General features: G+C 46.7%; 1 protein-coding gene, 1 long non-coding RNA gene and 1 pseudogene across 2 annotated transcripts in view; 1 reads left to right on the top strand and 2 right to left on the bottom strand.

Moving 5' to 3' along the window:
* The first annotated feature begins 615 nt into the window (after window positions 1-615).
* LOC100349033 (small ribosomal subunit protein uS2-like) lies at window positions 616-1447 on the top strand (annotated as a pseudogene).
* A 39967-nt stretch (window positions 1448-41414) lies between these two features.
* On the bottom strand, window positions 41415-57441 carry LOC100349285 (ferritin, mitochondrial-like). Its single transcript, XM_051823019.2, has 3 exons — window positions 57372-57441; window positions 56981-57305; window positions 41415-42313 (listed from the first exon to the last, which is right to left on the bottom strand). The coding sequence occupies exons 1-3, from the start codon at window positions 57439-57441 to the stop codon at window positions 41566-41568; spliced, it is 1143 nt and encodes a 380-aa protein (XP_051678979.2). The 3' UTR covers window positions 41415-41565.
* Window positions 57442-69284: 11843 nt separating this feature from the next.
* Window positions 69285-72089, bottom strand: part of LOC127483739 (uncharacterized) — a 4611-nt gene continuing 1806 nt past the window's right edge. Inside the window, exon 2 of the long non-coding RNA XR_007910370.2 lies at window positions 69285-71255. This is a non-coding gene — a long non-coding RNA (uncharacterized lncRNA). The remainder of the gene's footprint in view (window positions 71256-72089) is intronic.

Below are 72089 nucleotides of genomic sequence, written 5' to 3'. Positions count from 1 at the left end.
AGGATCTGATGGTGCATAGTGGGTTACTGTTTATTTCTTTGGCATCACGTTCTTTCTAAAGGGGAATGTGTTGGAAGATTAAGTATAAACAGTTTACTGCTTGATCTGCCATACTTCATCACACTGCTAATTAGCACAAAAACCCACTCCAAGAGGTGAGATCATTACTTTCAGTAATAACTGAGAGGTTCTTTGTAGCCAAGGAGAAGCCCAGGTGTTTGACTACAAACAGGAGTCACCACCCAGGTGTTTACCCGAATGCCAACAAAACACTTCAGCCAGAAATGCAAGAAGAAGGGACCTTCAGCCCTGCTACTTTGAATGCTTAAAATGTTCAAAAAATTAATTAGTAAATACATTAGTTATCTCATGTAAAAATACTTCAAAATCCAACCACTTAAAACAATATACATTTAGTTATCTCCCATGACTTCTCCGGGTCAGGGATCTGGGAACAGCTTAGCCTTCCTGTGAGGTTTCTTGCAAACTGTCACCCGACTGCTTGTCTGGGGCTGGGGTCTGGTTGGAAAGTCCCTCACTTTCCATGCTGCCCGGCGAGGGGTCCATACGGCAGGGTTCCTGACTCCTCGTGTAACTTAAGGGGAAGCTGTGGCAATGTCCAGAGCCTTTGATGTCCTGTAAATGAAGGAGGAGGACGTCCTCAAGTTCCTGGCAGCAGGAACCCACCTAGATGGCGCCAACCTTGACTTCCAGATGGGACAGGACATCTACAAAAGGAAGAGTGATGGCGTCTCATCATCAGTCTGAAGCTGCTGTTGGCGCTCGTGCCCCGGTGGACATGAAAACCCTGCTGACGTCGGTGTGCTGTCCTCCAGGAACACGGGCCAGAGGGCTGTGCTGAAGTTTGCTGCTGCCACTGGAGCTACTCCCATTGCTGCCGCTTCTCACCTGGAACCCTCGCGAACCAGATCCAGGCAGCCTTCCGGGAACTGCGGCTTCTGGTGGTTCCTGATCCCAGGGCCGACCCCCAGCCTCTCACAGAGGCATCTTCCGTGAACCTGCCCGCCATTGCTCTGTGAAACACAGACTCTCCTCTGTGCTGTGTGGACATTGCCATCCCATGCAACAGCCAGGGGGCCCACTCAGTGGGTCTGCTGAGGACGCTGGCCCGGGAGGTCCTGCGCGTGTGTGGTTCCATCTCTCATGAACACCCCTGGAGGTCGTCCCCGATCTCTACTTCTACAGAGATCCTGCGGGATTGAAAAAGAAGAGCAGGCCGCCGCTGAGAAACTGTGACCGAGGAGGAGTGTCAGGGTGAACGCACGGCCCCAGCGCCCGAGTTCACTGCTGCTCAGCCTGAGGCTGCAGAGTGGTCGGAAGGCGTGCAGGTGCCCCTGTGCCCATGCACCAGTTCCCCACTGAAGACTGGTCTGTAGTGCCCACTGCCCAGGCCACCGAGTGGTCTCTGAAGCAAACAAGGACCTGAAGTTGATGGAAAATAAACTCCAAGTTTCTACAAAAATAAATAAATAAATAAAAATTCTCACGTGGCCATTGGCAGGGAACCCTTGTACCTCAGCTTGTGGGCCTCTCCGTAGTGCTGTTCCCAACACAGCAGCTGAAGCATGGGGCACAGAACAGAAACTGCACGTTTTGCATGGTTGATACCAGAAGTGTGATACCATCGCTACGGCCGTATCCTACACGTCACAGAGACCGACTCTGGTGCAGTGTGGTAAGGGACAACCCAACAGTACGAATACCAGGAGAGAAATGACTTGGAATCATCCTCTGTTAACCACGGGTGCTACACTTGTTTCAGGTGTAGGTAACATGTATCTGAACAGAACCACATCCAGCCCTTCGGTTACTCTCACTATCAATGGACAGGTACTCAACACAGCTACATACCAGGCTCTGTTAGACACGAGGGGTTCTAAAATAAGCAGGCCATGGCCTCTTTTCATTCCTGAAGGAGAGATACATTTGTCAGTAAATAGACAACGGCGCTCCTCTCTGAGATAAAATACTTGAACCAGGTTCTATAAAGGTATTGTGTGAGAGAACACTTTTGCTTAGAGAATGCCAACTTGAGCAATTGCTCCTAAACTGGCCATCTTAACAGCCCAGTGAGAGTTGTTTAGAATAGAAAGAAGGGCTGACTTTCAGGAGGAAGGAACCCTGTGAGCACAGAAAGCTCGATTTTCCAAATATGGGTGTTAATCATCAGCATCCCCCATCCCATGTGCTCTTCTTCAGTGCGACTTTGGCATTTCCCAGTGAAGAGGCGATGTCTGTTTCCCCAGCTCTCTGGGGCCGTTTCACTAATGAACTGCAGAAGTGATGCCGTGCCTTCTTCTGCCATATCCCTTAACTAACTGCTGCCTACCTCTCAGAAGCCAGCCCCCATGCAGCTAAGTCAAGTGGAGACACCCCTGGAGTAGGGTGAGCCATGATGCGAGAGAGAGAGAAACTCCAAGGCATCAGGTGTGTGAATGAAGGAGTCACTTGATAAATGTTCTGGGCATCACTGTAGCATAGCAGGCTACGCCACCACCTGTGGTGCTGGCATTCTTTATGGGCGCCGGTTCATGTCCCAGCAGCTCCTCTTCCAATCCAGCTCCCTGCTAACGCACCTGGGAAAGCAGCAGAAGATGGTCCAAGTATTTGGGCCCCTGCAGTCACATGGGAGATCTGGAAGAATCTCCTAGTTCCTGACTTTGGAATAGCCCAGCTCCAACCGTTGTGGCCATTTGGGGAATGAAACAGTGGATGGAAGATTCTCTCTCTCTCTCTCTCTCTCTCTCTCTCCATAACTCTTCCTCTCAAATAAAAAAAATGAAATCATTAAAAAAAAGGTTCTTCTACCTCACTTGACACATGTTGAGCTCAGTCCAGCCATTCCTGCTCTCCTGACCCACCAAATCATGAACAAAACAAAAGCAGTTGCTGGGTTGGTTGTGCTGTAACAGATACTGACATAATGAGAACATTGATTACATACTCAGCCGCCTAATGAACTAAAGACTCCTCTGCAGAAAAGGGCAAGAAAGCGAAGCCCGGAATTAACACAGAGTCCACAGCGTAATGGACCTGCTGCGTCTGCTAACTGCTGTTGAGGAAGAGGTGGGCGTCTTCCATTCTCTAAATGGCGGAGAGACACGGACATATTTGTGGTAGAAGAGGATGTCCTGGGAGAGAGGCAGAGGAGGAACGACGGGGGCGAGAGGCGGGAAGAAGGCAGGACTGCTGTATCCTCTCTTGAAACTGACCACACAGTCACGGTGGGGGCAGAACAAGAGAACTGCCACAGCATGCAGTGAGCTACAGGCGTGGAAGCTCCCAGTGCGTCAGAGGAGTGGAGAGGAATAGCAGTGGTTACAGGTGACTCTAGGACAATTGCCGTTACGTATGACAGCAAACACAAGAGGAGAATCGGGTACAGCAGCACAGGGAATAATAGTTAATGAGTTTAATTTCAGATGTGCTGGATTTGAGATGCCTATGGGATTTTTAATGATTGCAGTCAAGTCCTGGAGAAGCAATTGTGGTGTGTTTTATCATAATCACTGTACCATAATTTTCACCTTTCTTTCACACTGTCTAATTACTTTTAATAGAGGGCAGCAATCCCAGGGATAGTGGTTGCCGCTGAGTTCCTGCTAACAGCACCATACATATTCTCACCCTCTCATGGCCCTAATGTCCCATCAACTCACTTTCCTATTCGGTGGTTTTTTCTAATTTCTAATTACAGGCATGAGATCAGGTAATGATGGGGTTACAATGTCTGCTAGACAAATTAGGTGCATAATTACAGGCACATGCTCAGTGCGATACTGAAGCATCTGACGCGTCTATGGAGCAGAGGATTGTCCACTTTGCACTGTAATTATGGCTAAATGGGAATCCTCATCATTTTCCCAATGAGCAAACAGTAAGCCACCCTGGATTGGCTGTTTCATGGCAGCAGTTGAAACAGATTTGCTGTGCAGGTTAATTAGTCGTATACAAATGTCACAACCCTCAGAAAGTCCCATGTGAGAGCTGAGTATTGGAGCTAATTAGCAGTGCATTGTTGAAATGCTCTGTGACTTCTACCTGGCTTGTCTCTGGGCTTCTAGCTTCTCCCAGCTCTTTTGTTCCCCCGAATCTTTCTTCACCGAGTGATTCATAGCAAATCATCTGAGTTTTCTACCCACTAACTCCAGTACGTGCCCAAGACAGTAGAGGAACGAGGAATTAGGGTGAGACAGACCCAGGTTCCAATTCTACCTGATTGCATTCTTACAGTGAAAATTCAGACTATTTATGTTCACTTTTCTCAGTTTCAGTAGTTTATCTACAAACTTCATGGGAGTTCTCTTATTTTGGATGTATTTTCATACAGATTTAGACATTAATAATTATTCTTAAGTTTTTAGCATATATTTGAATAACTACTGCCCATACCTATTTATAATTTTTTTTCATTGTGAAGTTTGTGTGGAAGGACTTGTGCGAATCTCAGCCTTGTGTTTTTTTACTTTCGCCAGCGCATACACAGGTGGAACCCAAAGCCCCAGCAAGGTCCGGAGCATGACCTCCCTCTGGAAAGCTTCCCTGGGCTTGTCTCAGCCAAGCCCCACTGCACCCTCCTGAGGCAACACGCTTTCTGACGTTGTTCCCTTAGTTTCCCTCCCCTGGGACTTCATGTGCATATAGGAATGTGTGCTATATGGCATGGAAGGCTCCTTTTCACAAAGCATCAAGCTCTGGGGTCCACCAACGTGGCCCTGTCCTTTCTTCAACAAGAACTAATGCAGGGCCTTCAACAAGTTCACAGAAAATACATTTTATGAAAAAAAGTCTGCATAGATTCCAGAAATTTTGCATCAAGATAACTCATCTTTTATCAAGGTACCCTCACATATCTCCAAATTCCTGTCACTTAATAGAACAGAAATGAATTTCTCATCCGTGTCAGGGCACAGAATGGGTGCTTCTGCTCCAGGACAGCTTTCCTGGACAGGGGAGCCGGCGTCCTGTCGTCTGGGATTTCCCCTTTTCCTAAGGCCTCAACACATCTGTGTTCAACAGAGGAGAGAAGGAAGGCAGAGTAGCCTCACGGCTCCCACCCAGCCCAGAGGTACCACAAATGTGTACGTTGACTTCGGTGAGGCCTGGTCACAGAGCCACCCATGAATACAGAGGACGGAAGGCTGGGTAGCCTTGGCTCTGCACCCACTCCACATTGGGAAGGAGGGTGTATGTTTGGTGGGGAACTGGTTATTTCTGTCCCAGAGTCTGACTTTAGTCCTGTGATCTTCCCCTCCCACGATGCTCTATAAGGACGAAGGGACACAACCCACAGACCGATGACAGGATGCCCGTGGACACTGCACCTCTTTGTTCTTGAGGTCAATTGCTGTCTAGCTCAGAGTTTCCCTCCTGCTGTGTCTGACCTATGACCATTCCACTGCTCTTGAGAGTGAGTGGGTGTCCTCAAAGGCTGTTTATAATTTTTATTTTATTTTAGTTGAGGGGAAGAAACAGAGATGCAGTGAGAGACAGAGACAGAGAAAGACATCCCATCTGCTGGTTCACTTCCCAGTGCCTGCAACAGCCAGAACTCAGTGGAGTGCAGAACTCAAGGCAGGTTTTCTACGTGGGTGGCAGGGACCCCAGTACTTGAGCCATCACCTGCTGCCTCCCAGGATGGGCAGTCACAGGAAGCTGGAGCCAGAGACAAGACCAGGGGCTGGTGCTGTGGTGCAGCGGGTTAATGCCCTGGCTTGAAGCACTGGCATCCCACATGGGTGCCAGTTCTAGTCCCAGCTGCTCCATTTCCGATCCAGCTCTCTGCTGTGGCCTGAGATGGCAGTAGAGGATGGCCCAAGTCCTCAGGCCCCTGCACCCATGTGGGAGACCCGGAGGAGGCTCCTGGCTCCCGGCTTTGGATCAGTGCAGTTCCGGCCATTGCTGCCAACTGGGGAGTGAACCAATGGATGGAGGACCTCTCTCTCTCTCTCTCTCTCTCTCTCTCTCTCTCTACCTCTACTCTATCTGTGTAACTCTATCAAATAAAAAATAAATAATTCTTTAAAAATTCAAACCAAAGCTCTCTGATATGGGACATGGGCATCTCAACCAGTATCCTAACCACTCAGCAAACACCTGCGCCCTGGAAGGCAGTTCTGTATTTTGCCCCCACTTTTTTATCCAGGGCTTCCTCTCTGTCCTCTGCTAATATGTTCACATGTCAGCTGTGAGGAGTCATCTTTGGGTAATGGTCTTCAAGGGACCCAGAAGCCATCGCCAGGCACAGTAACTGCAAATACGGGAAGCTGTGACTGGAAAGTCCTCTATCACTTTCCCTTTTGTAAAGCCATCTCAGCAAGGTTCTTGCACATGTCTTGAGAGATTTATGACCTGTCTGGCCCTTGCTAGGGGTTGTCATATGTGTTATCTTCATCTTTCAACACCATGGGAAGATGTGCTGTTGCTGTTCCACAAAGGCGTAGTGGGTGGAGGTCTGGTGTGGACTCACTGCTTGGGGATTACGGGAAGTTTTTCTTACTCACTTTGTTGTTATTGCCTTGGTAAAAGTCACTGGGCCCAGCACTGGAAACTGTCGCATCTGACTGCTGTCAGTGTGTTTTCTCCATTACTGTGTAGCCCTTTGTTTATTATAACCAAGGCGGTAAGCAAGGATTCACCTGTGCACTAAAAATGAAATGCAAATACATTAATGCTGAGAAAATAAACTACACATTAAAGGTGGCATGTGAAGTTACTTCCCCGCATCCCTAGTTGGGGACCTAGTCACACACAGCTAGAGCCCCCAGGGGTGCACAGGTGGGATAACAGGTGTCGAAGTGGGTGGGTATAAAAGAAGAAGAGAAATATATTCGTCCACTGAAGAACTGTGAAGTGCAATCCCCGACTCAGTCAACAAAGCACTTTAGGTCCTCTCGCTTGTCAGAGTGATTGTGCAATTTGTGGGAAGCCACAAACTGCGACTTCTATAACCCGGTTTTAAATCTCTCCAGAGAACCACCCTGCTTTTTCCAAATGAGGCATTAAGAAGCTGCTTGCAAGGCTGCCCAAAACTCTTGCTGGGGGAGACCGACACTCTCTTGTCCTTCCGGTCTACCTGCTTGTGATGCAGTGGGACTTAAGGGGCCCAGTGGCTAGTGAGGATGTTGACCAATAATGAAATATAAAACACTGAGATAGGAAAGCTGCACTTTGCCCAGGGACCCTTGGATGTCAGGCCAGAAATCTACCTTTATGGGATGCATCCACAGGGGGAAGGATCTGCTACCTGTGTTGCCGAAATGAAGTCTAGACTACTGATTAACCAGAGCACTGCCTACTAGAAGTTAGATTATATCTGGCTTTTGAATGATCTAGTTATGATTGCTAGATAGCATACCATGCACCTGACACTCAAAAGGTACTGCTCATTCATGCCAAGGCCAACCTATGCTATTCTCTGGGCTTCTTTGAATTTTTCAGGATTTTGCTCATGCTGTGTGCTCTGCCTTCTCTGTGTCTCCCAAAAGCCTCTTGGGCTAGCCATTTACCCCTCACTGTTTCAGTGCTCACGCAACATGCCTGTTGACAGATGAAGATCTATGAATCGGGGATCGCCTACCCAGGCATCTGGACCTTCTCCTGAGTCTGTGGCAATTGAGCTCATGGTTCGTAGACTCCCTAGCTCTCAGGCTATGCATGCCCCATTTTTTCTTCCCTAACACTTAGAACAATTATGATTACTTACAGGAGCCTCTTGGTGGGGCTTTTGACACTCACGTCTAGATCTCCTTTCTTTGCTCCAAACCCTGGAGGTGTTTAAAGTATCTGGAAAGTGAATGAGCCATCAGTGAACTTTCCCACCAGTCTTTGAAGGTAGGAGTTACCCTGCTCTATTTACACACGAGGATACTGAGGGGGGTTGGAGAAGCTTTTCTGAAGATCCTGAATGCACGCGTAATACACGATAAATCTGGTTTCAAACCGGGATCTACCTTCTTCCAAAAAGAGTGCCCTTCTTTCCTAAGCTCCCTCTCTTTATGCTTTACTACATGAACACAAGATAGGAAAATGAAAACAGTACAAATGTAAATTAACCTAAGTAAATATAAATATGTCCCATGTGGTTAGTGGATAGTCACAGTTTGTGACTTGCACTTTATTTTTTTAAAGATTTATTTATTTATTTATTTATTTAAAAGTCAGAGGTACAGAGAGAGAGAGAGAGAGGGAGAGAGATCTTCCATCCACTACTTCACTCCCCCAGTGCCCAATGCCTGCAACAGCCTGGGCTGGGCCAGGCAAAAGCCAGGAGCTAGGAACTTATTCCAAGTCTCAAATATGAGTGCAGAGGACCAAGGATTGGGGTCATCTCCCACTGCTTTCCCAGGCACATTAGCAGGAAGCTGGATCAGAAGAAGAGCAGCCAGGACTTGAACCGGCACCCATATGGGATTTTGGTGCTGCAATTGGAAGTTTAACTTACTATGCCACAGTGCCAGCTCCCATCATGCATTTTCTACTGTGGTGCCTCATGGATGTTGGCTGAGGAGCCAGCAATTCCTGAAGACCCCTCTGGGTTGCTTTAAAGGAAGTTTGAGAATCAAGAATGAAGTGAGACCAAGCTGTGCCCCCTGCCCAGGCCCAGAGTTTGAAAACTTAGAGTGGTCTCAACTATCACATCAGCACTGACACAGACCCCAAGGGAGAGGGGTCTTGGACTCTGGTCAGGAGACACCATCTCCATAGCCAACCTCTATCCACCACTTCACCTTGAAGGAATAAAATCATGGTCATATGGAACCAATGCAAAAGAGAAAACCACTGAAAGACATGTGATTGATGATCTTATCAGAATACCATGTCAGTCTGATTTTAATAAATACATAGAAATCCTGAGACATGCTGAAATCCCATTGAGTATGGCAAACTGCAGACATCATGATTTTCCACACTACGGTGCTATGAGCAGAACATATTGGGGCGGGCGCTTAGATCTGCAGCAAGGGCTACATTGACCTTGTGGGAGAGAATCGATGCTCTGGGCTCCTGCGGATTCCCCCAGGAGCTGAAAGTGGCAGAAGTCATTGAAATGCTGTTGCTGGGCATTCCACCATTGTGTCAACTGCACTGAAATATTTGTTTGAAGTTCCAGGATTGACAAGTTTGCAAATGAGAAAGTGTGCATCTGCTTCATACATCCATTTCTCAGATTTGTAGGTAAGAGCTTAACTGAGAGTGAGATTCCCCATGCACTTGACACCCTGAAACGTGAACTCCAAAGCATGGTGTCTTCCCACCATGTGAAGGGTACCACTTGAGCAAGGGGAAGGACTCCAGGTAGATTTGAGGAGCTAAAGAAGAAAGGACAGAGAGCAAATGTGCAGAGCAGGGATGGGGATAAAGTTACAGGAGCAGCACCGACTTCGTCTCCAGGAACCTACCTCATTCGCTTCTTAAATAAACATACCTGGCACGTTTTTATAAGTCAGCTTTGTGAGTAGTGTTGAATCTCAGAAACATGAAACAGAATCATGCAGTCATTGATCCATCATTTTTCTCTGAGCACATCTTGTAGTTTAGTGAAAGAATTTAGCATGTGAGAAGATATTTACCTTAGTATGGAGACATTCGTGAGATGCAATGGGTGCACATAGCCAAAAGAGCTGCCAATTCACAAACTGGAGAATTTCTAAGAGAAGTAATGTGAGAAAAGTGGTCCTGGTGAATGTTAGTTATGCAATGCCTTGGAATGGCCTATGCTAAAAGGAGGACCATTTCCAGAAAGCTCTTGGAGTAATGCAGGTTACAGATCCGTAAGGTATGGAGAAATCACATTCGGTGCTGCAGACTGATTTCATGAATCTTCGAGAGGACATTTGCGTTCCCACCCATCCCCTTGCAGGGATCAATCCAGCAAATCTTGCACAATTGTCTCATAACCACAGCTCTAGCTGTAGCCTTTTTAATAAGTGCCCAGGAAGTACTGATACATGATGATGATCACAGAAAAATGTATTAATTGTGAAGGCAGTTGATGTTTAAGGCTTCCGTTCACCTCAGTACCTGAGAAGAAGGTAGAATTGCCAACAACTTGAGAATAATCACTAATGAACTACAATAGATGGTCTTCAACAGGACACTTGTTATCCAGCCTGAAGATTCATTTCATTAAGGAGACAACAAGGAGAGACTCCCTGCACTGGTTTGCACACATCTGCATATTGGGGTCAAAACTCCATATATAAACCCAACAATTGTATTAATAAATAAAGTATGTCATTCCAAAATACATTAATAAATTAATAAAATGCATTATTATTGAAAAAGTTTCTGCAGGATTATTTGGCTTAGACAAATGGCAGTTTAGGCTAATTTTAAGTATCTGTGGGTATTCTTTCTCAACACCTGGATAGATGCAGTAAACTTTACTATGCTCATACATGGAAGAAGTCAGTCACTATTTCAACATTTACCTAAGGACCACTTTGCTAAAAGCTCACAGATCCCAAGCCACTGTGGGGAACAGGCCGTGTTGCAGTTGGCCAAGCTCTAGAAAAACAGAGAAAAAGCTGAGAGAACTTTGCATAAGTAAAGTTTCCACTTCAGAAGAATGAGAATACACGTATTTCCACCTGAGTTATCCATCTCCAGCCCAGCGCTTGGCATGTGAAGAGTTGTCCATAAATACCTTTTAATAGAGAAAAAAAAGCCAAGATTTGTTGGGTTTTACTCTTGAACCTGCCGTTCATTTGGGTCTCAGCACGTTCCCCGGGGGATAAAAAGCTATAATCTTGGCCATCCACCTACATTTCTCTTAATTTTCCATGATGGGTCCTCGGCAAGTAGAGTGCTATAGAAAGGTGAACACTGCGGCATCCTGTGGAGGAAATAGCTTAAATAAGAGGTCACTTTTCAAGAGGCCTGGTGACTCGAGACAGCAGCAGTCCCACTGTAAAATCTTGCTTTTCCAGATGGTGAAGGGATGTGAAAAGTTTTACAAGCACTTCTTTTCCAAGTGTTGGAGAATTTTAATTTTTTTCTTGCTGTAAAATGTTGATGTTCCAGCCATTAAAAATAGTACAGTATGAAAACTTGCTGATTCGCTTTTTGTCAGGAGAGAGAAAACAATTTGTTTGGCACAAGTCATTGCCTTTTCTGCAATATAAGCAATAAAGGGACTAAATTCTTAGAAAAGTACCCAATCCATGTCCACCTGCATGATGTTTCCAGAAGATACTGCACACTCAGCTCAGAGCCAAGAAGCTTTTGTGATTTGCAGTTCTTAATGAACAAATAGAAAGGTTAGAATGTTAATAACTTTTACATTTCACTAGATAAAGGAATAGCCACCAGCTCGTAGCTAATTACGAACAACATTTGCAAGCATTTGGTCAAAATCCCTCCAACAATAGCGTAGGAAAACAAAACTATTTGATTCTCCTGATATTTGCTCATAATAATAGAAAAATAATGACAATATCACTATTTGAGTGTTAGTATTGTCTACATGTCAAAAATTATGCTAAAGCCTCCTTTGAACTAGCTCATTTTGTTCTTACTATAACAAAATGTGTGAAGTGGGCTCCATAGCTCAGTGGTTAGAGCACTGGTCTTGTATAACAAAAAGTAAGTTCTATGATCCCATACAGATGAAGAAAACAAGCTTTTAGAGGATAAACATCTTTGTTAAGTGAATAAAAACAGAGAACAAATCCAGGTCTATCTAACTATGAAACCAGTGTTCATAAACATTTACTAAAATCGTAAGTAGAACCTTAAATGAAAAGTCATTATTCCTTCTTTTTAAAAGACATACTATTTGGTCATATGCTTAGCAGTGAAATGAAAGAAAAGAAGTTAGGATGGAAGGAAGGGGGGGTGGGTAATGTACACACACTCTTTTGTCAATTACAACGCTCTCTCTGTTCTTGCCTTGACTGGATAACTTTCTGTTACCCTGGATAGATGACTCAGTTTCAGAACTCATGTAGGGGGGATAAAGATAAAAGTGAAATTTGTGATCACTTCTAAACATGAAATAACTTCTTTTGCAAGTGTTATGTCTAGTGAAATAACCAAAATACAAGCTTGATTCAAAGGCAGAATTTCGTTCATGCCACACCCAGGAGGCCTAAAATTTATACATATAGGAGTAGCATTATTTGCAAAAGAGTGATGCACAGTTTAAAACATCAAGGTAGATACAAACGTGAATATTTATTGTGATGTCAGAAACGTGGTAGATTAGGAATCATCAGGTCCGAGAAGGTAGTGGTGAGTACTGGAGTGTCTGAAATTGGCAGAGGAGCTGTAGACCCTTGAATGCTTAGTGGCAACAAATAATAGACAAAGGAAAGCAATAGAACTCTTAGAATCCTAAGGGAAACCTAGAGTGAAACAATGTGAATTTAAGACCCTTAAAGATGCCAGGAAACACACACACACACACACACACACACACACACGCCTAGACAGGATTTGTGAACAGAAAAGGCATTAGGAAACATCAAGATATCATTTTGTGCTAATCTCAAGGCTGATTGCATATGCTTGTTAGTTTATAATCTTGTAAGCAAGACTGCAAAAATTAGGAGATGTGATTGTTTTCCCAGGTGCCTAATTTTTTCCAAAGATCACCATGCATACAAAGAAAGAGTGTGCCAGTGCCATGGCTCACTAGGCTAATCCTCCACCTGCGGCACCAGCACACCAGGTACTAGTCCTGGTTGGGGCGCTGGTTCTGTCCCGGCTGCTCCTCTTCCAGTCCAGCTCTCTGCTGTGGCCCGGGAGGGCAGTGGAGGATGGCCCAAGTGCTTGGGCCCTGCACCCCATGGGAGACCAGGAGAAGCACCTGGCTCCTGCCATCAGATCAGCGCAGGCACCAGCCATAGCAGCCATTTGGGGGGGTGAACCAATGGAAGGAAGACCTTTCTCTCTGTCTCTCTAACTCTGCCTGTCAAAAAAAAAAAAAAAAAAAAAAAACAAACCAAAAACAACAACAACAAAAAAAAAAAAAAAACAAAGAAAATGAAACATGGCCCATGCAAAGAAGCAAGATAAATCTCCAAAAAACAGTCCCAGAAGAAATATTCACATAGGACACAATAGATAAAGAATTTAAAATGGCCGGCACTGCTGCTCACTAGGCTAATCCTCCGCCTGTGGTACCGGCACCCCAGGTTCTAGTCCTGGTCGGGGCGCCAGATTCTGTCCCGGTTGCCCCTCTCCCAGGCCAGCTCTCTGCTGTGGCCAGGGAGTGCAGTGGAGGATGGCCCAAGTGCTTGGGCCCTGCACCCCATGGGAGACCAGGATAAGCACCTGGCTCCTGCCTTCGGATCAGTGCAGTGCACCGGCCGTAGTGGCCATTTGGGGGGGTGAACCAACGGAAGGAAGACCTTTCTCTCTGTCTCTCTCTCTCACTGTCTTACTCTGCCTGTCAAAAAAAAATTTTTTAAACAAGTGGTTTAAAACAGCTCAAAGAACTAAGGGAAAACATGGGAAAGAAACTTAAAAAGAGTCATAAATCATCAAGAGAAACAAAAATACAATTTGAAAAATTCACTCAAAGTGTTCAATAACAGATTTGAATAAGTAGAATGAAAATGAATGAATTGAAAACATTTTAAATGATCAAGTCTCAGAAAAAAAAAAACAATAAAGAGGTTGAAGATAAGCTCAAATGAACCAATGTATTCATTATGGAAATTTCAGAAGAGTAAGAGAGAAAAAAAGTAGGGAGAAATTATTTCAGGACATGTTGGTTAAAAATTTCCCAATTTTTTATTTTTTAATTTTTTTATTTTTTATTTTTTTATTTTTTGACAGGCAGAGTGGACAGTGAGAGAGAGAGACAGAGAGAGAAAGGTCTTCCTTTGCCGTTGGTTCACCCTCCAATGGCCACCGCTGCAGCCGGCGCACCGTGCTGATCCGATGGCAGGAGCCAGGATCCAAGTGCTTTTCCTGGTCTCCCATGGGGTGCAGGGCCCAAGCACCTGGGCCATCCTCCACTGCACTCCCTGGCCATAGCAGAGAGCTGGCCTGGAAGAGGGGCAACTGGGACAGAATCTGGCGCCCCGACCGGGACTAGAACCCGGTGTGCCGGCGCCGCAAGGTGGAGGATTAGCCTATTGAGCCACGTTGCCGGCACAAAATTTCCCAATTTTGAGAGGATAAATAGATATACAAATGCAAGAAGCTCAATGAACTCCAAGGTGCCAACCCAAAGAGAAGCATACCAGATGCATTAAAATCAAGAAGTCAAAAGACTGAAACAAAGAATAACTCTTGAAAACAACAAGAGAAAAGCAATTCCTCCCATGAGACTTTCTCAATAATAATAGCCATGGATCTCTCAGCAGAAAAAAAAAAATAGAAAAAATATGTGGCATGCAATAGCAACCAATAGACACAGAAGTGACTACACAAAGGATACATAGAAATAAAACAACACTCTCTTAAATAACCAATGTGTCAGAAAGGAATCCACAAGGGAAATTTAAAAATACCATGGGGCAAATGAAATTCAAGAGCAATATAGCAAAACTAATGTGAGGTGGTGAAACCCATGCTAACAGGGAAATTTCTAGACATACATGTATACATTCAAAAAGGAGGTGGTGTCAAATCAGCAACTTAGTTTCACAGAATAAGGAACTAAAAGGAGAAGGAGGAGCTGGTGGAGGTAAGAAAGTCAACAAAAGCATGCAGAAGGAGAGAGATAATAAAGATTAGGGCAAACATTATGGCAATTCCTCAAAAGTAAAGAAAAAATGGTATTACCACACGATACAGCAATCCCACTTCTGTGTATGTGGGTATAACCATAAGATTTAAGAACAAGGTCTTCGGGCTGGTGTTGTGCAGTGCCAGCATCCCATATGGGTCCAAGTGCCTGGGCCCCTGCACCCATGTGGGAGCCCAGGAGGAAGCTCCTGGCTTCAGATCAGCTCAACTCCAGCCTTGCGGCCATTTGGGGAATAATCCAGCAGATGGAAGACCTTTCTCTCCTGTCTCTACCTCTCTCTGTAACTTTGTCTTTCAAATAAATAAAAATAGATCTTTGAAAACAACTAAAAGCTTTTCCTTTAAGATCGGAAATAATACATGTATATCCACTTTGCCACAAATATCTGATGAAAGTACTGGGAATCCTAGCTGGAGCAATTAGGCAAGAAAAAAGATATAAAAAACATAAAAAATGCAGAGAAAAATGTAACAGTCTCTGTTCACAGATGACATAGTCTATGTAGGAAACCCTGAAAATTTCACAAAAAAAATTAGAATTAATAAAAGAATTCCACAAAATTGCAGGTTATAAAACCAGTGCACAAAAATGATTGCATCTTTATACTCATAATGAACAATTCACAGAGGTATTAAGAACATGGATTTATAAGAATGTTAAGAATGTAAACTCCATTTACAAGAGCATCAAAGTCATGAAAAAGTTAGTAATAAATGTGCTTAGGAAGCAAAGATCTATACACTGAAATCTAGAAATCATTGCTGAAAGAAATTATGAAAGACGACAAGCAATGCAAAGCTATGCCATATCCATGAATTGGTAAACTTGATATTATGAAGATGTCAGTAATCCCCAAAGACGTCTATAGACTCAGTGCAACATGCACTGGAATCACAAGGACATTTTACAGAAACAGAAAATTTTATTAGAAAATTCACATGAAATTGCAAGAGATCCTAAGTAGTCAAAACAACCTTGGAATAGAAGAAATTTGGATACCTCACACTTTCATATTCAAAATTTGCTACAAATCTATAGTAATCAAAACAGCTTGGTACCATCACGGTGACAAGCATATCGACCCATGGAATAGAATAGGAGCCCAGATATAAAGCTATTACACATTTGTGGTGAAGGAACATTTGCCAAGGTAGTCTAGACCATTCAGTGGGAAAAGGGCAGACTTTCACCAAATGTTGGGAAAATTGGACATCCACGTGCTCAAATAGATCAAAAAGCTAAATTACAAATACTGGAGAAAACACAGGGGGGAACGGTTAATGACATTGCATTTGGCAATGATATTTTCGGCTATGTCATCAATGTACAAGAAACAAAGGAAAAATAGATGTTAGATTTCAAAATAAAAATTGTGTATGTTATCAACCAAGTGAGAAAGCTCACAAAACAAGAGGTAAGAATTGAAAATCATGGTATAACAGGAGATATATATATAGATATATAGGTATATAGATACATAGATATGAGTATATATGAGTATATATATATATACTTTTACAAATCAACAAGAACAAGTAAAAAATCAAGCAAGCCAATGGGGGAAAAATGAGCAGTTGCTTGAGTGGACACTTCTCCAAAAATATACAAATCGTTAACAAACACACACAAAGAGGTTCAACATCACTAATTATTAGGAAAATGTAAACCAACACCACAATGATACAAACAGAAAAATAACTAATCTTGGTAATGAATGTGTTAATTAATTTTATTACAGTAATTTCACAAATACACATATATCAATTCATCACATCACACACCTTGACTATATACAAATTTGATTTGTCAATTATGTTGAAAAATTAAGTCAAAGCTGAAAGAAGAAAATATGAGATACAATGTCAGCCACTTCAAACCCACTTGGGTAGCTAATATAAAACAAAACAAAACAAAAAACAGAAGATAAGAATTTTTGGTGAGGACCTGAATCTCCAAATTATGAGTGAAATAAACTTTTCCTTCCTTTATTATAAAGAGCTTGTCTCAGATAGCTCATCACATTAATGTAAAGCTGACTAATACATATAGTAAGTCACTTGTTGCAGACTGTGGACATCATACATAAAAATGGGAAGAGAAAGATGATATCCATGAAAACAATTGTTATTTTTACAACTGTTATGCACTGGGACATAAACAAGTGTTTGAAATACATAATAGTAATAAATTATTCAATCAGCACTTGTGTTGCAAACAACAGAAACCTAGCAAACACTTGGGAAATAATGTTTATAGCTTGTAGAACTGTAAGGAATTACTATGGTATGGAAGGAAGAAGGGAGGGAGAAAGGAAGAGAGGAGACAAAAATGGGTCGTGATTTTTTTTTTTTTTTTGCATGACTGTTGTCTGCACTGTACCGCAAAACTTCTAGAATTAAAGTCAATAAAGTGAATTCTCTTGTTGGTGACTTCATGGAGTGAGAAGGACAGAATCCACAGTCCAGCATGGAAATGAGATGAAGAACTGGACAGAACCCACGCCTCCAGGAAACTCTAGGAGGGAGACCACGCCCAGGAAACCCAATCCCTGGGTGTGTGATGTGTTTTCAGTCGTATTTGAGCTAGCAGACACGAGTCTCACAGAAGCAAATACCAGTCTTCCCTGGAGCAAGACATCTACGCCAAGTTATTCGTATTGCTCATACAAATCATTTTCACGTGAAATGCCTATTACAGAGTCAACAAGGAGCCAAAACCATTGAAGATAACCAGATACCAGAGGAGCCAAAAACATTATAAGCAAAAAACAACCAAAAAGAAAACCAATCCACAAAATATCTAGATTTTAAGTTACCAATCTTTAAAATCTGTAAAAAGTCTGTTTAGGGAAACAACGACCATCTTGATGCTCTCAATCAGGAATAAGAAATGACAAAGTATAATATTGCATTTAAAATAAGAATGGAATTAAATTCTAGACCTCAGGTACAATAACAAAAACTAATCACTCAAGGGCAGGTTTTACATTAGATTTAGGTACAGCCATAAGGGAGCTTATAAATTAGAGGATAAATTACAAAAATTCTTCAAATAGCATTAAAAGGACACAGAATGCAAAACATAAAATAGTAAGGATCTATAGCAGCTGTTCTGAGATCCAGTCTTGTCTTGCAAATTGAGATTCCAGAAAAAGAAGAAAGCAAAGGTGAGTCGATATTTGAGGAGATAATGGCTGAGTAGTTTTTAGTAGAACAAAGGCATCTATCTGGAGATTCAAGAGCCACCCAGATAGGGTAGCTAAAACTGAACATTCAACACGGTGCAGCAAAGTGGAATTTCCGCATACCAAGTCAGAGATACAATTTGAAAAGCAGCAGAGATAATTGCAAGACATTGCTTTTACTAAAACAACGGAATCACAGCTATTTCATGAGCAACAGGAACAGGAAGGAAACAGGAATGACGTTTTCATGGAAGCAAAAGAAAATGCTCGGTCTGTTAGAAACTACAGTCAGGGACAGACACTGAAGTTTAAATGCGTACATTCTCGACAAGCAAAAACATAGCAGTGCAGTCGTCCTTGCTATAAAAGTAAAATTATCTCCTAACATTTTATAGAAATTAATTTTGTTCAAAGAGATCATAGAAGAGATGAAGAGCAAAAGGAGATTAAAACCAGGGATAATCTAAATGCATATTGTTGAAATAAGATGATAATATGTTCAGTATATGTGATTTTATTTCACATTTCTCAAATTGCTAACAAATATTAACCATTTTCTTATTTTATCACCATTCACGATGTTCTCTTGAGAAATAGAAGCCTATTACTTTTGTCAAAATTTTGTATTTAGTTGTTAACCATTTCGTGTGTTTGCCCTTCATTTATTTCATTTAAATAATATCATTTTACATATTTTCTGCTGTTTTACTTTTTTTTTTTTTTGACAGGCAGAGTGGACAGTGAGAGAGAGAGAGAGACAGAGAGAAAGGTCTTCCCTTGCCATTGGTTCACCCTCCAATGGCCGCCACGGCTGGCGCACCGTGCTAATCCGAAGCCAGGAGCCAGGTGCTTATCCTGGTCTCCCATGGAGTGCAGGGCCCAAGCACTTGGGCCATCCTCCACTGCACTCCCTGGCCACAGCAGAGAGCTGGCCTGGGAGAGGGGCAACCGGGACAGAATCCGGCGCCCCGACTGGGACTAGAACCCGGTGTGTTGGTGCCGCAAGGCAGAGGACTAGCCTAGTGAGCCATGGCGGTGGCCGTTGCTGTTTTAACTTTAAAAGTTCTTATTTTTCATGAATTCATCCCTTTACAGTTAAAACTTTTGATTTAATGTTTAAGGTTTTTGTTTGTTTGTTTTGTTTTGTTTTGTAGCAAGACTAAAAATAAAACTTGATGTTGACTGGGTTTGCAGCATCAGAAATGAGAGCCTGAGGATGAGTTCTGTTCCCAGCTCAGCCATCTGGGTGGATGGCAATTCCATTCACTGAGAAAGAGCACACTACAAAATTAGGGAAGGAAAGGAGCATTATAAATTTAATCTTGGCTATATTCTTGTCAAAATGCCATTGAAGTTTTTTTTTTAGTTTATTTATATAAAGGAAACAAATTTAATGTACTTCCTACACAAAGTTTAAAGAGCATAGTGATATTTTCCACCCTAACCTCCCTCTCTCCCTTGCCCCCACTCTTTCTACTCCTTCCTTTCTTGTTCTTTTTTTTTAATTTTACAATAACATACTTTTACTTTATGATCACAAACTTAACTCTCCAGTAAGTAAACAATTCAACAGAGTAAGTAGAAAAAACACACTGACCCACAATAGTAGAGACAAGAACTATGGACAATAATCACATCTCAAAATGTCAATTTCACTCATACACATTACTTTTTTTGCACTTTGTATATTAGTTACCACCACAATTCAGGTAAAACATGGTATTTGTTCTTTTAGGACTGGCTTATTTCACTGAGCGTAATGGTCTCCAATTTCATGCATTTTGTTGCTAAAGACAGGATAGCATTCTTCACAGCTGAATAGGAGTCCATAGTGTATATATACCACAATTTCATTATCCACTCATCAGTTGACAGACATCAGGGTCGATTCCATGTCACAGCTATTGTGAGTTGAGCTCCTATAAATACAGGGACACAGATAACTCTCGGATGCTGATTTAATTCGCTCGGGGTAAACTCCAGGAGTGGAGTGGCTGGTCATATGCCAGATGTGTTTCCGGATTTCTGAGGAATCTCCACACTGTCTTCTGTAATTGTTGTATTAGTTAATGCTCCAACCAAAAGTGTATTAGGATACCTTTTTCTCCACATCCTCACCAGAATTTGTTATTTGTTGAATTTCGGGTGATAGCCGTTGTAACTGGGGTGAGGTGAAATCCCACTGTGGTTTTTGCTTGCCTTTCCCATGGCTGGTGATCCTGTGCATCTTTTCATGAGTCTGTCATTGTATTTCTTCCCTTGGGAAAAAAGTGCCTGTTCATAACCTTAGTTCATGCCTTAACTGGCTCGTTTGTTTTGTTGTTGTTGTTGAGTTTCCCAAGCTTCTCATACATTCTGGATATTAATCTTTTTATCAGATGTGTAGCTTGCAAATATTTTCTCCCATCTGTCAGCTGCTTCTTTTTTTTTATTTTTAAAATTTTTTTTTATTTTTATTTTTTTTTAACTTTTATTTAATGAATATAAATTTCCAAAGTACGACTTATGGATTACAATGGCTTCCCCCCCATAACGTCCTTCCCACCCACAACCCTCCCCTTTCCCATTCCCTCTCCCCTTCCATTCACATCAAGATTCATTTTCGATTATCTTAATATACAGAAGATCAGCTTAGTATACATTAAGTATGGATTTCAACAGTTTGCTCCCACACAGAAACATAAAGTGAAAAATAATAGATGATTTTTTTTAAATGATGATGAAATCAGAGCAGACCTATTGTCATGTTTAATCCCAGTGAGAGTCAAGTTGGGAATTGATAATTTCTTTTTTTTTTTTTACAGAGGATCAGTTTAGTATGCATTAAGTAAGGATTTCAACAGTTTGCACCCCCATAGAAACACAAAGTGAAATATATTGTTTGAGTACTCGTTATAGCATTAAATCTCAATGTACAGCACATTAAGGATAGAGATCCTACATGAGGAGTAAGTGCACAGTGACTCCTGTTGTTGACTTTACCAATTGACACTCCTGTCTATGGCATCAGTAATCTCCCTATGCTCCAGTCATGAGTTTCCAAGGCTATGGAAGCCCTCTGAGTTCTCTGACTCTTATCTTGTTTAGACAAGGTCATAGTCAAAGTGGAGGTTCTCTCCTCCCTTCAGAGAAAGGTACCTCCTTCTTTGATGACCTGTTCTTTCCACTGGGATCTCACTCGCAGAGATCTTTTGCCAGAGTGTCTTGGCTTTCCATGCCTGAAATACTCTCATGAGCTTTTCAGCCAGCTCCGAATGCCTTTAGGGCTGATTCTGAGGCCAGAGTGCTATTTAGGACATCTGCCATTCTATGAGTCTGCTGAGTATCTCACTTCCCATGTTGGATCACTCTCCCCTTTATTTACTCCACTGGTTAGTGTTAGCAGGTACTAGACTTGTCTATGTGCTCCCTTTGACTCCTAGTCCCTCCACCATGACCAACTGTGAACTGAAATTGATCACCTGGAACAGTGAGATGGCATTGGTACATGCCACCTCGATGGGATCATTCACAATAGCTACAAAAACAATCAAATACCTTGGAATAAACTTAACCAAAGACGTTAAAGATCTACTATGAAAATTACAAAACCTTAAAGAAAGAAATAGAAGAGGATACCAAGAAATGGAAAAATCTTCCATGCTCATGGATTGGAAGAATCAATATCATCAAAATGTCCATTCTCCCAAAAGCAATTTACAGATTCAATGCAATACCAATCAAGATACCGAAGACCTTCTTCTCAGATCTGGAAAAATTGGTGCTGAAATTTATATGGAGGCAGAAGAGACCTCGAATAGCTAAAGCAATCTTGTACAACAAAAACAAAGCCGGAGGCATCACAATACCAGATTTCAGGACATACTACAGGGCAGTTGTAATCAAAACAGCATGGTACTGGTACAGAAACAGATGGATAGACCAATGGAACAGAATTGAAACACCAGAAATCAATCCAAACATCTACAGCCAACTTATATTTGATCAAGGATCTAAAACTAATTCCTGGAGCAAGGACAGTCTATTCAATAAATGGTGCTGGGAAAACTGGATTTCCACGTGCAGAATCATGAAGCAAGACCCCTACCTTACACCTTACAGAAAAATCCACTCAACATGGATTAAAGACCTAAATCTACGACCTGACACCATCAAGTTACTAGAGAACATTGGAGAAACCCTTCAAGATATTGGCACAGGCAAAGAATTTCTGGAAAAGACCCGGGAGGCACAGGCAGTCAAAGCCAAAATCAACTATTGGGATTGCCTCAAATTGAGAAGTTTCTGTACTGCAAAAGAAACAGTCAGGAGAGTGAAGAGACAACCGACAGAATGGGAAAAAATATTTGCAAACTATGCAACAGATAAAGGGTTAATAACCAGAATCTACAAAGAGATCAAGAAACTCCACAAAAACAAAACTAACAACCCACTTAAGAGATGGGCCAAGGACCTCAATAGACATTTTTCAAAAGAGGAAATCCAAATGGCCAATAGGCACATGAAAAAATGTTCAAGGTCATTAGCAATCAGGGAAATGCAAATCAAAACCACAATGAGGTTTCACCTCACCCCTGTTAGAATGACTCACATGCAGAAATCTAACAACAACAGATGCTGGCGAGGATGTGGGGAAAAAGGGACACTAACCCACTGTTGGTGGGAATGCAAACTGGTCAAGCCACTATGGAAGTCAGTCTGGAGATTCCTCAGAATCCTGAAGATAACCCTACCATTCGACCCAGCCATCCCACTCCTTGGAATTTACCCAAAGGAATTTAAATTGGCAAACAAAAAAGAGGTCTGCACCCTAATGTTTATTGCAGCTCAATTCACAATAGCTAAGACCTGGAACCAACCTAAATGCCCATCAACGGTAGACTGGATAAAGAAATTATGGGATATGTACTCTTTAGAATACTATACCGCAGTAAGAAACAATGAAATCCAGTCATTTGCAACAAAATGTCAGCTGCTTCTTCACCTTGTTCTGTGTTTCCTTAGCTGTGCAAAAATTTCTTAGCTTGATGTAAACCCATTTGTCTATTTTGGCTTTTATTGCCTGTGTTTCTGGGGTCTTATCCAAGAAGTCCTTGCGTATGCCAATGTCTTGCAGTGTTTTTTCCTCTAGCAATGATGGTTTCAGGTCTTCAGATTAGAGCCTTGATACGTTGTAAGTTGTTTTTAGACTGAAGGTATGAGTCTTGTTTCCTACCTCTGCATGGATTTGGTATAGAAGAACATAATTCGACACAATCAAGGCGAAATGTGAAACACATCACACTGAACGGGGAAAATCCACTAAGATCTGGAATCAGACAGGGATGCCCACTGTCACCACTCCCACCCTTGCTATTCAATATAGTTCTGGAAGTTTTAGCCAGAGCCATTGGACAAGAAAAAGGAACCAAAGGATGCAGATGGGAACGCAGGATGGCACATTACCCCTGTTTGCAGATGAGAAGATCCCATATGCAGGGGAATTGAAAGATTTCACTAACATATTATTGGAGTTCATATTATATCCTGCAAAGTTGCAGGACATAAAATCAACACACAAAAGCCAACAGCATTTGTATGCATAAACAATGCCATGGCTGAGAAAGGACTTATGAGGGCGGTCTCTTTCACGATAACTATAAAAATTTTAAATTACAAAACATTAAGGAAAGAAATAGAAGAACACACACAATAAAAATGGAAACTATCCCACGTTCTTACACTGGAAGAATTAGTACCATCAAAATCTCCACACTGCTCAAAGCAATTAACAGATTCAAGACAATCCCAATCAAGACAGCAAATACATTCTTCTCAGACCTGGAGAGAAAATCCTAAAATTCATATGGAATCATAAAAGACCCCAAGAGTTGAAGCAATTCTAGACAACAAAAATAAAACTGGAAATCTGAAATACTAGATTTCAAGACATATGCAGAGCAACCTGCTATTGGCACAAGAATAGACATATGAAACAATGGAACAGATTAGAGACCCCAGAAATTTATCCATGTATCTACAAGAAACTGATCTTTGACAAACGAGCTAAAGTGACTCCCTGGAGAAAGGACAGTCTCTTCAACAACTGGTGATGAGGTTTGTATGATTGCTATATCAGGAGGGAAGATCATTACATGGATCTAGTGCCCCTAGGAAATACCAAAAACAGAGGTGTTATTTATGAATCATTTTCATGACAATGGAAAATAGAATCATGAGTGTGAACGGGCTCATCAGACAGATTAGAACAGTGAAATTTTTAAAAATTAAGTTGTTTTTTGAACGGCTGAGTTGCAAAGAGGGGGCAGACAGAGAAATCTTCCATCCACTGACTCACTCCCCAAATGGCCACAATGACCAAAACTGGGGAGCCAGCAGCCTCAACACCACTTGGGAACTTGTCAGAGTGCAATTCTAGGACCCTACCTTAAACTCTGACACAAATTCTTGAGGGGTAGGGCCAGAGCCTTAAGGTGAGTGTGATGCACGCTGAAGTTTGCGCACAGAGCTTAGGAAGTCTTCTCCAGGTGTCTCTAGCCAGCCGCTCACCTGTTTTCCAGATCACACCAGTTCTCATTCATGGAACTGTGTCTGCCAGTTAGCAAGCAGTGACATCCCTTCTTAAAGAGGATTTTGGACGTCTATGTCTCTCACCCACATCCACAATGCTACCTCCTGTCACATTTAGATTCCCCTTTGATTATGAGACCTGTGTCCTAACAACCAAGACGTTGCTGAAGGCTTGTTTGAAGGCACAGATCTGGACTACCAGTGCGGCTTTGCAAAGGTGCTGATAAAGAGAATAAATTCTTCTTGATAATACTTTCTAAAGGGCTGAAAAGGGACCTGGTTCATATAAACACTGTAGGAAAGAACAAGATCAAGAAAGTGGCCATTTGCAATTATCAGAGCCTGAGTTTTTAATGCAATCCAATCCTCTCCACAGTCTTTGGAGTAGGTATTATCATTCCACCGCAGAGCTGAAGAGGCTGAGGTCACACACAGGGTGACCTGGAAGGACCGGGATGAAGATGCAAGACCGCTCTCCATCAGTGACAAAACTTGATTTCCTGTTGCCTCAGTTAAGGTAACAAATAAGGCTTTGGAAGGAGAAGTAATTCCAGCTATGGAAACATTAACTTCAGAGCTCCAGAGCTGACCGTGTGTTCATTCTTCCGTTGCCTTTCCTTCACCGTGGTGAACTCCGCAGGGGACAAAGAGGTTTGCAGTAGTTTCCATTCGCGGGAACAGTGTGGGTTTAAAAGAAACCAGGGGACAACATAAGATCATCCAAACACGCTGGAAATGTGTGGTGCAGGTGCCGAGGAGCTCGGACGTTGGGAGAGGAGAAAGAGGTCAGCGAAGCCTAACGGCCCTGGGCTGGGATGTGTTGAGCAGGAACAAGGCAGGTTTGGGAGCTGAGTGATATTTACACAGCTGGAGGAAGGCAGGCCAGCAGCTTCGTGATACAACAGATCACGTTCAGTGTGGAGACGATGGGATTAGGCTCTGATTTCCTTCCTGCCAGAGAGGGTTTATTGAAAGATGGCCTCGTCCACGTCACTGCACAGGCCCGCTCAGACCACTGGCAACCCAGAAGCTGATAATCAGAGGAGGGAGTCACGCCAAAGCCGTCGATGCCCACTCCATGAAAGGAGTCAGAGTCTCATTCCTCTTGCTCCAGGCTTCTTAACCAGATAAAGGTAACGGTAGTTAGGCCAACACATGCCGTGGTGCAGTGTAAGACGGATTTTTTATAGCTGGGTGTGTGATTTGAGTTATTTTCTTCTGTAAACCTGTGTTACATTAAATGCAACGCGACCGAGTACGTGAGCAAGGGCTCTGAAGGCAGACAGAAGAGCACTCTTTGCTTCGAGCTTGAGCTCACAGCCTGCTGGACAGCTGTGCTGAGTGGGAGGTGAGGATCCGAATGGCTAAGTCACTTGTCCAGCATCAGGCAGGGGTAGACTTAGGACTCAAAGAGCCAGACTCCACAGCTGTTCCCTCAACAGCTACTAGCCTTCTAAGCTTGATTCCAAGCCATGCATTGGGTGAACAGAGCTGAGGAGGTCCTTGGGCTTTGTGTTGTTGTTGTTGTTGTTGTTATTGTTATTTTATTCAGCAGGATAGAGGCAGTGCAATCTCTAGGTGGGCTCTGAGGAACACAGGACCAAGGACGGCAACACCACTGTGTGGTCCAGTCCTACTCACAAATACCGACTACATGGCTCACGTGGCACAGCGGGTTAAGTCTCTGCCTCCAACACCAGCATCCCACATGAGCACTGGTTCAAGACCCAGCTGCTCCACTTCCAAACCAGCTCCCTGCTAATGCTCCTGGGAAAGCAGTGAAAGATGGCCCAGATACTCGGGCCCCTGCACACGTGTGGGAGACCCGGAAGCAGCACTGGGCTCCTGGCTTCTGCCTGGCCCAGCCCTGGCTGTTGTGATCACTTGGGGAGTGAACAAGCGGATGGAATCTCTCTCTCTTTCTCTTTCTCAACTCCTCCTCCTCCTCCTGCTCCTCCTCCTCCTCTCTCTATAGCTTTGCCTTTCAAATAAATATAAAATAAATCTAAAAAATACTGACTGGGCCAAATTTTCACTCCAGCATCCTCCTCTCATCAGCCGAGCAGACACCTGCTTGCCTGGCTGGTGCCACTGAAGAGTGGAGTCACCTCCAGATCTGAGGCTGTGAAATGGACACTCTGCTCCGATGTGTGTGGCTTTGATTCTATTCTGCTTCCGAGAGTACAAATAATAGCAGCCAAGGACAGCAACACTGTGAGCTGTTTTCGTCAGTCTCGTGTCTGCAGGATGTGAATCTGAGTGGTGAGCTGGAAGCACCATCAACCCTGCAGACCCTTCTTCATCAAGGGACTCAAGAAAATTCCACACCAGGAGTCAAGAATTTATCTCCAAACTTCATGGCTCGTTTGTCATTGTGAGATACAGAAATGAAAAAGTCTACTTTTTTTTTTTTTTCCATTTTGAAACAGCTGGGTTCCCAAACCACCAGCAGCTGCTTTACAAATTGCCCAGCCATTAAGCAATTATTTCCTCATCAAACAAGCAGCTGGGAGAGAGAGCCGCACGCCCGCCCAGCGCCACCCGTACTGCCCCTGGCCTCCCCGCCCCCCCAGCCTGCCCTGGAATGTGTCACCCTTCTAGGAGAGAAGTCTTGGTTTTCTTCCTGTAACTGAAGGTTGCAATGGAGCACTCTGATGGTGGATTATTTTTCAACAGCCCTCAGGGCAACAAAGGAATGACTTAGGGATGTGAGACGGCAGGTCTCTTAGTGACATGAAACACTAGCTAGGACGCTTGCCTTATTTTGTTGGCAAGGAGCTTAAGCACAGAAAAGTGGTTTATTCAAGTCCTTCTTAGCAAGTGGTACAGCGGAGCCTTGGATTCAGGTCTTAACCACTTCTGGCCCGGTGGAGTGTTTCAGTCCACTAAGCCCCAGAAACGGCCTTGACTGTGAACTCGTCTCGTTGTCTTAATTGATATCTATTGGCTAATGGCAGAAGAAATGGATGCACATAGATGATATTGCTTCTTTTTTATAGAAAGGACATTGAAATTTTAACACTTTACCTATACTTTCCCAAAGCTAATGGACAGTACAAAAATGCTTCATAAACCCCCTACTACTCACTCAAAAATATCAATCCATCAATCTATCTCATGGCCAGTGAAGGTTAAAGGAAGGTCACAGCTTTCAGGCAAATAGCAAACTCTAGGGAAGATTAAATCTATTTTTTAAAGACATTTATTTATTTGAAAGACAGAGTTACACAGAGAGAGAGGAGAGGCAGAGAGAGGGAGAGAGGTCTTCCATTCACTGGTTCACTCCCCAGATGGCCACAACGGCCGGAGCTGCACCAATCAGAAGCCAGGAGCCAGGAGCCTCCTCCAAGTCCCCCATGCAGGTTCAGGGGCCTTAGGTGCAGCGTCAGCTGGCATACTCCCCCCATCCTCAAACCTGGGTCTTTAAATGCAGGATGCGCCCAGTGCAGACCTGATAATGAAACTCGCTATCCCATAATGTGCAGCCTGCTGACCGTTACACCAATCGTGGGCTAAACACGGCGTTATTTCACTTAATGGCAGGCGGTTTCTCTCAGTTCTGATTGCGCTGTGAGAATACTTCTTTCTCTCTCAGTCACACACACCCAGATTACTTTGCAGGCATCAGGAAAACAAAGCAAAACTGATGATTTTTTTCTTCCACTATTCACCCAGGAATCCTGAAAGTGACATTTCTATCCTGCTCTCAGACCAGGTGTTGGCATTTCCTACTTATTTCCCAGGTTAGGATCACAAATATCACAACCTGGCACAGAGAGACAGCGTCCATGATGAGATGTGTGACCAAGGCGACCCCGCCTGCCCTCTCCATCCCCAGGGGACATTTGTGTCTGCTGATGTGTTTGATGTCTTGATGGGGAGAAGGGTAGTGGCATACAGAGAAGAGAGGCCAGAAATGCCACTAAGTGACATTCAACTCTCAACACAACTGCTCCACCAAAAAATTGAATTTTCCGCCCAAAATGTTAATATTGTCCAGGTATAGAAGCCTAGGCTTCAGGTGGTACTGAAGGCCAAGGGTCTAAGTTCAGGCACCGTGCCAGCTGGTCTGTACCCTCACGCAAGGAAGGCCAGGTCGTATATGAGAAGACCTCCGGTTTATGTGGACGAATAGACACTGTGTGCTTTTGTCTTCAGGAACCACACCTGCTTTCTACGAGTGCCCTTGCCTGTCAGCTGTCGCAAGAGAGGTCATAATTAGCCCCCACTCTTGGATGGGCCCAACTGATCCGTGCCCAGACAGGAGTCTGGAGCCCAGCGCAGAGTGAGGATAGCGTACTCCATTGCACCACCCAAGGGAAAAGCCACGGAGGTGGTGGCAGCAAAGTCCACGGAGAGCCTCCAGGAGAACAGGTTGGCAACTCACACATCAAGGAGTGGGGAAGCCCGAAGATGAGGGCGAGGCCAAGGATCCTGAGCATGATGGAGGCAATGGGACACCAGGGGAGGCTGCAGCACTAAGTCAGCCTGGGACATCCAGGCTATGCTGTATGTGTGTGTGCGCGCGCGTGCGCATTTGCAGTCAACCACAGACTGTGGCATGATGATGGTCACATGAGATGGTCACTTAGTGTCACCATAGCCATCTTTGTGTAAGTACACTCTGTTATAAATACACAACCACAGAATTCTTGCAAGTACACAGCTCTAAGTACACAACTACAGCAGGCATTCCTCAGAACACGTCCCTACAACTAAGGGTCACATGCCTGCGTAACTATGTACATATATGGAAGTATTACATGTGTGCTACTACATATATCCATTGCTCTGTGCTAATTCAAGACTGACCATTACCACACTACAGGGACTTCCAGTTATGGTGATTCCTGTATTTAACAAATGAAAACAAGCTTTTCAGGAATGCTTTTTCTCATCACCTTGTTTCAATGGACCTTGAACCTCTGTCTCAGCCAGACACGAGGAAGCGGAGAGGCGCTGGCACTGACAGCTGCATGGCCTCACTGTTCTGGGGCGGCCTGACACAGACTTCAGGACTGGCAGCAATCACCTGAGGCTGTTGTTGGACCGAAGAGGACGAGAGAGTTGGTCCTGCTGAAGTCTGTGGTTCTGCGTTTCTAGAAAGTTCTTCACACGTGTGGGGGCTGTTCTTCCAGTTTAAAATCCACGTAAAAGTCAACATTCCTATAGTTCTCTAAGTCCGTATAGGTCACATGACTTCTGATTAACATTGAACTCAGGAGGCAGAGGCCGTTTGCAAAGTCTGTGGCGGATAACGCGGGAGTCTTCCCAAAGCACACGATCTGATGACTGGGTCTCCCACAAGTAGTCCGTACAGCTGTGTGGCAGTCGTTTCTTCCCATAGTTTAGCACGTGTGCTCTTCCTCGTGCCCCCCGCTTTGGAGAGTGGAACCTCGGCCCTGTACCAGGCACCACCCTCTCCTGCTGGCCTCCTGTCCTCCACTCTCATGCCTCATCAAGGGTGCTCTGCACTTTCTCCCCCCGCCAGGGCACTTATCTACAACTGAGCCCTTCTCTGCCATCATTGGCTGTTTCCTGTGTATTAATGAGATGTATTGAATGTGTGCTATATTCACCTGTTCTCTAAGACGCTTGGAATCTACTGAACAAAAACACCTGCTCTCCTGGAGGCTGCATTTTACCAGGGAGAATGGGCCAATATGCTTGAGGATTAGCTGAACTCTTGACACATTAGAGAGTAGTAAATGCTGTTTGGGGAAAAATGAAAGGTAGCGCTGGATGAGGAGCAATGGCAGTGCTGGGGTAGGCTGTGGTTTAGATGTGGTGGTCAAGGTGACACGTGAAGGAAGACTGGATAAGGTAACAGGTTCACCGTGCAGACGGTGAAACATTCCAGGACGCCGTAACAACCAGTTCGAAGGCCGTGACAAGAACTCCCTCGCATGTCATTGGAACAGCAAGGATGTCACCATATCTAGAGCCAAGTGACCCGTGGAGAGGTTCCTGGGAGATAAAACAGGGAGGTCGGCAAAGACCACGTGGGCGTTCTGGCCATTGGATGGATTGTGCCTTTTACCGTAAGTCAAATGGGGCACTGGAACGGTCACAAGACCAGAGTCTGACTGAGATTCCAAGCCTGCAGGAGATGGAGGCTAGAACACGAGTTATGCAGCTGGCCACAAGGTTGAGATGAAAACTCAGCTCTTCAGCCCAGCATGGGCAGTCCTATGATTGTGGTCCCAGCTGCATCTCCGTGCAGGTGTGAGTGTGTGTGTGTGTGCACATGCGCACAGCTGCCCTGGTCCTCTTGGGCTCTGCTGGCTCGTTCCTAAGTAGTCAGTGCCTCGGGGTCCATGTTGCTCTTGCGGCTGTCCTTGGTGTGCTATTACACACTTCCTCCCCCTCCATCAAGGCACCCCTGCTCTCTACCATATACGACTCAAAAGGCGTCCGCTCTTATCCTGCTCATCCAAGCGCAGCAGGGACCGCCTGCCTTTGTTCACGGAGTAATCAACACAGATGTAGCAATTTCTAAATTTGTATGTATGCATCTTTATTCTATCTTAGCAATACATTTCTTATTTTCAGCCCACTGTAAATACTATTCAAATCACTAGCTTCAGTTTTTCTAGACCAAAATACTTATCGATCTGAGTCATTTCTGACCTCTGCTTTATATTAGACCCAGAGTCACTTCAGATTAGCAGTCCCTGTCTCCTTGCAGTGCGATCTCTGGGGCACGGAGCCCGGCGACAGGCAATCCTGCCGGTGACAGCTCTTGCCCTTTTACTGAAAGGTGAGCCCGGAGCTGCGGTTTGGACAGCTCACCCTGACAGCGTCAACAAGGGGATTTGGAAAGAGGCCGGAGAGAAGAGTGTGCTGGGGGACATTTTGCAATAACACAAAGATGGAGGCTTAAAGCTGATAAAATCCTGACGCTTCTCACTAACTCCGCGTCTCAGATAAGACACCTTGGCTGACTCCTGTCCTCATCTTGGAGGCCTCAGGAGCCACGTATCGGGCTTCCCGTGTGATCAGATCAGCGTGCAGCTAAATTAGAACACAAATGATAGAAGACAAGCTACTGCGAAACACGTGTCGACTCCAAGGGGTGACACACAGAGTCAGGCACCAGCTAAATTCTCATGACTCCCCAAGGCCTGAGTCGCTTTCCTCCAGAGCTTCTCAGAACCACAGACCCTCGTCCCCAGCCAGCTACTCAAACTCTCCATCTGGAGGCCTGCGTGTGGCTCTGAGTCTCCCACACTGACCTGTCCCTCTCCTGATGACTGCTGTCTCTGTGAACGCCCATTGAATCTATTCACTTCCAGAGGCCAGAACTGCAGATGTTCACTGAAGCCGCCCCCAAGCCATTGTTGGGAGACGTTTTTAGCCATTTCCCATGGCTTGGAGAACGGCCCGAAATCTGAGTGGGCCCATGTGGCCAGCACCTCGCCTGTTTCTCCCCTCTCTTGATTCATTCTCGAAGTTGCTCTCTGCCTCAGGCATCCTGGCCCTGATTCAAGGCTCAAAAGACACCATAATCCAGCCAGCCATGAGGCCTTGACATGCACTGGACCATCTGCCTGGGGTGCTGCTCTCCTGCTCACCCACCTCAGCCTGGCTGACGGGGATCCCCCGCGCGTCTCAGGTCCACCATCGCTTCCTCAGAGCCCCACGGGTTGGAGTTGTGTTCCTACGGGGCGTACTCCCCAAGGCCAGCCTTCCTTTCCCTCACGGGGTCTGGCTCAGTCAGTTAAGACCCTATTACTACGTGGTTGTCTATGTATTTTGTATATACCACCCTTCTCCAGTAGTGTATGAACTCCACGAGAGGAAGAGGCACGCTTGGGTTTCTAACAAATATAGCCCAGGCATATGCCCCAGAGTGAAGCATAAAGTGAGCTCCCAGTCGAAGACGAGACGGGCACGTGAGTGAGTGAGTGCTGGGTGCCTCCATGCCTCCATGTTTCCTTCATCCACGAAGGCACTTCAAAGCTCCATGGACGATGGAATTAAAAGATACGCTTATTTTGGTGCCAAAATGATTGAAGCCCGTGCATAGTTTTCCTAGCATGCATTTTCCATGAGCTTCTTGGACAGCCTCCGTGTGCACAGAACGATTGTGAAGGTGGAACCGGGAAGCACGTGTCAGAGCTCTTGACGACCCCATTGACCTTCAGTTGTTCCCTCTGCAGGAAGAACCCTTGCTGGAGCCCCAAGCAGACCCGGATGGTTCCCCACTGCATGCCACAGCCCCCACGGGATGGCCTCCACTGCCCTGGCTTGTGCAATGTTCACTTTTTAGGCTGAAGGGTCATGCGAGGCTGACTGTGACGCATACCTGGTGGATTTGACTGTTCCTAATTTTTTTTTCAACGCTTAGGGTACGCAGAGTTCACAAGCTTAAAATCCTCTTCAACCGAGAGTCTAGGGAATACAATCTCGTTCCAAAAGACAGTTTGTTTTAATGTCAGGGTGTGGTGCAGACACAGCTGAACACTTAAGAGCAGGGCCATGTGTGCCTGTCAGCATCCAGCACATGTGTTTCCACACTCACACCCTTCTGTGCAGCACCACAATGCGGGGAAAATGACTCTGGGTGGCCCCAGTGTCTGGGGAATTTCTGAGGGCCCAGCCCAGGACCCCCCGGGCCACCCTGCCCTTGTGAAGGTTCTGGCTCATATTTAGGGAAAGTAGTTAATATTTCATTTTTAAAATTGCTGTTTCCTTGATCGTCATCCGATCCTCGTTCTTTATCTTCGAGCCACACCCAGAACAGTTCCTGGATCTTGCAATGGTCCAGGAGGTCTCAGGACCATACGAAATACATCAGACAACTATGCAGAGGCCAAGAAAAATGAGGACAGCGGTGGGAAGGGTGGAGGGTTTTCACAAATAGCTGCGTTATGGCAGCGACGGAGGCCCCAGCCTCCCGAGGAAGGGGCTTGCACCCCACCCTTTGCGCAGGGCTGTCAGCTGACCTACTGTGGCTCGCATGGTGAGCAAGCAGTCTTCAGCCAGAGTGCGATTCTGCATCTGCAATTAATTGAAATGGTCAATTTCCCCACATCCCATCTCCACAGCAAGCACACTTAATTAGCAGGAAGGGTTATAAGGAGCCTGAGCCAGTCTCTGCTGTGTTTGGTGGTGTTTATCAGTTCCCTCCAGTCGTAAAATGATGGGATTTTGTGACTATGGAGTAGGTTTGGGAGTGTAATGAGATTCTCTTAAATTTTAAACAGCTTTTGTCACATTTTAAAAAAGCAAATACATACAAAAACAAAAACAAAATCTTGAGAAGCCAGTCATCTGGGAACCCAAATAGCACCTGCTGTTATTTTACAAGAAAAGAAACAATTGGTGTGATTATGCAACGCAGGGCAGTCACTGTCACAGTTTCTTGTGTTTCCTTTAATTAAAAACGTTACAGTAACATACGAGCCACTCTCGCCCAGTCATCCATCTGTTATACACGTTCTTCCTTCTCTATCTTCTTTCTTAGAAAAGGTGTGAGACCAGCTTTAAGAAATGTTTCAGTGTAGGAATTTTCAATCAAATGCAAATCCTGTGTACCCATCGTACAAATCATCAATGGTCAATCATTGCCGATCTGTTCCATCCATCCTGTGAACTTCCTAGGGCGTCTTTATTATCATAAGTGTTAGTTAAATGGTGCCATCTTATCTGGGGAACCATCTCGAGCCCTGGACACCGTCTTAGGCTCTGGCCCCATCATGATCTTGTACAATAAGCTTTGATCCTAAGCCCAGCCCGGCCTGCTAGATGTCAGGTGACCAAATGGCCCAACCACAAGCATCAGCTCCACCCCCACCCTAACAGGGACTCGCTGCTCCCACGTCCCTGCCTCTGCAAAGCTGCATAAGCCCTGTTCTCCCAGCGCAGGCTGCTGTTCCCTGGTACACGGGGAGGCAGCCTGTCCGGTTCCCACCACCTGACAATCAACCTTTTCCCTTACTCCAGTGTTTGGTGCGTTTTGTGGTGGCCTTCAGTAAGCACAATCATAAACAACAAAATTAGCTCCCTGATATCTAATATCTAATTCAAATCCATATTCAGATTATCCAAACTAACCTGAAACCTAATATGCCCATTTAGCTTGTTCAGATCAAGACTGGGAGGGCATTTGATTGTTCTGCATCTCTTACACAGGGGTGTCATGATTTTGGAAATTTATTATTGTAAACTCTTTTAAATTTTGTTATTTACTTATTTATCGAATGTACTTGAAAGGCAGAAGGAGAGAGAAAGAGAGAGAGAAATCTTCCATCTGCTGATCAACTACCCAAATATCCACAACACCTAAGGCTGAGCCAAAGTCAGAACCAGGAGTCAGGACCACAGTTGTCCTCATGTAGGTGGCAGGAATCCAACTGCATCAGACACCATGGCTACCTCCCACCGTCCACACCAGCAGGAAGCTGGGGACAGGAGCTAGAGGCGGCTCTTGAATATCGGATGGTTCTGAATACCGGATGCTGTTATGACTTTTGTTTCAGCCATGAAATTTGGTCTATAGAACTGCGGAGAAGAAATGACTGCCGCTTGTGTGCGTTCCTGTTCCTGCTCTTGTTCCCGCTTTCCTTTCTGGTGCTCCAAGACTCTGCCTCTGGTCATTGCCTTTCTGTTGGAAGAACTTCCACTGGCCGATCTCTGCAGGTACATTTGCTAGCAAAGATATTCTTCCAGCGTTCTTTTCTCCGAGAACGCACTCCTGCCCTCCTTCTTCCTGCAGGGTGGTTTCACTGGGTCTAAAACACCTGTGGCGGGCTCTTCTTTCTGTTCTCGGGCAACACTGTGCCCCTCCCTCCAGGCCTCCAGGACTCAGTGGAGAAATCCGGCGTCGTTTGAACTGTTTCCCTGACAGACAAGGGGCCATGTCCCCTCACTACCATCAATTTTTTCTTCTTTGTCTTCGGTTTTCAGAAGTTTGACTATGGTGTCTCTTGGTCTGGATGTCTTTTTGCTGTGTCTTGTTTGTGATTTGCTCTCCTTCTTGAATCTCCATGTGATGTCTTTTGCCAAATCCGGGAGATTTCCAGCCGCTGGTCCGCATTGCATTGTTTCAGCCCTGCCCTCTTTTCTCCCCTGTCTGGGTCTCCAATGGCACAAATGTTAGTTTGTAGGACCACAGCCCCCTGAGACTCTATTTGTGTCCACTTTTCCAGCCTATTTTCTATGTTCTTCAAATTGATTAAATACAATGAAAAATTCTCAAGATGACTGATGCCATCTACAACAACTATTGGGTTATTAGGCAAGTTTTTTAATGTATTTTTGTTTGCAATTTTCCATTTTCATATTTCTTTCTTTTATCAAAGATTTATTTATTTATTTGAAAGGTAGAGTTAAAGAGAGAGAAAGAGAAACAGAGAGAAATCTCCATCTGCTGGCTTACTCCCCAAATCACCACAATGGCCAGGCCAGTGCCAGGAACCTGGACACCATCCAGGTCTTCCATGTGGGTAGCAGAGGCCAAGGTACTAGGGCTGCTTCCCCAGCCCAAGAGCAAGGATCTGGATCAGAAGTGGAACAAGTGGGAATCGAACCCACACTGACATGTGATGCCAGTGTTGCAGGCCATGGTTTAACCCACCAACACAATGCTGGACCCTTTAATCTTTCTTTTTTTACTATATATTTTTAAATTTTATTTAAGGTAAATAAATTTCATATGTACAGATTTGGGAACATAGTGATACTTCCCGCTCTACCTTCCCTCCTGGCCATGCTCCCACTCTTCCTTTTCCTTCTTATCATATTCTTTCTCTTAATTTTTACAATGATCTACTTTCAATTTACTTTATATTCATAAAGTTAACAATAAGTAAAGAGTTCAACAAATGGTAAGAAGAAAAAAAAAACTGTTCCTCAACAATAGAGACAGGACTGTAAATGATCATTGAATGTCAAAATGTCAATTTCATTCCTATACACCCCATTTTTGGTATTCTATTAGTTACTATGGACCAGAAAAATCATATGGCATTTGTCTCTCTCGGACTGGCTTATTTCACTAGGCATAAAGGATTCCTATCCAGAATCTATAAAATGCTCAAGAAACTCAACAACAACAAAACAAGTGAGTTAAGAAATGGGTGAAAGACTTGAACAGGCATTTTTCAAAAAAGGAAATACAAATGACCAACAGACACATGAAAAAGTGCTCAGGATCACTAGCCATCGAGGAAATGCAAATCAAAACCACAATGAGGTTTCACCTCACCCCAGTTAGAATGGTTCTCCTATGGAAATCAACAAGCAATAAGTGCTGGCAAGGATGTAGGGAAAAGACAGTTGGTAGGAATGTGAACTAGTACAACTATGTAGAAGACAGTATAGAGATAGCTCAGAAAGCTGAAAATAGTTCTACCATATTCCCCGCATCCCACTACTGGGAGTTTACCCCCGTGTTTATTGCAGCTCAATTCACAACAGCTAAGATTTGGAATCAACAAGATGTCTGTCAACTAATGACTGGATAAAGAAATTATGTATATATATATATACATATACATATATGTATATATATTACTCATAAAATTATATAAAGAAATTATATATATATTACTCAGCTATAAAAAAGAATGAACTATCTTTTGCAACAAAATGGATGCAACTGTAGTCTTTCATGTAATGGCTATTTCTTTGAGGTAGATTTCTATCTTTTAGTTTGTGCCAAGATAATTTGTCATTAATTGTAAAAGCATTTTTAGCATGACTTCTCTGAATCCTTGTCAGAAGATGATTCCCACCCCTGATTTGGCTCAGTGTGGTTTCAGTTAATTAGCTTTTCCCACTCCAGTTATGATCTGACTTCCTTGCTATACTGGACAATTTTCTATTACTGAATTTTTTTTATTTTAAACTTGCACTTTTTGTTACATAAAATTCTTGGCTCCTATTAATAGAATTATGTATTGGATTCAACTTATAGTAGAACTATAATACTTGCAATATAATAATACAAATATTACAAATACTAGTAATATTTTGGAAGTTTAACAGTTATTTTCAGTTTGGTTCCTTTATAACTGTCCTGATACAGATGTGCAGGTGAAATATTGTGTTCAAAGTCACTTGCGATCAGTATTTTCTCCTCGTAGTTAGGCCATCAGTTGAAATAGGTTTTTATTATTATTGTTGTTGTTCATTTAAGCTTGCTTTCAAGTTTAGATAGTCCTTTTCTTGTCATTGACTTAAAATTTTTATATCATGTGAGATATCCAGTTACAGGCTGTATAATAAGGTGTATTATAATGACAATAGCTCCTTTCAACCCTGCCTCTTCTGCCTTGACCTCTTCTTCTGTAGTGAGGAGGCCATTTGGTTTAGGTTTAGGTTGACCTTTTAATTAATTTATTCCAACAATTGATAATTGTGTTTATAAAGATATACCTGTATTTCTTAAACAATAGTTAACGTACTTTGCTTTCATGCTGCTTTATTCCATCGTTAGTTTCATTTTATGTTGAGTTGTGGTGACTTGGAGTTCTCTTCCCATTAAAACAGGGAGATTTGATAGTATGATTATAAACTTTTTCCCTTCCCCACCACCTTGCTATTGGAGCCACAGAGTCCCAGTATTGAGAATAGTATACACACACACAAACATACACACACACAATAGTAGGTAAAACCAGACAGCATCTCTTAGTGAAAGTCCTGAGGGGCCCCACAGTAACCAAAGAGACAACACCACAGACACAAGGACTTGGAAGCCTCTGGCCTCTGTAGCCCCAGGAGTGTCAAACACAGCCCAACTCCTTGCCAAGCTGATGCAAAACCACATAGCAAATGCTACTTAGCTCAGTTTCCATTACCCGGTATATGCTGACTTTTAACAAAAGCCAGCAGGCACGCTAGAGCGTGAGCAAAACCAATCCGCCAAAGGGACAAGACGGCTGTCGGAGCCATGCTCATCATTACTCAAATACTGGCATTATCAGAAAGGGGATTTCACAAGCTGTGGTGCACATGGTTGCTAACACAAAAAGTGACAACATAAGAAATGTGTGAGCCGTGGAAGCAGAGATAGCATCTCTAAGAAAAAAATCAAAAGGAAACAGTAGAATTTTTAGATGTATAACAAAAAGGAATAATTTCTTGATAAGCTTAGCAGTAGACTGGACACAGTTGGAGAAAGACTCAGTGAGCTGCACATAATCAATAAAGGCTTCCCAAACAGATAAGCAGGGAGAAAATGAACAGTCAATAAGCAAAACATCCAAGAACTGTGGCCATAACATATGTATAACTGGGGCACCAGAGCAGAAGACACAGAATTTAGAAGGAATAGCACGTGAAGTAATAGCAGCTGAGTATTTTCCAAAACTGAAAACAAATACCAAACCACAGATGCAAGAAGCTTACGCACACTTGGGGTAAATCAGTGTTAAAAGGTGATCTTTAGGAAGAGCAAAACAAAGCCAAGCAAAACAAATCATATCATATTCAAACTGCAGAAACCACAAGACAAAGAAAATATGTTGAAAAAAGTCAGGGGGAAAAATCTTATGTGTACAGGAACAAGGACAAGAATTGCAACAGAATTTGCGCCAGAAATCACATAAACAAAAAGAAAGCAGAGGAAAAATATTGTGTAGCAAAACCTCCACCATCGTAGAATTTTAGATCAGGCAAAATTACCTCTGTGAAGTGAAAGAGAAACAAATAGTTTCTCAAGAAAACATAAACAGAGCTAATTTATTGCCAACAAACCTGAAAGTTCAAACGTTTTCTTAGAGAAACAGGAAAAAGGTATGGATAAGAAACCTGGGTCCATATAAATAAAGGAACCATTGGAAGAGGAATAAGTGCAAGCAAAATAAAATATTTTGTTTGTCTTACTCTTAATAGCCATCTTAATACCTTAATCTTGTATTGTAATAGACATAAAACATAATTCACTGCTCTAAGTAATAGTAGCTAATGTTTCTTAGTAATAGTAACATTAGCCAAACGTGTTCCACATTCTCAAAACTGTGGGTACTCTATGTCATCATTTTATTTAAACGTCCCACAAATCTATTTGGTAAAAGTCTGACTGCCAGTTTAGAAACTGGAAGATTGAAGCTGGAAGAAAGCAAGGTGCATCTCCAGCAGCCACGGGGACAGTGAGCACAGCACCAAAGCCAGCGCCGCAGGATTCTGTACCCCCAGCTGCCACCCGCCAGAATCCCGCTGATGACAATGGGACAAAGGGAAATCAGGTTATAACTCCGCCAACATTGCAGTTCTGACCACAAAGAAGTACATTCTGTTGCTTCCAGTCACTAGACATCATTTAAGGATCATTCCATGGTTTCAAAATAAAGCTTTCTGGGAACATGACCCAAAGGGATGAAAGGGAGAAAGGCACTCTTAATGATAATGTAGATGAGAAAGGGATAAGATACAAGGGGAAACCCTTCAGGGGGTCCTAGTGAGAGAGCTGACTCCCCTTAACCTCTGCCTACACATCCACAACAGTAGTGGCAGAGAGATGCCTGCAGAGCCAAGGAAAACAGCACCAGTTCCCTCCAGGGGCAGGAATGGCAAAAATGAGAGGAGGGCAGGTAGCAGAGCCCGAAATCTAAGGCAGCACCACTCCTTTGGCGCGAATAGGGCACGTTTCAGCCTGGCACTGCAAGAATGTCACCCCAGAGCTCACAGGTCCTCGATCTTTGGCTTTCAAACAGCCTCGGGCTTTGCCACGCGGGTGCTGTTAGCCCAGAGAAGGGGCCTCACTGACGTAAGGGTTTCCATCAACACTGCTCTGTCAGGGGCAGAACTCCATGCAATCACACCCTTCACTGTCTCCAGGTTTCAGGAGAAATGGCTCAGGTTAGTCATGAGGGTGAGTCAGAGCCTGGGTTAGGAGCTCAGGATTGACATAACACCCGCAGGGTGGGGATGGTGGGTCCTGCGGAACTCAATGCTGACTCAACAAATAAGTATCAACGCGTTCCTCCAAATATGTGGGCTGGAGGAGAGGGAGGAAAATTTGAATACAGCATTGATAAAATGCTTTGAAGCCTTCCTCTATTTCTACAAGAATATTTAGAAAACCAATATAAATCCAGCATAACCCCCCACAAAGCGTTTCCATGTTGCCTGCAGCTTAATTCGCAATAGCCCAGATAAAGACTCAACCACTTCCCATCGGCAGATAAATGGATAAAGAAAATGTGATATACACCTACATACACAATGGAATAGCATTCAACCATAAAAAGAATGAGATCCTATGATTTGCAGGAAACTAAAGGAACTGGACGACATTATAGAAAGTGAAATGAGTCAGACACACAAATACCAAATTTCCCCCTTATATTCAGAAGCTGAGCAAGTCAGGCTGAGTGCTGGTGTTTGGTCTAGTAGTTAAGACGCCAACTGTGATGCCTCTCTCCCATATCAAACTGACTGGATTCAATTCCAAGTTCCAGTGCTCAACTCCAGCTTTCTGTGAATGTAGACCATGAACTCCAGAAGACAATGGTCCACTTCCTAGCTACTACACTTGGTTTTTTGAAGATTCATTTATTTATTTGAAAGGCAGAGTTACAGACGAGCAAAGGCAGAGAGAGAGAGAGAGAGAGAGAGAGAGAGAGAGAGAGAGGTCTTCCATCCACTGTTCACTCCCCAGATGGCCATAATGGCCAGAGCTGTGCTATTTCGAAGCCAAGAGCCAGGAGCTTCTTCCAGGTCTCCCATGAGGGTGCCGGGCCCAAGGTCTTGGTCCATCTTGTATTGCTGTCCCAAGCCATAGCAGAGAGATGGATTGGAAGTGGAGCAGCCAGAACTTGAACATAAACCTATATGGGATGCCAGCACTGAAGGCAGCAGCATTATCTGACTTGAACATAAACCTATATGGGATGCCAGCACTGAAGGCAGCAGCATTATCTGCTATGCCACAATGCCGGCCCCTACTCCACTTCTGATGTAGCTTCCTGCTCATGTGCACCCTTTTTTTTTTGGTACCAAATTTCTTTATTTGAAGGAATGGTACAAATTAAAGTATGCAGGTGGATGTTTTGGTACAATGTCTAGAAAAGGTAAAGGCAGCCCCGACATGCAGGCACTGCCGTGGTGCACAGCCAGGAAGTGAGCCTAAGGCTTAGCTCTCGTTATCACTGTGTCCCAGGGTGTGCTTGTCAAAGAGATACTCCACCATGCCAGATTCGGGGGCTCCCATCTTGCGCAAGTTAGTTACGTGGTCACCCAGTTCTCTGATGGACTTCACCTGCTCATTCAGGTAATGCGTCTCAATGAAGTCACACAAGTGGGGGTCATTTTTGTCCGTGGCCAGTTTGTGCAGTTCCAGTAGTGACTGATTCACACTTTTTTCCAGGTGCAGTGCACACTCCATTGCATTCAGCCCACTTCCCCAGTCATCATACTCTGGTTTCTTGATGTCCTGAAAGAAGATCCGGCCCCCTCGCTGGTTCTGCAGCTTCTTCAGTTTCTCAGCGTGTTCTCTCTCCTCGTGAGACTGGTGGAGGAAGTATTTGGCAAAGTTCTTCAAAGCCACATCATCACGGTCAAAGTAGTAAGACATGGACAGGTAGACATAGGAGGCGTAGAGCTCCAGGTTGATTTGGCGGTTGATGGCGGCCTCCGAGTCCTGGTGGTAGTTCTGGCACACCTGCGAAGAAGACGCGGACGTCGTGGCGGGCGGCTGAGAGGCGGCGGCGGCGGCTGCACGGAGCTGGAGGGGCGGCGAGGGCCTGCGGGCGGTCCGAGGGCGCTGTGAGAAGCTGGCGGAGGGCTGGCTCTGAGTGGCCGGCTGGGGCGGGGGTCGAGCGCCGGGTTCCGTCCAAGCACTGTTGAAGCAGGAAACCGCGGCGACTCTCGGCGAAGAACGTCTGCATTTTTTTAATTATTATTTTATTTATTTATTTATTTATTTTTTGAGAAAGAGAGTCTGTCGTCTTGTGTGAAAGAAGCTGATTGGCCCATCTCAATCAGCCCTGGATCAGGTCCACCCTTGGTCCTGTGCACTGGAGCTGTTATGAAGGGGAGGGTCTTGTGGTGGCTTCCGGTGGTCCCTTCCTAGCATGGATCCTTTGTCATAGGAATTGGAGGCAGCAGGTGCTCAAGCACCTGGGTCTCTTCCAACCACTTGAGAGACCTGGACTGAGTTCTAGACGCCTGGCTTTTGCCTGACCCAGCCCTGGCAGTTACAGGCTTTGGTGGACGGAACCAGTGGATGGAAGATCTCACTGTCTGTCTCTCTAGTTCTCTGTCTTTAAAATAAAATGAAAATAAATACAGGACAAAGAAAGAGAAACTACACACATACACACACACACATATATATATACACATATATTTATATTTATATATGTCTTTAATCCAATTTTGATCCTTGAGGCTGGAGTATCCAGGCTGAGGGTGAGGACAAGTCCCAGGCTGGCAGAGCAAACATCCACAAAGTACTTGGTGGTGTCCGGTGAGCCCTGAACAACCCCTCCCCCATCTTTTTCAACTCTACATGACTTCCCATTAGCCATGTCTCCTTCCTGTTAGGTAACTATTCACAAGGTTTGTCATCATCATTTGAGCCCATTTGAGATGTGTTTCCCCTCACTTGCTGCCCAAAGTGCCTTCCTTGTCTGTCTGAAGATCAAAGCCCACTTGTCCTCTTCCAAGTCTGCCAGAGGTGTGGACTTCACAATCCTGTCACACTAGTACTTTTCTCTTTTGTAAAAACGTGGGTTTTGTTACCAAGTCTTGATGATTTGCCCCTTGTCGCTCCCCCTCTTCGTGGAGGAACGACACAGGACCCTGCGCTGTTCTTTCGTCTGCTCGGCCCTCCCCGGGTTTGCTGCTGGTTCTTCCTGGGTTGGCTACCGTCCCTTCCACCTCCGTGGAAGGGCGGTTCCCCCTGGCCACTTTCCCCACTTCCGCAGGGGAGCGGCACACTGCCGGCCGGCTCTCTCGGGGGCTGCACAGGTGTTCCCTCAGATGTTCCTGGTGCATGTTGTCTCTCTCCTCCTTTATAGTCCTCTTCCACCAATCCCAACTCTGCTACCCACACGCCGAGTACGCTGCTCTCCTCCAATCAGGAGCAGGTCCTACAGTTTATTGGTTGAACTGGAGGCAGCTGTGTAGAAGCTGTTTCTCCCTTCTCAGCGCCATATTGTGGGAGAGCAGATGTATAGAATAAGTCTTAATTCCAGTAACTTAGTCTAGTCCGGGTTGCTCCCCACAGATCCCCCTTTCTTTTTATTTTTTGGCGTTGATAGGCGCCTGTCTTCGGTGCCCCGCGGCACACACTCTGCTCTGCTTGCTAGAGTTGCCCACAGGTGCTTACAAGCCCTATCAATCAGGCAAACCGAATCTGGGTCCTCTCTTTGCCATGTTGTGAGGAGGTTTTTAGGCGCTGATGCGTGCCTGTGTTCGGTGCCCTGCAGCGCATGCTCTGCTCTGCTAGAACTGCCTGCAGGTGCTTACAAGCCCTACCAATCAGGCAAACCGAATCCAAGCCCTCTCATTGCCGTATTGTGGGGAGACTTATTGGTGTTGATTCGTGCCTATCTTCGGTGACCTGCGGTGCATAAGCTGCTAGCCGCCCGCAGGTGCTCACCACCTCCCTAATCAGGCAGACCGAATCCAAGCTCTCTCATTGCCATGTTGAGGGGAGGCCTTATTTTTCTCTATTTCTCTATCTTCGGGCATTCCTATCTCTCCCATTTTACTTCTATCTGCCAGCATTCCTATTTCTCTCATTTTACTTCTAAACTTCTGTTTCTCTTATCCCTGCGGCTTCCCAGCGCCCGCCCCGAGGCTGCTTCTCGGCGGCTTCCCAGCTCTGAGCCGCTTCAGCCCATGCTTCTCTCATCTGCGCGGCTTCCCGGCTTCGCGCGCGCACTCCGCGGTCTCCGCGCCCGCACCACGGCCTCGCACTAGCCCCACGTTCCCTATCTATTCACGCCCCGTGCTCTCTCTGCACGCGGCGGCTTCCACGAGTCACACAGCACAGCTCACGTTTCCGCCACCGGTATTCAGTCCAAGTTCCCCGGGCTAACCTGGCGAATTCAACCCAGCTCACGTCTGCGCCCTTCGGCTTGGCTTCCTGTCCTTTGCTCCCCGGGCTAATCTGACAGATTCCAACCTGGCAGCCCACGTCTCTGCCTCTGGTTCCAGATTTTCGCCTTTTGCTCCCCGGGCTGACTTGAAGAATCCCAAGATTGCTTACGTCTCCGCTTCAGCCTGCACTCGCGGCTTCATCCTCCCTAACATATTTTTCTCTACCCGGTATGTTTCCCTAACTTTTCTTCCAACAACAATATTCCCCTCTCATTTCTCCTGGCCTCTCCCCACAGTCCGTATCCAAGTCTTAAGTTTCTTCTAGGTTTCACATTCACTTTCAATCTCCTAGCTTCCCCGCCATAGTCCGCATCCGAGTCTATGAAAGCTTTCACTTTCGCTTTCAATCCTAACTTCTTTCCCACAGTCCGTATCTGAGTCTATGCCTAGGCTTTCAATAGCTTCTTCCGGCACCTTTTCCATCCAGCTTTTCCCTAGGCTCTTTGCTAGTCTCTCTCTCCGGTACTTTTCCCACTTCTTCCCATTTCTTCCCTCCTAAGTTTCCTATCCGAGTCACGGCACCATTATGTCGCTCCCCCTCTTCACGGAGGAACGACACTAAACCCTGCCTAGGCTTCATATCCGAGTCACGGCACCATTATGTCACTCCCCCTCTTCATGGAGGAACGACACAGGACCCTGCGCTGTTCTTTCGTCTGCTCGGCCCTCCCCGGGTTTGCTGCTGGTTCTTCCTGGGTTGGCTACCGTCCCTTCCACCTCCGTGGAAGGGTGGTTCCCCCTGGCCACTTTCCCCACTTCCGCAGGGGAGCGGCACACTGCCGGCCGGCTCTCTCGGGGGCTGCACAGGTGTTCCCTCAGATGTTCCTGGTGCATGTTGTCTCTCTCCTCCTTTATAGTCCTCTTCCACCAATCCCAACTCTGCTACCCACACACCGAGTACGCTGCTCTCCTCCAATCAGGAGCAGGTCCTACAGTTTATTGGTTGAACTGGAGGCAGCTGTGTAGAAGCTGTTTCTCCCTTCTCAGCGCCATATTGTGGGAGAGCAGATGTATAGAATAAGTCTTAATTCCAGTAACTTAGTCTAGTCCGGGTTGCTCCCCACACCCCTCGGTTGTCTTTCTTTCTTGTTGCTGTTCTTCAATTTTGTGCATACCGATTATAAAATACTACTTCCTGATTTTCCTATGATTGTGCATTAGATGTTGTAAAAACATAACCAATGGCTGAAGAACTATATACATGAACCACACATTAGCATATTAACATTTTTGACCAATTAAGTCAACTGAGATACAAAATTTCCTTATTTGAAGGACCACGTGCCAATCTTGCTCTGGAAAAAATAAGCACTATCATGAAATCTAGCAATAAATAAACTCACTCTCTCTCTCTCTCTCTCTCTCACACACACACACACACACACATAAAGAATCATTTGGCTCATATATTTTCAGTTTCCTTGGTAAATTAACAAATACTAGCATTTTCCCATTTTGATTGAAAATAATATCCATTATAGAGGCAGGGGATTAAATATAAAGTTGAAGTTTATTCCTCCCATGAACTGCTTTTTCATTTTCCTTCCCCAAAGTAACATCCATGGGGCATTTTTATAACATTTTAATAGACCCAGAAGCAGCCTACAAACAAATTGTGGTATCAACTTGTTTCCTTCTTCTAATTGATGCCAAAAGCTCTATTATATAGACTGGATGTTAATAATTAATCTGCTGTATGTAAGTATATTTGTAATATATTCTCCCAATTGGTAACTGTCTTTTAACTTTTATTACAGCATCTTTCATTTTTTTTTTTAAGATTGATTGATTTATTTGAAAGTCAGAGTTACACATAGAGAGGAGAGGCAGAGAGAGAGAGAGAGAGAGAGAGAGAGGTCTTCCATCCAATGGTTCACTCCCCAGATGGCCGCAACAGTTGGAACTGTGCCGATCTGAAGCCAGGAGCCACGAGCTTCTTCCTGGTCTCCATGTGGGACTTGGACCATCTACTTATTACAGCATCTTTCTCCTCTCATTCTTCCTTTTTAACATTTTGAGTGTTGTTAGGGATACAAATTCTTTCATTTGGTTTGTTCAATGTATCTGTCTTTTAATTTTGACTTGAGTCTTTTTGTCTTGTCTAAGAAATCCTTTCCTCTCAAAATCCTGTAGATCTTTCATCTATTATAAATTTGTGATTTTCCTGTGTGTCTGCATGTTTATTCCTAATCTCTCTCTCTTTTTTTTTTTTTTTTTTTTTGAGGGCAGAGTGGACAGTGAGAGAGGGAGAGACAGAGAGGAAGGTCTTCCTTTACCGTTGGTTCACCCTCCAATGGCCGCTGTAGCCGGTGCATAGCGCTGATCCGAAGCCAGGAGCCAGGTGCTTCTCCTGGTCTCCCATGCGGGTGCAGGGCCCAGGGACTTGGGCCATCCTCCACTGCACTCCCTGGCCACAGCAGGGAAGAGGGGCAACAGGGACAGAATCCGGCGCCCTGACCGGGACTAGAACCCAGGGTGCCGGAGATGCAGGCAGAGTATTAGCCTAGTGAGCCATGGCGCCAGCCATTCCTAAACTATGATTTCATTTTTTATTTCTAATTCAACAGAACTGTGGACTAAAACATATAATATGAATTATATTGATACTTTTCCTTTATCAAAATCTCCTTTACAGATTAATATGCTGTCAATATTTATTTTAAAGGTTAATATGGGCTTGAATAGAATGTAGTTTCTGTTTGCTGGTTAAGATGTACATCTAAGTATATAAGTTCTCTATATATGACATTTATGCTGTTATATGTATATATATATGTATATGTATATATATGTATATACTTATATACATATATATGTATATAAGTTCTCTATATATGACATTTATGCTGTTATATGTTAATATAGTATTATACATTATCTATATAATAGCTAACATACTATATGCACACATGTGCATATAAATACAAGTTTATGGCTAATGGATATGCATACGCAACTGTTGAAACGGTTGATCAAATTTGTTACCAACTGCTAATTTTTTGTCTACTTCCTCTGTTTCTGAGAGGTGTTAAGTCAGCAAGTTCTTTGGGACTGTGAGCCTGTCAGTTTGGTCTTGTACTTCTGTGAGCCTTTTTCTTTTCACTATTTCCAAGCTATATTTTTAGATTTGTGCAACTTATACTTTTATATTTCTGGGGGTGAACTTAGTGCCATGGTATAAAGTACACGTTTGTGCCTCTTTATCCCAAATCCGTTCTCTCCGACGTCGCCGCTGCAGCAGCCTTCTCTTCTTCGTGTTTAATGCACGCTTTCCTACAGCGTGTTTTCCAGCTCTCTGCATGACTGCGCGTTACCAACGTCTCTGGTCAGCCACACGTAGCTTTGACTCAGGGCTTACCCATTTTCTGCGCTGTTGTTCTCACGCATTTAGCCCCACCTTCTCTTACCTCTCTTAGAACTCATTCTTCGTCCTGGAAGTCAAAGGTGCTAGCGAATCGTGAGCAGCCTGTTCTCCTTGTTGGTGTCCTCACTCCTCTGTGCTGAATGCCTGACAATGCAGCACTGTTCTCATCCCGCAGCAGGCTTCCTGGCCCGAGGTTGATGCTCACTGATTTCCACTCTTGCTGGTCCTATTAGTCTACGGCACCCACGCTGTGTCAGTATCTCCAGCAAGCAGTTTGGAATTTGCCTCAGCCAGAGGCCATGTGGGTTTCATTAACCACGAGATTTTAATTCTGTTGGCTTAGGGTCCCTGTATCACATTAGTAGCCTGAATTCAGAACTCACACCTACTTACGGTGTTGGCCGGGCTGACGCTTTTTCCATCCTAGCCCTTGAGAGGCAAACAGGTTCCTTGGCCAAGGACATGAGTCCTCCCCTGCAAAGCAAGGAGAGCCCGGCCCACAGCCCCGTGATTCACCTCCGCAGCCGGAGCCGACCGGATTCACTGTGCACTGTGGGCTCTGGGTTGTTTCTCCCTTTTTTGTTCCTGGGGATTGCCTTCTTTGGAAGGATGGGAACTTGGTTATACCCTGAGCGTTTTACTTTTGGGTGTTTTTGTTTTTGTTCTTTTAAATTTTCACCATGTTTGAAATGGGAAGGGGGCTTCCCTGGAATCTCAGCCTATGTAACTGACCACCGGTCCGCTGACATCCTCTTCGTTAGTACACACTTCTCCTAGAACGTCCCCATACGAGCAGTGATTCTGAAGCGCTGAAGGACGGGACAGAACCCTAACACCTGTGCAGGGGCAAAAGCGAACCTGACTTTCCCACTGGCAGAGGGATGCATCAATGAAAGGTCAGCTCCAGGAGGGGGCATTCAGCCTTGCCTAGGGTGCCCACGCCCCATACTGGGATGCCAGACGAGTGCAGGCATGTGACTTTATCATGTAACGATGCTTCACCTACATGATTAAGTTAAGGAGGCCGGGTCAGGCTCCTGGCATTGACCTAGCATCCCTGGACCAGCCTCCCTAGAGACAGCTTCATCCCTACTGGAGAGCCAAGCCCACCCCCTGGGTGACGTTCTCCTGAGAGGCCTCATTGTAGGGAAGCGACCTGGGCCTTGAATCCATTCTATCGGAAGGCCAGGTGTGCCGTGGATGCTTGCCTCCCCTTTCCCCGTAAGCCCTAACTCCGCCACATCACTGGGTGTGAGCACTGGCGTGGGGGCAGTCCACTGGTCAGCACACCCTCGACTCCAGCACAACGGTGGCTACTTGCTTCAGTGTGAGGAGAAGTTGAATTAAATGCCAAGTTTCATGTGAGCACATTTAAATGGATGCATTTTGAACAATGCAAAACTTCCACGAACCTTTTTGAAGACTCTGCACATGCATGGATGTTAAACTTATCTTTTCATTCCATTTTTCATGACCTTTTAATAATAACTTGGCATTTAGGAACTGAAAGAACCTGTTCTGCTGCTTTTCCTAAAAAAAGAAAATCTGACAGAGGTGAAGTCTCCGCCTCTGCAGAGCTGTCAGATTTAGACAGCGCGCCCTGGAGAATTCCCGCCAGAGAGAGCGGGCAGGAGGAGCTCCGAGGAAAACGTGCTCCAAGCGCACGTCGCGTGGTTTTCCCGAGCTTCGGCTTCTGTGATGCTGATACCAGCTGGTCCAGACCACGTCCCCACGGGCTCACATCCCCCGTTGCTTCTACGGGCTTCCTGACACATGGCCAACCTCCCCAGATTGCCCAGTACGTTCCAGGACGTGGGCATTTCAGAGCAAAAACCAGGACAGCCTTGGACAATCCGGGAGAGTGAGTCACTTTGCTCAGGACCAAGGCCATGTCCTTTTGAGCAGGTGCAGCGAGTTGGCAGCCATGAATCCTTCCCTGGGTGTCCTGCCCTCCCTACCCCCTGCCCTGTGGCTGCCTAGAGCAGACTTGAGCCTTGACTGTGGATTACAGGCACCTGGGAATCTTTTACTACTGCTGCTTAGGCCACGCCCTAAACCTAGCAAATCAGCATCCTTGGAGGCGTTCCTACTTTTACAGCTTCCAGATGACTCCCCTGGAAAGCCTACAAGCAAACCATGGGCTTAGAGCAACACTGGTGATGACGTGATCGTCACTGTGGGTTGACTCTAGGTGGAGGGACCTTGACGTTTAAACACATGTGCTTCAAGGGTAGGACCGTGAGCACCTGGATCCGACAGTACTTTGGAAGCTGGGGCCAATCATTCAAGAGCTGAAATTAAACCCCTTTCTTTCTGTTATCCACATGCCACTGCTCTTTGTTCTGCTGCATCCATTGCTTTTTGGCAGGAGAGGACCAACAGAACGGGCTTGCAGGTGTTAGTGTCACGTGAAGAGGGCTCGGGTTTAGAATCAGCCAGGAGCACGCTGAGGTAATGGTTCACCGCTGCTGGCAGCTGGGAGACCTTGCTAATCGTTCCCATCAGGGCCCTGCCCTGCGGTGTGTCTCAGGGGGTCCCTGGGGAAGCCGTGACCATGTGGAAGGCATCCTCGTCCATCTGAATGGTTAGCAGGCATGGAGACGCTTGCCAACATAGAAAAGGAATTTTTGAAAAGAAATGAGTCCGCAGCTGAAGTGCATATTCACACAAAATGTTAGCTCAGAGAAATCCTCTCAACGCATTATGTAGGCGTTGCTCCGAAGCCCCCAGACTACGCCTGGGCCCGGGCCGTCTGTAAAGTCAGACGTGCTAGCATTTCTGCTTGTGTCATCTAGTGACATCCCAAAGCAAACAACCAGGAAGCAGCTTTGGCTCCTTGGGCTGCACATGTATCCAAGGTGAGCTGGCACCTGATTCAGGGGCATTTTAAAATCTTTTTATTAAGGCGACCCTTTCACCAACGGGCCTCAAACGGAAAGCAGGAACAGTGGTGCCTTCTTCCTTCTGTGAAAAGGAACAGCACGGACTTGTAGTAACTGGGAAAGTACTTTGAAAACACTCAACCCTGCCATTTAATCCTCCACCCCCACTCCCGGTCTCCCCTGGGCTTCATGTGACCCGTGTGGGGACTCAAGTCACACACTTTGGAAAGACAGAGCGGGGGGCCTCCTGCCCCAGGGGACAAGGCATGGGAGCTTTCTGAGGAAATCCCCTGCTGTTCATGGGACATGTGAAGAAGAGAGGCAGCCAAGGGTATCCTGTGTCCCCACGCCCTGGAGCAGGAGGGGCCAGCAGGATCCCGGTTGGCCGTGCGTGGTACCACCTTCAGAATCCCATGGCCCCCGCGCATTCCCGGGGCCCAAATGAGTGGTGGGTGACAGACAGTGGGACCGTGCTATGTGGCCATTAAACATCTTGGCCCATGTGATTCTTGGCTCACGTTAGTGGCCAGCTATTGTAATAGAAGCCCATTGCTGATTGTATTGGTCCCTCGTAGCTGTATCCTGGGTGAGTCTCCATAGTCGTTAGTCTGTATCAAATCTGGAGTACGGGACAGGGCCAATATGACGCAATGCAGAGTGGTGTAGGGGTGCAGTGCCAGCCCCCGTGCACGTGGGATGTGCACAGCAGCAGGCAGCAGAGGAAACAGCCAGGTGAGGGCTGGTACACGGGAGCCCACAGGCACGCCCTTCCCATCATCCTCAGGAGGTCAAGTGCGCCCCTCCACGCTCCATGAAGTCGTCCTTGGTAGAGTGATGGGAAGGCGAGGAAATGAAGGGCTGAGTGACCCCCTGCAGGGAGACCGGGTTACCTGAAGGACTTCAGCGTCAGGTCAGCACTTCTGGCCACTTCTGACCACTGCCCCTCCCCCGCCCCAAGCCACTGCAATGAGCAGTCGGAAGGGCAGGGGAGAGCTGGATCCGAGACGAGACTAGGCAAGCACCCCATGACACAGTCAGCAGGGTATCTTCACTGCTCACTCTCCACGTGGCCTGGGCAAGTCACTCCCACGTGTCCTGTGGGTGGTCCCACCGTGGGTGCCAGGAGTGCAGTGCAAAGCACAGGGCACCCCAAGCTTGGGCATCTACTGTCCTTGCTTCCCCCGGCACCCCGCTTCTTTCAAATGCAGGGGCTGTGTTTCATAAATATCATCCCTTACCCTTCTCTATGCCAAAAAATGGTTTTCCAGAACTATAAAATGATGTAGCAAGACTGACCTTATTGGTGAGGATTAAGTGAAAGAATGGACGTGAACAGAGGTCATGGACAGGATAAGAGGTAAATAGAGAGAGTTCTGGAAAGCCCACTTTGTCACCCCCCCAAAAAATCAAGAAACTCAACAATAACCTCCCCCTTCCAGCCTCATAAGCCAAAGGGCAGCACAGCCGTTCCCCCGGGGCACTTCCCCCGCACAGGTGGGGACAGGTGGGCCCCTTCTTCCTGGTCTGCCCTCCGCATCACCCTCCCTTGATTGTCACCTCCCCTCTGGGAAGCACCTTGTCCCAGGTGCCACTAACGCCCAGCTCAGGCAGCCAGCACAGCTCCCTGTGGGATGGCAGCAGTCAGAGGCCGGGGAGCAGGCGAGCATTTTATTAGCAGGCTGCTCACGTCCACCCCTCAGACACGAACCTTGCTTCTCCACCTTGGAATCTGCCCTTCCTCTCCCTCAAACAAAGAGCCGTGGTGTTCAAGTCTTACCTGCAGGATTTCTGACCACTTTAGGGAAGTTCCAGACCTTGCCCAGAGAGTCGTTTTCTCTGGGATCGTGTTTACCTCCCATGGAGTCAGGGCACTAAAAGGCCTACAATACATCTCCCTGCTGCAAGTGGTCTGGCTTGCTTGCTTCAATAAAACATGCAAAGGACCGGCCGCGATGGATGCGTTAGCACTGCATGTCCAGCAGCAGCTGCCGGGAAAACCCTCCTGTCCTGGGGTGCAGGCTTCTCCCCTACTGCACAGTGCACACATACGCCCTTCATTCCACCTTCAGAAACAGCCCACTGGAAAACATGCAAGCTACACACAAACTGCACACGTGCAAGGCTCGCCTTGAGAATTCCTGTAAACCGCACATGGGCACACACCCACGTAACTGTCCAAGCACACAACTGTGCCCCCACACTGAGTGCAGGCACACACAGAAGTGACTGTGTGGTCACACACACACGTGACTATAGAGGCACACACACAGCTGAGCTGGCACTCATGACTGTGAACACACACGACTTTGCAGACACATGCGCACTGAACTGTGCAGCACACATGACTATAATCACACACGTGACTGCAGACACACGCACATGCAACTGTGCAGGGACACCTGTCCGAACAGGCACTCAGGAGGTTCTGTAGACAAACAGTGCTGTGAGAGCCCTTTGAGTCACAGGTAGGACATAAAGGATGCAAAAAACTTTATTTTATTTTATTTTATTTAATGAACATAAATTTCCAAAGTACAGCTTATGGATTACAATAGCCCCCCCATAACTTCCCTCCCACCAACAACACTCCCTTCTCCCACTCCCTCTCCCTTTCCATTCACATCAAGATTAATTTTCAATTATCTTTATATACAGAAGATCAATTTAGCATACATTAAGTAAAGATTTCAACAGTTTGCACCCACGCAGAAACACAAAGTGTAAAATACTATTTGAGTACTAGTTATAGCATTAATTAAACACCTAAGAGTAATTGTGTATTAATTACAGAGTTCAACCAATAGTTTTAAGTAGAACATAAAAAATACTAAAAGGGTAAAGTATTAAGTTCCTTTTTTTTTGTTTGTTATATAGTTATTTTTTTATTTAATAAATGTGAATTTACAAAGTGCAAATTTGTATTGTTGTGGCTCCCCCCCACAACCTCCCTCTCTCCCGTGGCCCTCCCCTCTCCCACTCCCTCTCCCATCCTGCCCTTCATCAAGTTTCATTTTCAATTACCTTCATATACTGAAGATCAACTTAGTATATACTAAGCAAGGATTTCAACAGGCTGTACTCACACAACCGCACAACGTATAGGGTATTGTTCGACTAGTAGTGTTGTTTTTAAGTTTCATAGTAAAACACATTAAGGACAGAGATCCTGCGTGGGGAGCATGTACTCAGTGACTCCCGTTGTTGATTTAACAATTAGCACTCTTATTTATGATGTCAGCAATCACCCAAGATCTTGCTATGAGCTGTCTAGGCTATGGAAGCCCCTTGTGTTCACCGACTCTGAACTTGTTTAGTCAAGGCCGTATCACAGTGGAGGTTCCTTCCTCCCTTCAGAGAAAGGTGCCTCTCTCCTTGGTGGCCTGTTCCTTCTGCTGGGGTCTTGCTCACCAGGATCTTTCATTTAGATTGTTTTTTGCCACTGTGCCATGGCTTTCCATGCCTGTGAGACTCTCATGGGCCTTTTAGCCAGATCCAAATGTCCCAAGGGTTCATTCTGAGGCAGGAGTGCTGCCATTCTATGAGTCTGCTGTGTGTCCTGTTTCCCCCGCAGGATCATTCTCTCTCTTTTAATTCTATCCTTCATTATTTGCTTACACTGGTCTTATTTGTGAAATCTCATCGACACATACCCTATCTTGCAAAAAACTTGTACTTCCACGTAGTAACATGTCGCAGCAGGATGAAGGAAAAAAGCCAATTTTCCATGGGAGTTACTGCGAAACTGGGTTTAAAGGAAGTCTTAATGAATCCCAGCAGACTCATGCATCTTGCTCAAGAGAGACACAGGAAGCGGTTGCCTGGGGCACCCTAACCGAAAACTGAAGACAAATTTGCAGAAGGTGGCCCACCTGGCGGTCAGGTCACAGCAGTGCACAGTCCTGTGCAAGGAGAAGCTGACCGTGGAGCTGCGTCCCGACACAGGTGAACCTCACGTCCTGACACAGGTGAATCTCATGACCATCACGGGAGCGGGAAGGGCATGTAGGAGAGAATCCCATGTTCATGTCAGCTCTGTGCCGCCCACAGAAGTCAGAACAGGGGGCGCTCAGGTGACCCGGGGAGTCCTGCGGGCACTGTCCGAGGACTGTTTTACCCTGTTTTGGGGGTGTCATTGACATCCAGCTATGCACTTTGCAAACTGTGCTTAACACCTGTGCAAGTCACTCTGTGTGTAACTCTACTCAGCTAAAGGTAACTCCCACGAAGGCATCACACCACGGTCTTCACATCTGTGCATCCCCTTGTTAGTAGCCAGCTCTTCAGTTTCAAAGGAGGTATTTAAAATTCCCGAGCTTTCCCTAGATTTATCATTTTCTCTCTATTAGCGAAAAGAACAGGGCCCCAGGCACCAGTGTGGGGCTGTGAGCAGCCTGTTGCATGCACTTGTCAAACCATCTGAGCACACACAGGGCCTGCAGCACCCAGCGTGTGACATGCCATCCAGGAGTCTCCAGGCACAGGTCCATATTCAGGCCTCCAGCACCAGTTCTGGAGCCACAGACAGGGCAGCTACCAGCTGAGATGCAGGTGCCACCCCCTGCAGTGCTGTCCAGGACAAGTCTCCTCTGGTGCACACTGCCCTCCAAGGGACATGAGATACGGAGCTGGCCCTGTGGCATAGCAGGTAAAGCTACTGCCTGCAGCACCGACATCCCACATGAGTGCCAGTTTGAGACCCAGATGCTCCACTTCAGATCCAGGTCCCCAATAATGCACCTGGAAAGCAGCAGAAGATGGACCAAGTCCTTGGGTCCCTGCACCCAGGTGAGAGTTCTGGAATAAGCTCCTGGTTCCTGACTTTCTTTCTTTCTTTTTTCCTTCCTTCCTTCCTTTCTTTCTTTCTTTCTTTCTTTCTTTCTTTCTTTCTTTCTTTCTTTCTTTCTTTCTTTCTTTTTTTTTTTGACAGCCAGAGTGGACAGTGAGAGAGACAGAGAGAAAGGTCTTCCTTTGCTGTTGGTTCACCCTCCAATGGCCACCGCGGCTGGCGCACTGCGGCCGGCGCACCGCGCTGATCCGAAGCCAGGAGCCAGGTGCTTCTCCTGGTCTCCCATGGGGTGCAGGGCCCAAGCACTTGGGCCATCCTCCACTGCCCTCCCGGGCCACAGCAGAGAGCTGGATTGGAAGAGGGGCAGCCAGGACAGAATCCGGCGCCCCGACCGGGACTAGAACCCGGTGTTACCGGCGCCACAGGTGGAGGATTAGCCTAGTGAGCCGCGGCGCCAGCCTTTTTTTTTTTTTTTTAGAGATATATTTTATCTTATTTTATTATTTTATTTTATTTGAAAGACAGAGTTACAGAGAGAGGTAGAGACAGAGAAGAGGTCTTCTATCAGCTGGTTCACTGCCCAAATGGCTGTAAGAGCCAGGGTTGAGCTGATCCAAAGCCAGGAGCCAGGAGCTTCTTCCAGGTCTCCCATGTGGGTGCAGGGGCCCAAGGACTTGGGCCATCATCTACTGCTTTCCCAGAGCAGAGCAGAGAGCTGGATCAGAAGTGGAGCAGCAGAGCAGCCGGGACTCGAACCGGCGCCCTTATGGCACACAGGGCTTTAACCCGCTGCGCCACAGCACCGGTCCCAGTTCCTGACTTCTGATCCAGCCATTGTGGCCTTTTGGGGAGTGAACCAGCTGATGAAAGAACCTCTCTCTCTCCTGCCTCTCCCTCTCCCTCCCCATCTCTGAATTCTGCCTTTCAAATATTTTAGAAATATTTTAGAAAAAAAAGATTTTTCTCTACTCCTTAAGTTTGGCTTCATCAGCTTCCTGATTAGAGGGACCCTGTAATATATGCTTAGGTGAACCCCTGGTCCGGGAACAGCCTTGTTCTTCGTGAACTCTGAACCCCGATCCATCCCCTGTGAAACTGGACACAGCCAGCGAGGGTGGGTGCGAGCTGGGTGCGGCCGGCAGCAGAAGCAAGACAAGGAATCCTCAGGGGTGCACTCCCTCTGCTGAGCAGGCAGCCGGATGTTGTGCGGCCCACAGGACCGCCTTGGCTCCGTGAGCAGCAGCCCCTAACCGTAATAAATCTGCCTCAGTCCAGTGGCAAGGGGTACAGAACAAACTTGAGGTTTCAGCCCCTACAACAAGAGCCCATGGACTCCACGTGGTCTGATGGGGGGAGCAGCGGGCAGGCAGGAGGCGGGGAGACATTTGCTGGCAAGGCTTCTGCTCACCGTGCGGAGAGATTTTCCAGAAGCGTCTCTGTCTCAGGCTCTGAGCCCCCTGTGCACAAATACGAGGAGCAGGACGAGCTGCCGCTGCCCTGCTCGGCTTGGGATTGAAGTTGAAGCCTGGACGAGACACTGCCAAGAGACACACGGAGCAGCGGGGCGAGAACCCAGATGAGGCCCAGTCTCCTGTGCCTGCAGGCACAGAGCCCACAGGCCCCTTCCTTCCTGTTCCCACAGCGCTGGGTTGGGGGTTTGCGCACCAGGGGCCAAGCAGCCTTCCCTGGTCTCCTGCTGAATGCACAGAGGCGAATTCCAAAATCCTTGCAAACTAGAATTGAAAGATGGGTTTATTTAGCTGCAAAAATTTTTTTGAAAACGTTGCATTGTTCCTAACTTGCATTTTCCACAAACTTTTTGAACTCGTGCATGGCCTGCTCTTGAAAATTCACAGCTGCAGGAAACATGGATCGTCACTGCCTCGTGCCATTATAAAGGTGCTACCCAGTGCAGAGTGCAGAGAGGCAGCCTCAGGCAGCACCTTGAGTAACAGTAGCCGTGTGTCCTGAGCATGCCCAAGACCGCATGCGAACACCTGCCTAAGGCGCTTATCTCGTGCAAGACTCCGCTAACGAGTTTGCCAGAACCACCTGGCCCAGCGTTATGGCTAGCTGACGTTTAATTACAGAGTTCTTGGAAAACCTTGTGTGCTACATAAACCGGTCATTCACGACTGGAATCATATGGTTCTCTTTCTGCGGAACATTCATTCTTACAAATCCTGCGAGAGTGGAGATGGCAGGGGATCAGGAAAACCCATCACCCCGGTGCTATGGAAGCGATCCCAGGCACCCCAACTGCACGGTCTGTTTTTCACAGCATGAGTTCACTTCCCTTAATCATACTTTATGCTCTCCAAAAATAATGCAGAGGAAGCATACATTATGTCCTTCAAGACACACCATCTGTTTCCCTTCTCTGTTGAGAGGAGGAATTCCTTGCGAAAATGAAAGCCTCGGGTCATCATAGGAAGCAGAAAGCTAAGATAAATGTCTTTCCTCCCTCTGGCCTCAAACACATGCACAGAATGTTTCCCATGGCCACTCAATAAAACAGGTGGACGCACTTAACTTTCACACGCAGACTATTAACTGGCTGCAACCCCACAGCCAGAGAATCCTCAGCGTAGAGGCAGTGCGTCTGACTGAACCGCAGGAACAAAGGCTGACCCGCCCAGATCCCTGCCAAGGGACTGCAGGATCCGCTAGGGTCAAAAGGCGGTTGGATTCCTGTGCATCTTGAGAGCCAGGCCCTGCCAGGTGAGGGGAAGGTGGAATTAAATATTTGTCTCGAGGCCGGTGCTGTGGCCCACCGGGTTAAAGCCCTGGTCTGAAGCGCTGGCATCCCATATGGGTGCCGGTTCTAGTCCCGGCTGCTCCTCTTCCAATCCAGCTCTCTGCTATGGCCTGAGAAAGCAGTAGAAGATGGCCCAAGGCCTTGGCCCCTGCATCCACCTGGGAGACCCCTAAGAATCCCCTGGCTCCTGGCTTCGGATCAGTGCAGCTCCGGCCATTGTGGCCATCTAGGGAGTGAACCAGCGGATGGAAGACCTCTCTCTCTGTCTCTACCTCTCTCTGTAACTCTGTATTTCAAATAAATAAAATAAATCTTAAAAAAAATTGTCTCAGCCAGCACCATGGCTCACTAGGCTAATCCTCCACCTGTGGCTCCAGCACACCGGGTTCTAGTCCCGGTCGGGGCGCCGGATCCTGTCCCGGTTGCCCCTCTTCCAGGCCAGCTCTCTGCTGTGGCCTGGGAGTGCAGTGGAGGATGGCCCAAGTACTTGGGCCCTGCACCCCATGGGAGACCAGGAGAATCACCTGGCTTCTGGCTTTGGATCTGCGGGATGCGCCAGCTGCAGCACACCGGCCACAGCAGCCATTGGAGGGTGAACCAATGGCAAAAGGAAGACCTTTTTCTCTCTCTCTCTCACTGTCCACTCTGCCTGTCAAAAAAAAAATTTGTCTCATATCTAAAAATACAAACCACTGTGTCTTTTCTATCAAATATCTTGCAGGCCAGTGATCTGGAGCATCACACAGGAAAATCACCTAAGTCATTAGCAAAGCACAGAAGTGGCTACGATTCGCCGTGGACCAATTAAATCAGCAGGCATTCTGCATGGGGGAGTGTGACAAGGCACCTTTCCATGCACGTAGCTTATCTGAGGGTGAATGTCTAAAGCTTGTGATTTTTGTAGCCCATGTTGTCATAGCCTGTCCTTGCTACTCTAACAAATTGCCACACATGGGGTAATTTGCAAAAGGACAAACCATTTGTTCACAGACCTGGGGACTGGAAGAACAAAACCGAGATGCTGGTGGATCCCACGTTGTTCTGCTTCTCAGCTGGGGCCTTGTTGCTTAGCCCTCACGTGGTAGAAGGCAGACAGACAAGCGGGCAGAAGGGGCAGGTGGCCCTCTCACACCTGCGATCAGGGTGGGGACTGTGCCCTCATGAGTTAATGCATCGTAAAGACACTGTCTCTTAATATCATCACATTGACCATTACACCGTAAAAAAATGAAATCCTGTCTTTTGCAACAAAACAGATGCAACTGGAGACAATTTGGCTTCGTGAAATAAGCCAGACCCCCAAAGACGAAGCTCATGTTTTCTCTAATTGGCAGTAGTTAATGCAGAATTCAAAAGAAGCAATGTTTAAGAATGAAATTGACATCTTATGATTTGCTTATTGTTTGTAGCCCTTGTCCATATTCCTGTGGAATGGTGGTCTTTCTACTTTTTGCTTATTCAACATTATGATTAGTGGTGCATTAACCCTGTGATTATAAAATCAGTTGAAAGTATGTTATTGCAAAAATTAAAGGAAAATAAAGAAAAGAAAGAAGGAAGGGGTACTGAGGGTGGGTAGTATGGGTATCTTCTGAGAATTGTATCTATAAGATACACGAAACTGTTCTCTTTATAGTAATAATAAATGTTTAAAGTTTCAATCCAGAAATTGTATGGACACAATCAGAGCATGGCCGTCCCCCTTCCAGCCCATGGTGTCCCATCAGGACAGTTTTGGATTCAGTAATAGAACCAAACCCCAATTTAGGTCAAAACTGGATATTGGTAATAGAACTTGGAGAAATGATGTTGAGGTTTGGGAATTTTTTTAAATACTTTCCCTAAATGAATTTCAGCAAAGATTTCAGCAACACTCAAGAATGCTGTGAAAATTAATTGATTCCCAACCCTCTAATATTAGGCCAAGCCTTGAGCGAGAATATTAAATGCAAATAGCAGTTTTATAGCATTTCCAGGCCAAGAAGGCTAATTCGTGGAGGCTCTATGGGCCTTCACATTGTTGAGTTCCATCGATCTTGAAAATGACTCTTTTTAATAAGACCTCTGAGGGCAAATATGAGTTTTTTACAAGATGCACATGTATCAGCCAGATCATTTCATACCTTTCTCTTAGATGAAATGTGGCCCCTGGTAGTTGATGGTGGTAGTTGATGGTGTGCTCTGAGCCATACCTACCAAATCAGAGCCTGCTTTTTAAGAAGATCCCTGGGAGTCTGTGTGTACTTGGCAGTCTAAGAAACACTGGTCTAAACCAAGCAGTTCCGGACCGCACACCATCAGCGGCAGCAGCCATGCTGGACACAGGGAAGGACTGTGGCCCTAGGAATTGTTTGGGATCTCAGCAGAAGTTACACTCAAAGCCCTTGAGGTAGGAAAAGCTTTGCCTTCACATCACTGCCTGGAGAGCAGAACCTCAAATGATTCATGTCTCTGCTGACAGAGGTGTCTTGACTCAGGAATGTCCACTGCTTTATGTCATGCAAAGGCCGAAGGCTGGGGCCGAGACCAGGAGACCGGCTCCCAGCCAGACCAGAGCCGAGTCTTCCTGCCCTGAAATGAGCAGAGGGGTGCTCCGCCAACGAGCCCCTGGGAGAAGACAGGGGGCGAGGGGCAGACTGACGAGGGCTGGGCTTGCGAACACTTCCCCTGCTGTGCAGTGTGGGCTGGCTCCCGTGGATCATCTTCCCAGCACAGACATCCCCTGAGAAACACACATTGCCAAGGCAACCGCGTGAACCAACCTGCTCTGCTCTCATCACTGTCCAAGACCCACTCTGGAAAAGAAGTCAGGATTGCTTCCTCTGCACCCACCATTCTCCGCTCACCCCTGCTTCCCACCATCCCACCACTGTAACACTTCCCCACGCTCCCCAAACACACTCTCCATTCCACCGCGGAACACCCCAGCCTGTGAAGTCACTGGGTGCGGAGTGCCTGGTTCACGTCCCAGTTACTCAACTTCTGATCCAGCTTCCTGCTAATACGCAGCCTGGAAGGAAGCAGGTGACAGCTCAGGTGATCGGGTCCTGCCACCCACGGGCTGGAGCTCTGTAAGACTCTGGCGTCAGCCTGCCCAGTCCTGTTGTGGGCATCTGGGTTGTAAACCAGCAGATGGAAGATATCTCTCCCTCCCTCCCTCCCTCTCTCCACCTCTCTCTCTCTCACTCAAATAAAATAAAATAAAAATAGAGTACTAAGTAAAAGAGGGATATCACCTGCCAAAATAGTATGCTATTTCTTTGGATTTTTGAAGAATGTCAGCTGAGCTATAGGAACTTACTAGGAAATGTCTATATTCCAAACTAAAAGATAAATCCATCTTTGAAATACACAGCACGGAGATTAGCAATTACTTTTTCTGCTTTTCTAGTTTCCCAAGCACTCATATTAGTGGGAAAATGTCCTTAGCAGCCCAACATGAAGTAGAGAGTTCGCCAATGCGCCTGAACTTCTCCTACACAGCTGCCCCGCCACCCGCCCAAGGGGCATCCTTGATGTCATCAAGTGAGAGCCCTCGCAAGCAGAACAGTTTGGGTTTGAAACTGGTGAAGACGATCTCTTCTCCCCCCACGCCCGTCTCTCCCAGGGTGGCTGGCAGAATTAGGTGTGTCTACACCTGCCGCCTGCCTAGCCATTCCTGCTGCACAACTGCAGAGCAACAGGATCGCCCCTCCCCTCCCCATCTCACACAGGGAGGACTGAGGGGTTCGCAGGGGAGGGGACTTCGGGTGGAAGCTTGAAGAGGGAGGGTTGGCGTAGCTGGAGAAGTTGGGATGGATGTCTCCAGGCAGCGATGAGAATGCAGAATCCGGTAAATACGGGAGTGAGCAGAGGCCTGCAGGCAGTGTCACCAAGCGAGGTTGTTTAGAAATACAGAGACAGTTACAGTAAGATATTGTGGGGAACGTCCCCTGCAATAGGGCAATCTTGAATCGAACTGTGTGTTGCACTGGGAACGTTTTTATAGTCGAAGAACACTAGTTTATACCAGGACTTTTTTTTTTTTAACTTTTAACATGTTAATTATTTATTTGAGGCAGAAATACAGACAAGGCGAGAGAGCGCCCATCCACCGGGCCACTCCTCAAAGGCCCACAAGGGCCAGGACTGGGCCAGGGCCAAATCTGGGACCCAGGATCGCAGGATCGCAGTGCAGGTCTCCCACGGAGTTGGCAGGAAGCCAACGACTTCACCTGCTGCCTCCCAGGATTCCCACATTCACAGGAAGATGGGAGCAGGGTCCAGAGCTGGAAAGGAACCCAGGAGCCAACATGGGATCTGGAGTCCGAACCACCAGGCCAGACGCCTGCCCGCCAACTCTTGGGGTTTTTGTTTTTTTGTCTTTTTTAGCACTATGGGGATTTGTATTTCCAGATGTCTGTTTGCCAAGAAAAAGGAGGCCGCCATGCAGGAACGAGCACTCTTCTGCCGCAAGGCGAGAGGCGGACTTTCCAGGCCACCTTCCCCTGAGCGTCAGGTCTGGCAAACTCCGCAATGCCCGTTTCACCCCAGCCTGTCCTTTGTCACAGTCCTTGCTATTGCTGGGGACACCTGACGAAACAACGAAACAGAAAAACGCTGGGCTCGCACGGCACAGGGCCGAGCGCACAGAGAGGATTTAGCGGTGGGTGTGCCCGGGCACAACCCGGATCTACAGCCTCCTGCCTCAATCCTGGACATCCGCACGGCAACAGTAACTGAGCGCCTTTGGGCAGCTTTGGTTAAAAAAAAAAATCCGTATGCCTCAATATCTCCATTTGGTAACGAAACTGGGATTCGAATCCTAACTTCAAAAGAGAATAGTATCAGCTGGAATCTATAAACCTCCAGTCATGTGTGCACAGACAGTAAACAGTGATTTGGCCACAAACGCCAGGCTAAGAGCTGTTGTCCGGGCTGAAGCCATGCTGTGTGCTGGGCCCTGACCTGCCCGCTGACCCACTCACGGCCAGACGGGCTGCTAGGGTTCTGCTGAGATGCATCATCTTTGTAAACAGTCTCTGTCTTTTGTTTTTTCTTGGAGCATGGTGGCGAATTTGTTGTGTACGACCATTCTTTCAGTTCTAGAGTGGAGAAAAAATATGAGATAAAAATAACAAATATACATGAAGAGCCCCTCCTTCTGTTGGGAAGATATGTAGCCTTGGCCTCTATTGTTTCATCTGCAGAATGGGGAGAGTGGGATCCAGGAGGTGCCCACGCCCCCTCCTCACTACTTCTCCGCACCGCACTCACAGCGGACAAAGCGAGTCCACAGAGCCACAGGGCTGCGCTCACGTCTTCTGCTCGTACAGCTGTGTGTTCAGTAAAGAAGTTTCCTGCTCATAAAAACGATACCATCCGTCACCTCTCAGAACGGGGGAGCTGCTGCTGTGTGTCTGATTTCCCAGAAGGAACGTTTAGCTGTGCGGACCAAGGCAAGCGTCGGTTAGACAGGAGCCGTGGTGATCTGTCTCACAGCACTGCCGCCGCGGTGAACGTCTTGCCCATTCCCAGCTTCTACAAGATCAGGTTTTAAACGTTCTCCTAACAACAAACAATCCACAGGGGAGGAGGTAGACACACGATTAACTGGATTAATCATCAGCGGTATATGCATACATGAAGGCGTCACATGCGCGCAGGTACGTGGTGATGGTCACACCAATCATCATAGCAGGGAGGAAGTGCCAGGCACAGGGGAATCGGCAGAGCATGAGCCGGGGGAGGGGGGGTGCAAAACCTCAGAGTCAGGCTGTGAGGGAGGACCGGGACCAACCCAGCCAGGGCCCACCCCCAGGAAACACAGAGGGCTCCATCATGGTCCTGGGACCTCCTGTAGGCGAGGAGGGGAAGGCTCTGTCGGGAAACCACTGTGTTGGTCAGTCTTCGGCCAAGCAGCAATGAGGCGTTCCCATGCCCTGTGTTCTGGAGAATCCGTGCACATGCGGCATGAGCATGCCCCGTGCTGCCCACAGCCCCTCGGAAAAGCCAGCAGAAACAGGGTCTCTTTAAAGGGCTTGACCACGGGAAGGGGCTCTCTTTAAAGGGCTTGACCTACAAGTGCCCAGGGCTGTGCGCTGTTTGCTTCCAAAGTGCTCGAACGGGACGGCGGGAACAGACAATGGCTCGGTTTCCCCAAGGGCTTCTCACACTTCCACACCCAAGGCATCAGGAACTCTGAACACGGCGGAAGGGAGGGGGGAGCTCCCTGGGCTGTGTCCCGGGGCTGAGCCCAGTGCTGGCGCCTGTCGGCACATCCAGGAGCAGAAGCTTAGAGACTGGGCGGGATGTGCTGTCCGTCCTCCCGCCAGGGCCCGGTCTGGGAGTTCCACCCAGGGCAGCCATGTACAACTTGTCTCTCACACACACTGACACTCAGTCACACACACACACACACACTCATACTGACACACACTGACTCGCACTTACACTCACACACACATTCACACACACTGACACACACATTCACACACTCACACATATACACCCACATACACAGACTGACACAAAAACTCACATACTCTCACACATACACACACTCACACATTCACTCATACACACACTGACACACAAGCATTCCCACACACATACACACTTATACTGACACACACTCACGCATACACACACTGACTTGCACTTACACTCACACACACATTCACATACACTGACACACATTCACACACTCACACATATACACCCACATACTGACTGACACACAAACTTTCACACACTCTCACACATACACACACTGACATATTCACTCATACACAGACTGACACACGAGCATTCACACACACACTAATACTGACACACACACTCATGCATACACACACTGACACACACTGACATATATCCACACACTCATACACATATACTCACATACACAGAATGACACATGAACTTTCACACACACTCACATACACTCACATGCACACTGATACACTAACACACACATTCACACACACTGACTCACACTCACATACTCCCACTGACATGCACACACACACTTACTCATACACACACAAACACTGTCACTCATACTCGCACAAGCATACGTGTACACACACTCCCACTCACATGCTCACACTCACACACACACCCACACACACGCCAGAACCAGGCTTTCGTAAGCGGAGCAGGACGTCTGCACTGGGCAGATGGCTTTTCCTTCAGCAGAGAAGCAACTCCGTCTAAATTACAGGCCAGGTGTGAAACACGTTTCCTTCTTTATGTTCCTCTACAGCGAAAAAAAAATAAAACCACATTCCTGTGCAAGCGCGAGATAATCCACACATAACTCATCGCAGACTCCACTTCCAGATGTGCAGTCCTCGTGGGTCCCTGAGGGCGGGGCCTGTGTCTCTCTGAGCCATGGTGTGCAGTGTTTCTCTCTCTCTCTCTCCCCCCTCTCTCAGTCCAGGCTCCCCCTCCCCCCACCACTGTCTGGATCCCCCCCTCTTTGGCTCATGTTGAGTTTTCATACTTCACTTTTCATCCTGCGAAGTTGAAATTGAATTTACCTTTATTAAGTAAACATTTCTTGTTCGAGGAGGAGGATTTATGGCTTCCGCTCGCTCTCCTGTGGAAGGCCCCTTCCAAGACAGCAACGTCTGGGACTTCTGACATTACAGGACTGCTAGTTATCCTCACCGCGAGCGTTTTAACATTGTGACCTATTCGCATCGCGTCCGCTGGGTGCCAGGAAGACACTCCCAGCTCCCCCCAGCAAATGTACTGCAGGGTTTCCCGGTGCTCTGCAGCTGTGCCGTCTTGGGAGTGTCTTGATTTACACTGCTTTTCCTCGCTCACTGGCAAGGCTTGTTCTAGGGTCAGAAAGACATCCACATGAGGGTCTGAAACAGAGCCTGGCACATCAATGCTTCATTGTGTTACCCCATTGAGCTAGCATGGAACGGTGCCTTTAAATCCGGCTCAGCCCACCATGCCTTAACTCAGGAGGAGCCCGGCAACCCCACTAAACCCACATATGCCGGAGTGCAAACGCCATGGCCTCCGTGCTAGCGCGTGGCATGCTGCTCTCTGATTTTAGCTCCTGCAGATTGCCCTTGAGATCCTGGATTTTTGGCGAGTAAAGCAACAACAACAGAAAGTCAGATTCCGGATGGAACTTTTACCGGCGCAACATCTGGCTCCCCGGGGCGGGCGTGCACTGTCCCTCTGCGCTCCTGGCAGTGGACATGATGTTTTGTTTGGATACAGCATCTCCACGCCTTTCCAAAGTCAGGTCAATCCCGGCCAAATCACATTGTTGGCCTGGCCATGCTGTTCTTGATTCCACCTGGTTATCACAGGCGCCCGCTGGAAGGGACGAGGACCCGGGAAAATTGTCCAGCTCACCCCGCAATACCCACAGGCATCAATTTGGCACCACCCTCTGCATGTCCACTCTTTTTTTTTTTTGACAGGCAGAGTGGACAGTGAGAGAGAAAGACAGAAAGAAAGGTCTTCCTTTACTGTTGGTTCACCCTCCAGTGGCCGCTGCGGCCAGCGCGCTGCGCTGATCTGAAGCCAGGAGCCAGCTGCTTCCTCCTGGTCTTCAATGCAGGTGCAGGGCCCAAGCACCTGGGCCATCCTCCACTGCACTCCTTGGCCACAGCAGAGAGCTGGACTGAAAGAGGGGCAACCAGGACAGAATCCGGCGCCCCAACCGGGACTAGAACCCGGTGTGCCGGTGCTGCAGGCAGAGGATTAACCTAGTGAGCCGCGGCGGCAGCCATGTCCACTCTTCATCTATGGCCTCCCTGCTCCAACAGCCGGCGACACCCTGGCGTTCACGGTTCAGCCGTCTGCTGCAGATCCACCCTTTGACTTTTCTAGCGCCTGGGCGAGAAAAGATTCTGCACACAGAACTGCTGCAGAAAACCCACGGAGTCACCTCCCGCACTCTGCTCAGACTCAGATGCAGAAGCCAGGGCTCCCCTCACACAGGACACTGACCAGGCTGTTCAGCACCTGTGACTGGAACCCGTCAGCGACGCTTACGCAACAACAATGATAACAGCAACAGAATAGTCCATAAGGCTCTGAATGAATACCAACGGGGATATTGCATTTATCCACTCTCTTCTTTACAAAACTGAGGCTCAGAGACAACAGGTGCACCCCAGCGCCACCCAGTTAGAGGCGGCAGAGGAGCCCCAAGCCCACCACCTCCTTTCGGGGGAGTTGACTCACCAAGGCCCCGAGCCTCGCGTCTCTTTGGGAACTTGGCCCAGGGTTCAGTTTACTGAACAAGCAAAACGGGGATTTTGCAAAGCCGGAGGAAGGGGGGCTCTGCTCTGTACTTTGCAGGTGGAGAGAAAGGCTGACTCCTGTTGGCAAGAACCCGGAGAGAAAGAAGCCCATAGGTATCGGGGCTCTGCTTACAAACAGCTCTGCCGCCATAAAGCCACCACCCCGAAACAAAACCAACACAGGAGCGATCGGTGGGGCAGTGGGTGTGCTAATTAGCTTGACTGAATCGTGCCAATTGGGAGCTACCTCGCTGAAAACACCACGTTGTACCCCATGACCACACACAATTAGATTTGTCAAATTTTTTTTTTATAAAAAGCACTAACAAAAATAATCAAATGAGGTGAGCACGCTACACCCCCCCCCCCCCCCCAGGAGGAGCCGGTGGTCTCTGGGCTTGCAGAGCCAGAAAGAGCCTGTGCCTTGCAGCCTGGGTGTGACTGCTCCAAGCCAGCGAGCCCCTCCGGGCTTCACAGTCCCTTCCTGGATGAAGTCCGGGTCCTACCACTCACTGCTGCAAGACTGAACGCCCTGGTCTCTCCTCCCCATTCCCCGCCCCCGCCGGTCTTCCCAGAACCCTGAAGACGCCATCTGCACACGAGTGCGTGTGCCTTCCCTTCTGGTCCTGGCCCCGGGGCCTCCTCTGCCATCCGTCCCCTGCCTGTCGACGCCGTCCCATTCCTGCTCAGTGGCTCTTTCAGGAGAAGGAAGGGCCCCTTCCTGCCCTCCAACCTTCTGATCCCGTGGCCTGGGCCAGGGGTGGGCACTTATGCAGATGAGAGCATCCCCTGGGAGTTGAGACTTCGGATGAGAAGCTGCCAGTCTCAGCGGTTGCTGACGTGATGCTGGCAGATAGGAGGGGAGGGACCAAAGGGAAGAAGAAACCGGCCAGGGAGCATCTCTGGGGTCAACTGCCCCTCCCTTTCTCATTTGCCAGAACATTCCAAGCTTCACAGTCCTTCCTCTTCGCTGAAGTCCCTGCATAATCTAGTTCAAATTCTGTTGCCTTTAATATGCAATTAAAGGGATCATAAACACATTTTATGCAATCCTGGAAGGTGGGTGTGGAAGCCAGAGCCCAGGCTGCCCTCCTCTGTGCGTGGGAAGCCTGCCCCTCCCCACAGGGTGCCAGGCCACGCTGTCAGATGCATTCCTGGTCCCGCAGGCTGCCTTGCCACAGTCCCTGACTTCTCGCACCTGCTGCCCGTGCTAACGGTGTTGCCTGGACAGCCGGCTCCCGGCCCAGTCCGTCTTGCTGTGGTTGGTCCATTCATGCTTCGCATGTGTAGAGGAGGCCCTGCGATGGCTCATCCTGGGTCCAGGAGCTTCTTAGGGCAGGGATGGTCTTCCCTACTTTCACCTCCCTGGGCTCTGTCAAGTAAATATATTTGGGTGAAAGAAGACAAACCTGGCAGATGACGGATGGGGATTCATGGAGGGGAAACGAAGTCTCGTCCGCCGACGCTAACGGCCGATCTCTGGGATCTGGGGTCCCTCCTCTTGCGCACCCCAGTGTTGACAGCTGCTTCCGCCTAACCTTTCAATAATTCCTCCCACCCCCCACCCCCGGCAGTGTCAGAACGGACAAGACTTTACCTCAACTCCAAATTTCTATTATCCCACATGGAAACTCACATAGGCAATTTTATTCTCTGCACTGCAACATGTGGGAGGAGTATCACAAAATAAGAACAGATTTAGAAACAGCCAAATTTAATGTAAGGTTCCTGCACTGGAAAACAAGGATGCGTGCCACGGAGTGTCCACTGGGCACCCCTGGCCATGCCAGTGGTCGTCGGGAAAGGCATTCTGTCATCTCCCTGAGGAAGTTCACGAGCATCCAAAGGCACTGGGTGACACGCAGCGGTCCCTGCTCCATGGAAGCCAGCGGCCTCCTCCGGCTTCAGTTCTCACTCCTCGAGGTCTTTGCCTTGTGCTGATCCTTGACGGCAGGGGTGCCCCAGGTCACAGGAGAAGGATACAGCACAGCTGGGTGACATCTTGTAGAGAAAGGTCCTTCCGTCTGCTCCCAAGGTGACACCCAGGCACAGCTCTGCTCATCTCAAGTGCAAGCGACGCCTCACCTCTGTGCTAACGTGGCCCTCGACACCAAATTTCAAGGGGAGGAAAAGGACAAGGTGAATGCGGACGGGGATGACATGACAAACGACACACGGCTGACTCCTGGTGCAAGGGAAGCCCTGGAGGGAAGCCTGAGATAGGAATCTATATAGTCTGGCATCAGTGAGAACACACATCATTTTGTAACTAATTGGGGAAGTTGAGAAGGAACATTAACTATTGATTCCAATTAGCTTTGGGGGCTGACTTAATTGTTTCCTTACTAGAAAATTCCTCAGCTAATGGCTGGCAGTGGGGCAGAGAACTGTGCTGCGACAAGCATGTGGATTTGTTTTCTGATTTTGCAACTGTTTTGTTTTTTTTTCCTGGTTGCCAGTTCACCCAAAGTCATTTCTCCATGAAGTACAAAAGCTGCAAAGATCTCAGGCTGTGTTGCAGCCATAACTGCAGCCAAAGCCAACATGTTCAACGTCATTTAGAATTTAAACTAGTGTCTGCGAATATTAACTGATAGAATAAAAAAGGGAGAGAACGGTCCAACATGGGCAGCGGGATACACAGCAGACTCATAGAATGGCAGATGTCCTAAATAGCACTCTGGCCTCAGAATCAGCCCTTAAGGCATTCGGATCTGGCTGAAGAGCCCATGAGAGTATTTTAGGCATGGAAAGCCAAGACACTCTGGCACACACACACACACACACAAAAAGACGACCTAATGAAAAATCTCTACAAGTGAGATCCCAGAGGAAAGAACGTGCCATCAAAGAAGGAGGTACCTTTCTCTGAAGGGAGGAGAGAACTTCCACTTTGACTATGACCTTGTCTAAATAAGATCGAAGTCAGCGAACTCAAGAGCTTCTATCGCCTTGGAAACTCATGACTAGAGCCTCGGGAGATTACTGATGCCATAAACAAGAGTGTCAAATTGTTAAGTCACAACAGGAGTCACTGTTTACTTACTTCTCATGTGGGGTCTCTGTCCTTAATGTGTTGTCCAATGTGAATTAATGCTATAACTAGTATTCAAATAGTATTTTACACTTTTTTTTCTGTGTGGGTGCAAACTGATGAAATCTTTACTTAATATATACTAAATAGATCTTCTGTATATAAAGATAATTGAAAATGAATCTTGATGTGAATGGAATGGGAGAGGGAGCGGAAGATGGGAGGGGTGCAAGTGGGAGGGAAGTTAAGGGGGGAAAAGGCCATTGTAATCCATAAACTGGACTTTGGAAAATTATATTTACTAAATAAAAGTTTAAAAAAAAGAAAAAAATTTACTGGGTTTTGTATTAAAATTTACCACGTGAAGACTACTACGTGAAGGTCTAATGAAAAGCCCTTGATGACTTTTGAGCTTGGAGAAAGGCTATCCCGGGAGCTCTCTGGGACTCGTGTCCTTTGCCAGTTCCCTGGGTTCTGAGCAGAGGTTCATTCTCCCCTCTGCAGCCCCACAGTTTCACTCACCCAGTTGTCCAGCATCCCTCTCACTGGGCCATTTCCAAAGGGCTTTATTGACGGTTTCCAGATGCACCCATTTCTTGTCTCCCTTTTGCCAGGTGAAGACTGTTCCAGTTCTCTGTTGTCAAAATCATAAAAGACACAAGAGATGGAAAATAATCAGGTATCAGCACTTGATGTTTGCAAGTACCTGGCTTTTTTGAAGGAGAAGTGGGTTTTCTTAGCACTTCTGAGGTTGACGTTTTGTTGACGGGACCCAGGCCCTGGAGTGGGAGCACCCACTTCCTGTGACTGAGTCGGAGGAAAAACTTGAGAAGTTCTTCCCACCAGGGAAAACCTTTCACAACCCTGAATGGAGAACCAAGAGTCGGGGAGAGAGGGAGCAGGGTTTGGTTCTGCACCAAGTGGGCTGGCATCCCCGTTAGAAGTCAAGGCTGTGTTCTCTGTGCACGGTGGAGACAGGGATGGCAGATGGTCCATGGAAATGGGCCCATGGCTGAGGCTGAGGGAGTTCCTTGGGCTGGTGGGCCTCGGCGGCAACAGGGACTGTCCTATAGGAAACAGCCTTCCGGAGAAGCCGGGTCCCCAGGGGAGAGAGACGTGGAGGGGCTAAGCATCAGTGGACTGGGAGGGAACCCAGGTTTGCAGGTCCCACGGCGACGCTGGCTGTGGGCCAGCAGTGCCCACACAGTGCCCCCACTGTATGTCACAAGTAGAACCGGTAGGGAGGTCAGGAGCCAGAAATGAAGACAGGATGGACCACACCAGCTCTCTTTCATGAGGCCCAGGAGCTGGGATCACCCTCGGGGAAGGGGCAGAAAAACAAGACGCTAGAAAACAGAGAACTCCTTAAAAGTGACCACATGTAGACCTGGGCAGAGGCTGAATTCACCGCGCAGTCTGGTTGAAGAACCAAGCCCTCAGGCAGAATAAACCAGAGCAGGCCAGGTCA

The sequence above is a fragment of the Oryctolagus cuniculus genome, chromosome 12 (genome assembly GCF_964237555.1).
Source record: "Oryctolagus cuniculus chromosome 12, mOryCun1.1, whole genome shotgun sequence".
Classification (NCBI taxonomy): Eukaryota; Metazoa; Chordata; class Mammalia; order Lagomorpha; family Leporidae; genus Oryctolagus; species Oryctolagus cuniculus.
Note: the sequence above shows the minus strand (reverse complement) of the source record. Positions and strands in the feature narration are given on the sequence as shown.

Excerpts from the sequence above, each read along its gene's own strand:
- LOC100349285 (XM_051823019.2), bottom strand. The coding sequence starts at position 57,441 with ATGTTTCCTGCAGCTGTGAATTTTCAAGAGCAGGCCATGCACGAGTTC. Across the intron at positions 57,306-57,371 it reads AAAGTTTGTGGAAAATGCAA|TTTGCAAGGATTTTGGAATT; the intron begins GTTAGGAACAAT and ends TTTCAATTCTAG. Across the intron at positions 42,314-56,980 it reads CTGGAAAATCTCTCCGCACG|ACGTTCTTCGCCGAGAGTCG; the intron begins GTGAGCAGAAGC and ends AAAAAAATGCAG.